The sequence below is a fragment of the Pelmatolapia mariae genome, linkage group LG22 (assembly GCF_036321145.2).
Source record: "Pelmatolapia mariae isolate MD_Pm_ZW linkage group LG22, Pm_UMD_F_2, whole genome shotgun sequence".
Taxonomy (NCBI): Eukaryota; Metazoa; Chordata; class Actinopteri; order Cichliformes; family Cichlidae; genus Pelmatolapia; species Pelmatolapia mariae.
The window spans coordinates 9,634,672-9,695,619 of NC_086245.2; the positions used below are offsets into that span (position 1 = coordinate 9,634,672).

The 60,948-nt window shown below is 40.9% G+C and overlaps 7 protein-coding genes across 8 annotated transcripts; 6 read left to right on the top strand and 1 right to left on the bottom strand.

Annotated features, from left to right (window-relative positions):
• The first annotated feature begins 348 nt into the window (after nt 1-348).
• Nucleotides 349-2,473, top strand: apoea (apolipoprotein Ea). The gene is made up of 4 exons (XM_065471778.1): nt 349-391; nt 762-912; nt 1,546-1,833; nt 2,167-2,473. Exons 1-4 carry the CDS (start codon nt 349-351, stop codon nt 2,471-2,473), a joined length of 789 nt encoding a protein of 262 aa, XP_065327850.1.
• Nucleotides 2,474-3,878: 1,405 nt separating this feature from the next.
• Nucleotides 3,879-13,526, top strand: msto1 (misato mitochondrial distribution and morphology regulator 1). Its single transcript, XM_065470510.1, has 14 exons — nt 3,879-4,062; nt 7,514-7,643; nt 7,796-7,865; nt 8,339-8,414; nt 8,813-8,870; nt 8,965-9,118; nt 9,970-10,084; nt 10,240-10,374; nt 10,453-10,605; nt 10,839-10,970; nt 11,192-11,376; nt 11,949-12,053; nt 12,158-12,270; nt 12,351-13,526. The coding sequence occupies exons 1-14, from the start codon at nt 3,979-3,981 to the stop codon at nt 12,608-12,610; spliced, it is 1,770 nt and encodes a 589-aa protein (XP_065326582.1). The 5' UTR covers nt 3,879-3,978; the 3' UTR covers nt 12,611-13,526.
• Nucleotides 13,527-15,076: 1,550 nt separating this feature from the next.
• On the bottom strand, nt 15,077-21,187 carry srsf4 (serine and arginine rich splicing factor 4). 2 transcript variants are annotated; one of them, XM_065470512.1, is made up of 6 exons: nt 21,026-21,187; nt 19,903-20,087; nt 18,008-18,117; nt 17,345-17,559; nt 17,175-17,252; nt 15,077-16,070 (listed from the first exon to the last, which is right to left on the bottom strand). In XM_065470512.1, the coding sequence occupies exons 1-6, from the start codon at nt 21,130-21,132 to the stop codon at nt 15,557-15,559; spliced, it is 1,209 nt and encodes a 402-aa protein (XP_065326584.1). In that variant the 5' UTR covers nt 21,133-21,187; the 3' UTR covers nt 15,077-15,556. The 2 variants fall into 2 exon arrangements, with proteins under 2 accessions (XP_065326584.1, XP_065326583.1); XM_065470511.1 differs by lacking the exons at nt 19,903-20,087; nt 21,026-21,187 and adding an exon at nt 18,555-19,886 and having other exon boundaries at nt 15,078-16,070.
• A 726-nt stretch (nt 21,188-21,913) lies between these two features.
• Nucleotides 21,914-26,265, top strand: xkr8.3 (XK related 8, tandem duplicate 3). The gene is made up of 3 exons (XM_065471780.1): nt 21,914-22,500; nt 23,483-23,670; nt 23,755-26,265. The coding sequence occupies exons 1-3, from the start codon at nt 22,175-22,177 to the stop codon at nt 24,504-24,506; spliced, it is 1,266 nt and encodes a 421-aa protein (XP_065327852.1). The 5' UTR covers nt 21,914-22,174; the 3' UTR covers nt 24,507-26,265.
• A 498-nt stretch (nt 26,266-26,763) lies between these two features.
• LOC135933818 (XK-related protein 8-like) lies at nt 26,764-31,531 on the top strand. Its single transcript, XM_065472041.1, has 3 exons — nt 26,764-27,071; nt 27,455-27,645; nt 30,730-31,531. Exons 1-3 carry the CDS (start codon nt 26,764-26,766, stop codon nt 31,452-31,454), a joined length of 1,224 nt encoding a protein of 407 aa, XP_065328113.1. The 3' UTR covers nt 31,455-31,531.
• Nucleotides 31,532-49,961: 18,430 nt separating this feature from the next.
• On the top strand, nt 49,962-52,381 carry LOC135933658 (XK-related protein 8-like). Its single transcript, XM_065471783.1, has 3 exons — nt 49,962-50,344; nt 50,830-51,077; nt 51,366-52,381. The coding sequence occupies exons 1-3, from the start codon at nt 50,037-50,039 to the stop codon at nt 52,064-52,066; spliced, it is 1,257 nt and encodes a 418-aa protein (XP_065327855.1). The 5' UTR covers nt 49,962-50,036; the 3' UTR covers nt 52,067-52,381.
• Nucleotides 52,382-55,105: 2,724 nt separating this feature from the next.
• On the top strand, nt 55,106-58,097 carry LOC135933840 (XK-related protein 8-like). Its single transcript, XM_065472091.1, has 4 exons — nt 55,106-55,413; nt 55,910-55,950; nt 55,996-56,142; nt 57,367-58,097. The coding sequence occupies exons 1-4, from the start codon at nt 55,106-55,108 to the stop codon at nt 58,095-58,097; spliced, it is 1,227 nt and encodes a 408-aa protein (XP_065328163.1).
• The last annotated feature ends 2,851 nt before the right edge of the window (nt 58,098-60,948 follow it).

Consider the following 60,948-nt stretch of genomic DNA (forward strand, 5'->3'; position numbering starts at 1 on the left):
CCTCTTGACATCTATGTGATTACATCAACAGCACCCAAACTGTATAAATACTGGGAGACGAGCTCAGTCGTTCTCACAGACGTCACAGATCAGATCGCTGAGGTAAGATTACCGATCTGAAATCTTTAAAAGTTGGTTTCAGTCGTAGCAATTCAATTTCTTTTTGTAGTCCAAAATATTTGAATACTTATTAGATTCATTAATCAAATCAAATGAGAGTTACATGATTTAGACAACAAAAATGTTATATATTGGTCAATAAAGGGTCTTTTGAATACAGTGTTTTAGCCTTTTGTAACTAAAATTTATTTGTACATCATATTCCAGGTGTCCTAATCTCTGGTCATCATGAAGGTGTTTGCAGTAATCCTTGCACTGGCGGTCTTCTCAGGTGAGTTCATTGTCTATTTAGGGTCAAATAATAGAAAGAAAAGTGGATGCAAAGTAGAATACAGGAGTGAGAAGAAAATGAGGAAAGATGTAAGCTCCTGTTAAATTTGGGGGCTTTTATTTTGAAAATATGCAGTTTACACCAACTCAACTTTTACTTACATACTAAATAAAACAAACTATGTATCCTGCAGCTTTTTTAGTCATCAGAGTTATTCTATCATAGTTAAATGCTGCTATGTATCCGAGATTTGACAAATTAAAACATATTTTTAATGCCTTTCACTACAATTTGCAACTTTTGATCAAAGATAGATAAGTTCTTCCATTCAAAATTGACCATTTGACATGTTTTCCTTTGTTCAAACCAGGCTGCCATGCACGAAGCTTGCTTCAGCAGGACTGGCAGAACAGCTGGGAAACCACAGTCGACAAGTTTAGGGATTACATCACGGACCTGAACTCAAAGGCTGATGCAGTGGTGAAGGACATCAAGAGCTCCCAGATCAGCAGAGAACTGGAGTGAGTTCAGTCATTCCTGTAATCGTAGTCAAGCATACTGACTTTCATCAGTGCTGCTCGGCTGTCGGCTGCATTTAAATCACTAAAAATGTGATTAAAAATTGATTCCAGCTCATAGAATTTTATCCTTTATTAATATAAAACAGTAACATGCATAAATTGTCTCAGTCAATGTCTCAGTTCAACAGCCAACCATTAATTTCAATATTTTTGTTCAAGTTTAAGTTCACAGAAATTTTCACTTCATACTCTACTAGATAGTTACTAAAGTTTAACTCCACGACTTAGAAACACTGAATCTAGAACAGGGACGCTCTTAACAAAATGGTGCTGGGCTTTGGCTTTGTTATATAACAGCAGAGTGTTAGAGTCTGCAGGTTGTAGTGAGGTGAGACATGTTGAGAGCTGAACTTTGACCTGCACTTTGTGCGTCTCCTGAGTTTTGCTTTAGTCCTGTAGTTTACCGGATCTTACTCAGTGTTTCAATTAAAATCTGCTGATATTTCTATTTATCTTAAATGATTCAGTGCATCCAGAGCTAATGTGATGCTTTACCCCCTTTGGATCACAAATGCATCAAAACCACAGACAAAACCTCTAAACCGATCCATCTCCTCTCCCGTCCATGAACAGCACCCTGATCCAGGACAGCATGGCCGAGCTGGCCATGTACAAGGATGACCTGCAGACCAAGCTGGCTCCCTACACTCAAGAGGCCGCAGATCGTCTGGGCAAAGACCTGCAGCTCATGGCTGACAAACTCCGTGAACACATGACTGAGGCCCGAGAGCAGATGGACAAGTACGTCCAGGAGCTTCAGACCATGATGGAGCAGAACACCGACGACGTCAGGAGCAGAATCTCCACCTACACCCGTAAAATGAAGAAGCGCCTCAGCAAGGACACAGAGGAGATCAAGAGGTGAGTGGGACAACCTCACCAGAAAAATAACAATGCTTGGGGTTTTTTAATAGTGTAGAAAAACAAAGGAAATGATAGTGAGTGGATTATTCAGGTGAAATAACACAAACTCAGCTCAGATATTAGCATTTGATGCTTTTTAGCTGGTGAATTTAAAATGTAAGAAACATTTTGGTGTGAAAGAAGGAAAGAATTTGACCTTGGTGGGAACTTTTACCACTTTTTAGTCTATTTTTCAGTTTGACTTAATGTCTTAATGATTAAGCTATTAATAAATGATAAATGAGAGTCGTATCTTAATGAAAAAGTATATATAAACATATATTTTTTCAGACATGTCGCAGAGTATTTCGAGGAGCTTCAGTCCCGCACCTCTGAGAACGTGGAGGACCTGAAGACTAGACTGGACCCTTACTTTGCTCAGGTGCGAGACAACGCCCAGGCAAAGATCACCACCCTGAAGGACCTGCTGACGTCTCAGATGGAGAACATGAAGCTCAAGATTCAGAATACAGCTGAGGACATCAAAGATCGCTTTGAGGACACCACTGACAACCTGCGATCCACCATGAAGGAGAAGATGCAGGATGTGCGCGACTTTTTTCAGTCCTGCGTGTCCTATTTCAGTGGAAGCCAGTAAACCCTACAACTAGCCTGGACTGCTCATTTATCCATCGCTTCATAAGTTAAAACCCTAATTCAACAGTTCAAAGTCATCAAATGTGTTTGTTCGATCACTCCCTGTGACTTTAATAAAAACCAGCTGCTCACATTTGAGTTCTCTGTAATGTCTTCAGACAGCTCATTTGCAGTCATCGCTCACATTCAAACACCTGATTTAAAAGAGTTACACTTTGATGAGATGAACATCCTGAAAACAAGACAAAGACTACTTCCTGCAGAGCATATGGACACTGGATAATAAACGACTTTGTGTTTGAAAGTTATTTTTGCCTTTGACAGCTACGCTTTGTTAAAAGCGACATATAAATTGCACAGAACATTTTCCTACACATCAAATGGTATGCCATCATAAGCATATTAAAGATTCTACAGTAGAAAATATACCTTTTTTAAAAAATCCCATTATTATGATAACTAAAACCTGAAATTTAAATTTGAATAATATCTTAGTTAACTGAAGTAAAAATAAAAACTGCACTTCAGAAAGAAAAACAGGATCTTGAATTGTTTTGTGTGCTCATAAAATAAACCAAAAGACAAAACATATACAAATAATTAGTTTTAATTATTAGTTTTAATTAGCCTTTAGTGTTTTTGCTTGCTTAGAACTCTGATGTCTACTGGACAGTGATTCAGCTGTCTTCAAAAAGGGTTTGTTTTAAATGTGCGTTCTCATCTAAGTTTTTGCATCTGGCCATGTTTTTATAAAAAAGAAACTAAATCGAGCAAATCCATTCAGGAAACTCATTGAAACTAAACTTCATTAAAATTAAAAAAAAAAAAAAAAAAAAAAAGTAAAAATAAAAGGTGAAAATGAAAGGTTCTGCATCAGCTGTACACAAACACAAAGTACTTCGGGTAAACTTTCTACAAACTAAAATTTATGTCATACATTTAAAAACAAAAAACAAAACAAAACAATTAAACTTCAACCAGAAAGTTAGTTGTTTGACCGAAGTCAGAAGTGGCAGAGGAATATCTGAGGCTGGTGCAGCTATCCTATAATTTCTCTAGATCCTCTACTTTTATACTTGTCCATCAAATCATTCTCAAAGCAAACATCACATCACCTAAAATGTATATAAACATATTTATTACTCATAACTCAAATTATTGTGTTCACTATTGCATTATTTTAAAAAGCCTCAGATGAGTTTTAATGTAAATATTTGTCACATACTCTTTGAGTGTTTGAAACAGTCTAATAAACAATCAAACACGCAGTACTGTAGTACTGGATGGTTGGACCCCACGTGAATATAAGGCACAGTGAAACCAAACTATCATACTGACGTCGCTGATCCATCCAATCATATTTCGTCTTACTCTCCTGTCAGCCAATGGCCTGCAGCCGTCGCCGCTGCTAGCTCGTCTCCTCTGAGTGCCGTCACTTCTAAACATGCCCATCATGTTCGCAGTTGTGGGCTTTATCTTCTGTCTTGCGTGTTGATTTTCGTCACGATGAGCAGCCTCTGCAGAGAGGTGATCACCCTCCAGCTCGGACATTACTCCAACTTTGCGGGAACTCACTGGTGGAATTTACAGGTGAGAAGTGCGCGTGCAAGGCTAACGCTAGGCTAGCTCGGTAACGTTAGCTGTGCATGTGTTGTCAAACTTGTGAGCTTGCTGTGAACCGTGGAGTTAGCTCTGGTTAGTCTCAGTTTGACAGACTGGGACACGAAGTATGGTGAAACTGACCAGCATGGCATTGACCATAAACAGAGGCATAACCGCCAACACTTGTGTGGCTAAAGCTGCTGAATTAGCAGGTTAGCAAACTGTTACGAGCTTCTCATAAAAACACTCAGAACTGTTACCTGAGCAGTTAGGTACATAATTTGTTGGTCCATGATTTAAAGCAAATATTATTATATATAGTCTCCCCATTTTCAAAGGTTCTAGCTCAATTAAAAAGTTTTCGTATTTTAAAACATAAGGCTTCTTTTTAATAAATGGATAAAGATCCAAAATTGGACCTCATCAAATGTGTTGTTCCCCCCCATCCCCTTTTAGGTGCTCTATATCAGGCTATTCCTGTAGCCACCCTCAGTTGCTGCTTGTTTGTCGGTCTCTCTGCTTTTTGTTTTGTCTTCAGTAGCTAAAAAAAATGCTGAATTGGGTTGAAATCAGGTGACCGACTTGGTCATGGAGGAATACTTAAGGTTGCTTTTGCAGGATGATTTGGGGTCATTATTCTTTTACACTGTGAAGTGCTGTCTAATAAATTTTCCAGCTTTTGGCTCAACTGAGCAGAAAGTAGAGGCCTGTACACATCAGCATCCATCCTGTTACTTTTGTCAAGTCACATCATTAGCGAACACTCATGGCCTGGTTCCACTGTCAGCCATATGTGCCTATGCAACAACACTGCATCTCCCATGTTTGACAGATACTGTGGTATGCTTGGGATGACAGTCAGTGTCTCTCCTTCTCCTTACTTTTCTCTTCCAGTGTTCTGGTTCAAGTTGATCTAGGTTTCATCTGTGCAAAGATTTCTTCATTTTTTCCCCCAGATTTGTGCTCTTTTAAATGTTTTCTGGTGAAGTCTAAACTGGTGTTCTTGTTCGACCATGTAATCAGTGGGTTGCACCTTACTGTCAACCTGTTGTATATACATTCATGAACGGGACTGTTGATTGTTAACTAGGGCTGCCACAAACGATTATTTTGATAGTCGAGTAGTCACCGATTATTCTTGCGATTAGTCAACTAATCAGATCATGCATCCATTGGACGTAAAACGTACAGCTTATTGCACCAGCATGCATCTGCTCTTATATAACTATCATTAGTAGGGATGGGTACCGGTGTCCGGTGCCATGATGGCACCGGTTCTGACATAAACGGTAGTAACCAGACCGAAAAGCAGCGCACATTTCGGTGCTTTATTTCGGTGCTTTTTTTTTTCCTGAGCCAATTCTAGCCAATAATTTTACGTTTCCGAGGATAGTAGGCGGGGCCAGGTACGTACGTTCTTTTAGAGCAGCGCTACAGATTAAAAATGCCCAAGGCGAAGCGGTCAAAAGTCTGGCTGTACTTCGCAGCAAAAGATGCAAACTCGGCTGCCTGCAACAAGTGCTTTAAGGTGATACTGTGATACTGTCAAAGGAGGTAACACCTTGAATCTGATGAAACACCTGACAACGCATAGCGGGTTTTTTTTTAAAGCCGAGAAATGCGCCGTGTTTGATAGCTTGCTGTGAGATCTCACACTGTGCACATCTACTGCGCATACGGGTGTGGTGCCTGTTATCGGACCCGGAGTTAGCAACATCCCCCAAGAACCCGAAGAGTAGAGTCCTGGCCCCTAGCCCTGTCAGTGTAGCAGAAATGATGAGGATGATGATGACAGCAGCAGCCGTTCTTCTCTGCGTGAGTGACTTAATGTTGTTCGTGTGTAATTTACGTTGAGTAGGTAGGCTAACCACGTTATTACATTAATGCATGTGAGGTGAACTAGCAAACACGTTGTAGTTACATGCGGCTGTCTTCTTGTTTGATGGCAGATACTCCCTTCACTCTGGCCAAAAAGGCTAAAATGACCAAAGAAAAAGTGGAAAACAGTTAAACATGAGAGGTTTTTGGACAAAGTTTGTGTTTTTTCCATTGATTAAGCACTGCTTCCAGCCAAGAGTGATACCAAATATGCCCCATAGCTGCAGAAAAGGCTAACATTGTTATCTTTTTTTTACAAAAAAACAGCTGAACATGAGAGGTTTTTGGACCAATTTTGTGTTCTCCATTCTTTAAGCACCGGTTTGAGCACCGTTTAAGCACTGGCACCGTTTCAAAAGTACCGGTTTGGCACCGGTATCGGATAAAACCTAAACGATACCCATCCCTAATCATTAGCTTACAGCTTTAAGTATTTAAGGTATGTGCTAACTAAAAATAAAGACAAGATGATAGTTTATTAAATTTTAATGAAATCTGCAGATTGTTTAGGTGAAGTTTAATAAACTCAGCCGTCTGCTCCTTCCTGTCTAAAATATAACAGGACACTGGAGTATATTCTCGAGCATCTCACACTTCTGATAATCAGTTGTCTGCTTGACGTTTATTCAGCTGTGTAAAAACTATAACTTTAATCTCAGCCAAACCGATTTACTCAGGAACAAATAAAATACTGAAAAAAGCCAAACAATAACATTTTTAAGTTATCTAAGTGACTTATATATATATCATGTTTAACCTGAGTAGCGAAAGACAGCGGTGGGTTTGAAAACTATTTGCCGGGAGTCCGGTGTTCTCACCAGCTCTAGTGAGCCTTGAACCCCGGCTAGCTATCGAGCTGGTGGGTAACAGACGTCTCTGAAAACATCAGCGCGCTTTTAAAAATATGTTGTCTTGATAAACCAAGCAGATATTTGAAATTTACACAGCTACATTCTCGCCTGAAAATATGTTAAACGTTCATTTTGTGACCCAGAAAGAATAATAAGAGTAATATTAAAACTAACTAGCTGCCGCCATTGTTGGAAACTGAGCAGGGTCGTGCTATGAATTCTGGGATAGGTTGGGCCACGAAGTATACACCCGACCCATCCTTCAAATCTGGGGAAATGAAGGGCGCATTTGGCGGCGTCTTCGAATTTGGACAGTCTTTGTCGTAACATAACCGGCCTACAAATGCGGGCACAGGAGGATGCGGTTCCTGAATTTATCAGACACTGCTTCTTCTTCTTCGAGGTTTAACAGCAGCTGGCATCCTTGTACATGCAGTGCTGCCATCTTCTGTTTCAGTCCGTTATTACACTCTTAAATCCTACTACTTATTCCTGCGTCTTTTGGGATCTTACAAAGCTTCAAATGACGCGTCGACTATTAAATTAGTTGTCGACGATTTTAATACTCGACGTAATCGTGACTAGTCGACTAATCCTGGCAGCCCTATTGTTAACAATGATACGTTTACTTTGTGAATTTCTGTAAGCATTTTTCGATTGCTTTGACCGTGCTAGCAGATAAACAGAGGTGCTCCTCTCTTTGTTTGCAGGATGCATCTTTATCGTACGATCCGGAGACACCGCCAGGTGAGATCCAGAGTGATGTCGTGTTTCGTGAAGGACAGACTCTGGGCGGCCACGTCACCTACACACCACGACTCATTGCCATGGATCTCAAAGGTAACTTGCTTTTAGAAATACTGAAAACTTTGTGTCTTTACTTTGTCCAGTTTACTGACTGACTGAAATATAATATGTTAGCATTAATTTAGAGCACTTGTTAAAAGTTTCTTTTGGTGAATTCTGACCGTCTTTCTCTCATTCTGCAACAGGAAGTCTTCGTACTCTGCGACAAGAGGGAAGTTTGTACGATGCAGGCAAGGACACGTCTGCTGTTACATGGTAAACAAGACCCTCTCTATTTGTTTTCTGCCTGGTATAACAAATTTTATTTGTGTTGTTTTCTGGTTTCAACACTGTCACATGTTGGTTTTTTTTGTTTGTTTTTTGTTTTTTTGGTCTGTTTATTTGTTAGTTTACATATGGATATTTATCTACATTTAAATCTATTTATCTATAGGACAAATCAAATCCTATAGCATATCCCTTTTTTACCCTGCAGTGATAAAAGGAATGAGTATTTGTAGTCACCCCACTGGGCAGGTGGTATGGACACTTTGTGAATACGATGACATGAAAATGAGCCAATGTAGGACTTTGTAATTGATACCATAGGTGTATCTGCTAGGAGGCTAAGGGGTTGCACTGACAGTCGCCATTATTCTTAACTAATCCATTTATTACATGCACTGGTCCTAAGACTGTTCATATTTAGTGTATATACTGAAAACTAAAAAAATAATTTAATTCGGCAGGGACGGAAGTATCACTATGCACGAAGAAAGTCCTCCTGCAAAGAACTCCTTCCTTGAAGACCTTGATAAGTTGGATGTGAGTATTTAAGGTAGAAATGAAAACTAACACAAAGAGATTTTCACAACAAACACACACATTACAGTTATAGTCGGGTTGAAGCGTGTCATGCCCTGGACTGCTTGAAGATGTAGGTCTGGGTGTGGTTCAGCTGGACTCGCATACATGCATGTAGTGTGATCACTGATTGCGTGATGAACCTGACCAGGTTACAGATTGCTTTCTCTCTTTGTAAAAATCCCTATGAGTAAGTAATAAATAAGGACTCATTGCTGTGTGTCATAGCTTCCCAAATTAATCCACAGAATGCAATAAGTGATGAAACTGGCTGTGCGAGAGCAAATTTCCAGAAAAAAAATAGCTCAATAGAGACGTCTCCAAAGAGTTGAGCCCGTCATTCTGTTCTTTGTGTTTAGAAAGGGGAGATACTCGCAGAGGCTGATTTTCCCTCCAGCTCCCAGCCTCAGTGCTCAGGTATGAAAACCTCTCAACCAAACGTGCATGAAATAACAAGTTTCTGTACCAAAATCATCACATGAGCTTAAAAAAAAACAATCTCTCCCAGCAGCAGGGTCACTGAGTGTGGATACAGTGAACAGCCACCTGGCTAGAGTACAGAAGAGCTACAGGCTGGAGTGCAGCGTGAAGGTGTGGTCTGACTTCCTCAGGATCCACCTGCACCCTCGGACCATCTCGGTCATCCACCAGTACAACCACGATGGGTAAGGCGGGTGCAACATTACCTGTAGTTTGTTGATGCTTCTTACTTTGAACCTCTAAAGGAGTCAGAGCCATAACTTCAACATAAAAACTGCATGTGCAGAATTTCCTGTCACATCTGATCGAAACAGCTTAAAATGTTTGGGAAATTTTCCCAATATTTTCCAAACCTCATTATGCAAACTGTTGTATGTTGTCATCAAAGAAGTTTCTCCAGATCGAGATTATTATGACACAGAAAACATTTTAAAAATGAGTCTGTAGCCCAAAACACAGTGCAGGATTTTGAGGAATATATTAGTTTGTACTCACATAAAATCGTCTTATTTTAAGATGAACAAACCTGACTAAATGTATGAAACACAAATTGACAGACAGAAACAAGCAATTCAGTTATGACAGCTTAACCATTTATAACTTCCCATATTAGACCACAAAATAAGAGTGGAAGGCCCTCACCTGCGTTTCACCACTAGATGTCAGCCTTCCCTCACAATCAGGATTAAAACTCACTGTTCTCTGTGGGTCAGTATGGAAGAAAAGGCAGAAAATGTATAAACAAGTTTATTATACAACTTCACATATCCAAGCTGTCATTTTTTGTTTTATTAAAGTAATTAGACGAAACCTGAATATTTTAGAATAAAATTAAAGAACATTCAGTTTTCTAAATTAATTTTATTCTTAAATTAGTTGACAGAATGAAATGAAGCGTCAAATTAAATCTAAAACATACCCACACCTGCTTCTCCACCACACTTAAAAAGGCTTCTTGAGACTTGCTGACTTACAGTTATGAGGTATTTAAACTGAGTGCTAACACTGCTTTGTATTTGCTTTTATGGGCGTTCAGAGAGGCTCACCGTTTGGAGGCTTTCGGCCAGGGCGAGTCTCTCCTCCAGGGGTCGGTGCTCGAGGAGCTGGAGGACAGGCTGCACTTCTTTGTGGAGGAGTGCGATTACCTTCAGGTAACTCTTCCATTCCACTCTCCCCTATAGTTAGAAATATTTTTTGTACTGTAAGACCTTTAAAAAGATGCTAATCAAAGTTTACTTGTACACCATTTCGTATCTGCCATCTTCTTGCATATCTTTGTGCTTCCTCAATCCTTTTTTCCTTTCAGGGCTTCCAGGTGCTGTGTGACTTGGCTGATGGCTTTGCAGGTCTGGGGTCGAAGGTCACTGAGCTGCTTCACGACTCTTACGGAGGAAGGGGCATCCTAACCTGGGGGTTGTTACCCGTCAGTCACCCAGATTCAGTGAGTGTCTCTTTCTTTAAAAGCAAATGTTTTGTAACCCGGCTTCTTTATTTATATTTATTGTCTCTGTTTGAACAGACGCCAGTGAAGGATCTCTACCGCCTGCTCAACTGCACTTTAGGGATGGTACACATGGCCAGTCACAGTTCTTTGTTCTGCCCGTTGACCTTGCGAGGTGGTCTGGGAAGACGACCGTCCTCTCCCACGACGTTCACCCACCTCAGTTATGATGTGAGACTGGCTACAGTACTATTATTGTGTCCTTTGGTCAACAAGCAATTATTTTAAGACCTTGTACTGACTTATTTTATGTTCTATCCAAATGTAAGCGCTCAAACTTTAAACTTTGGCACAGCTCTGATTAAAGAGATAATTCAACTCATAGACACAGTTTACATGTGCAGGTATGCAGGATTATATATAAGCATGGGGTTTAATCTATATTTGTCTGTCTTCTGTGCCAGCCCTCACTGTGGTACCACTCCAGTTCTGTCCTGGCTTTGGCATTGGACACCCTTACTGCACCTTACAGGCTGAGAAACAACAGCGTCCCCATGTGGCAGTTGGCAGATGACCTGGCTGTATCAGGGAGGAAGGTATTTAACAACTGTTAGTTTTTGGTTTTTTTTTCTCCCCCTTCAGCAAATATTCTTTTTATTTTTATTTTTATTTTTTTAATCAAGTCATGAAAGGAACTAGCTCGAAGCTCTATAGGTATATAAAGGACATGGAGTCTCACAAGCTAGCTGGATGTTGCAGCTAGGTTATTTATCTGTGGAGATGCCTGAGATTATGGTAACCAATGTTTAAATCACAGGTTGTGGCTGCTTATGGTGCCGTCCCCTTTCCCATGATGCACGGCTCCTCTCTCCCTGACGCCCTGAGCACATACACCGACGTACTGCCATGGAGGCCTCTGTCTGGGTGCGCTGAAGCAGGAGACGGCCGATGCTACGGCCAGTGGGCGACACTCAAAGGCTTTGAAGGCCAGAAACTCATCAGGTCAGAATGAAGTTATTGAGTCAGTTATATTCTACTCTGACTCTTTAGTTTAAGTTTGCTTCTGCCCCTACGGAATTACCACTGACCTTCTTCATCTATGATAGCTGGTGTGTGATAGACCCCAGCCTCAGAGCTTGTTCCTGTGCTGCATTGATTAGTGCCTTTGTCCACTCGGGTGGATATCTCCCCCCTGACCGTTGTCCTGGGTCCCCCTTACCGTAGCATTCATATTTATCTCTCTCCCTCATGTCCAACTCTTCATACTGGAGGCTTATTTAGCATGAGGGGTCTAGCCTAGGACCCTTACTGGATACAGACGCCTCAGCAGGGTACCTGATAACAGGTGTTGTCCAGCTCTTCATACTGGAAACCCGTTCTTGGATGTCTGCCACTGTGATGGTTACTGGACCCTGTTCAGGGAGGTTGCTCTGGTGTCTTTATGCTAATGACTTTGGGTTAAACTTCAGCTAAGGTTGTGAATGATTTAGAAAGTCAGTTTTGTCAACATTTTTGAATAAACAACTTGTAGCAACATGCTTTTTTTTCCCCCCCTTTAATTCTCTTTTCACCAGCTCGCTGGCTGCAGGAACTAAACCGCCCACTCCTCTGCACAGCCTCCACAGCGGTGAGGACGTCCTGGCTTCCTACATCAGATCCTTCTATCCTTCAGTCCCTCTGTGAGTCTCTGCACTGACACATGATGCTTGCTATTTTTTTTTTTTCTAACAAATTCTCATCTCTCACCCTTGCTCTCTCCATCATCTTGTCATCACTGTCTCAGGGCTCTGCAGCTGGTTTCTACTCCCAGTGAGCTGGCACCACCTTTCCCGCAGATATTCAGTCAATCCCTCGGTGCTCAGGGCTTCCTGGAGGGCCAGCCGCCCCCGCCTGGCAGTGAGTGTTTTTCTGTTTTTGTCTGTGTGTAACGCAGAGCCGCTCTATTATAGGTTTTCATGAATGATCTTTCTCTGCAGGTCCGCCCTGTGTCGTCTCCTCCGTACCCGTCATGACTTCCCTCCAGTCGGGTCCTGCTCTCGATCCCTGGCTATCAGAGCTGCATCGTGGTGCGAGTGCTTTCGACATCCGCCGTGTTGCCCCCAGCTTCCTTTCTCAAGGGCCTGAAGTGTCAGACTACCAGGAGGCCCTGGAGCAGCTGCGCCTGCTGGCCCGGTGTTACAGAGATGACAGCAGAGGTGTGATGCGCTCTTCCTCCGAGGAAGAGGACGATGACTGAAGTTGGCTAGCACGACTTGTACCTGCCTGCTTTGTTTACCAGCCTGCATGCTGTCAGCCTGATGCAGGGAGACGGAGAGGAGCTGTGCTCTGCTGTGTGAAAGGATGAGGACTGAAGTACTGGGTGACAGAAAAGAGGAGGTTCTGCCCGTGTAGTTTAGTTTTCAGTGAAGACTGTCGACTGTACTTGCATTTCATCAATGACTGTTTATATGTAATTAAAAGTATTTTATACAAAATGCACATCATAGGACTGTATTTACATAAAGATGTAGCTTTCACCACAGGTTGCACAGATTGTAGCATTCACAGCTCTCAGAGCAAAGAAAGGGATTCTTTGTTTGTTTGTTTTCTGCGGCCTCAAATGAACAGTAAACTGCTGAACATGCTTTGGGGTTTTTGTAATCTTTCCAAAGCGGAATCAATTAATTTGGGGTTAATGGGACGTTTAGTATCCTCGGCCAAGTCTGCCTGTTTGTGCTGCAAACCTTTTCATAGAACATCATTTTTTAATTTTTTTTTAAAAACAAAAAAATTTAAAAATTCTCCCACAATGGAAAACACAAGACCGAGGAAATAATGAATGCATTCACACTGGGCGCCTTAATCACATGACAGCAGTTGATGTGAGTCTGCTGTGTTAAAACCACAATTTGCCAAAGTTAGGACTACAAAAAGCACATCTTAGACACTTGTTTAATGCATTTCATGTTAAAAATATAAATTACTATGGTTGTAATAACATTTAAAAATGGAATAAAGAGCCTATAAAGTTAAAAAAATATTTGTAATGCTTATAATCTGGTTCATGCTGGATCAATAATCCAGCGCAAGTCCTGCCTTTAATAAAGCTTTCTGTGATTTTGGTCAGACTAAAGTATTAAAAAATGTAAACGACTAATATGGACTGAATTGTGGTGAAACTTAAATTATTAAAGTTTAATCTTTATAGAAAAATATTTTCTCCATGCAAGAACTTGATAAGAAAGGTTTATTGCTGCTGTTGTGTGGTCTTTTTTTTCCAGGATAAACAGCTCTGGTCCAATTCAAGTTAGATTTAATGATTCAAGCAGTTCAAAGAATAATACATGGATCTTCCTCTGGTTAGAAAACCAGTCAGCAGCAGTCTGCTGTAGCCAAATCCTGAGAGAGAGATTTATAAAGAGAATGTGCGTCTATCTGATTGGTCAAAACTATTGAGAAGCGGCCGTTGTTTACTTAGCCAAGTTCTGCTCTTCCTCTCCTCCCTCAGCTGCAGCTTCACATTGGGATGGACAGATACACCTGCCTCCCTCCCTCTAACCTGTTCTCTAGTTTTCTGCATCTGAGGCAACATCTATCTGTGAAGGCTTTTGTTTCTTGACCTTGCTCTGGTTCACGCACACAGCCTTCTGCCACACATGCACAAACAACTTGATCATGGGAATCTATAACTTGTTTTGAGTGCTCAGTAGTAAAAATAACTATTAAACTGATCTAAAATTACAGTCCCCATACCATTTGGCAGCACAGGTCTTGTAAACCAAACCCTTCTAGTCCTCACACTGCAACACTGAGAATCTGTCACTGAATATATCCAAACTTTATGCCATAAAATGGAAAATATTCTCATGATCTGAGTCACCTCAGTATTTCCTTCTATGAACTCTGATAATTCTTAGTGTATTCTCAAACACTGTCTCTTTCCTGTGTGCGAAGAGTATTTAGCCAGCTCTTGTTATGGCTCACATGCAGATACCCACAGGAAACCTAAGGAAAACTGACTTGACCAATTTCACCAGCAGCTATAGTCTAACTCACGGATAACTTTGTAAGATGTGAAACACAAAGTATAAAAGTAAAAGTTGGGGACTTTCTACTGCAGTTTTTTCTTCCTTCTCACATCATGGATAAAATCAGAGCACGAGGACTGAACTGTTGGTCTTCCAGCTATCTTACTGACAAAGAAATTACACAAGTTCTGCCTTCAAAGTAAGTCTTAGATAAACCATTAAATATTAGGTGTATGGTGAACCACGTGATCCAAGGAGTCATGGTAACAAGCTTCTTTGATTTATCCCACTTAAATGTCTGTCATGTGGAAAACAGGTGGCTTGAATCAGTTTTATAAATATAAATTTAATATTAAGCTTGGTGTGAATATAAATGTACCCACTAATTGTTTATTAGACAAAAACGTGTAATCAGCTGAGTTTGAGGGGAATTTACCAAGTTATGAAACTGAAGCCTGCCAGCACCACTGCAGTCAAACCAGCCTTTTACTTTACAAAACACATCTTTAGTTTTTTTTTTTTAATTTATTTTTTAAACAGATAAAAACTACCTTATGAGTTTTTCTAAGCCAATTAATCCTATATTAACCCCTAACAAAAAACCCCCAAAAACATTTTCTAAAAATTGTTCAACTTCTTTTCTGGACAATCAAAAAAAAACACAAACTCAGCCCAGTGATATTTACACCATCATGCAAAAAAATAAAAATAAGACCCAACCTGCTTCCCTCACACACCGAATTTATTACCAACATAAACATGACTCTAACAAGTCCAGAACAAGCATTTTTTTTTAATGTGAAACAAAGATTACAAGGATTTCACAAAAGTGGGGAAGGTGTTCCCAACCAGCATATCGACAAAAACAGTATGCTTCTACATTTGATTAAAAAAGGCTAAGACAAATACCATACCTTCGTTTGAACTTATAAAACTGACATTGCACCCTGTTGTTATTTTTACAAACACCTCTAATGAAAACGCATGTTGGTAAAGGGCAAATGAAAGGGAGTAGCATGTGCATAAGAGACATCGAGCATGAGCGCCTGGTATTCTACAGCTACTTATCAAAAAACAGGAGGTGAGGATAGTGTTGTTGGGCATGGGGAATGTAAATAGAGGGCAGGAGGGAGACACTGGGAGGAGGGCTTGTGACAAACAGTCCAAAATCGGAACTAAGAGCGGGAACGGGAACGAGAACGAGACTGGGAGCGGGATTTAGAGCGGGACTCCGATCTGGAGGCGGAGCGGGAACGGGAGCGGGCTTTGGCAGGTGAGGGGGAACGGGATTTGGACTTTGATTTAGACCTGGCTCTGGATTTGGACTCCTCAGGAGACTGAGAACGGGAACGAGAGCGAGAGCGTGAGCCTCGCTCAGGCTCGCCGCCCTCGTCATCGCTCTTGGGCTCCTCGCGGCCCTTTGAGACAGATTTCCTTGACTGATCCTTAGCTCCAGATGCAGAACGAGATCTAGAGCGAGACCTGGAGCGAGACCGAGAGCGAGACCTGGACCTGGACTCCCCCTTCTTGCCCTTTTTCCCCTCTTTCTTGCTCTTTTTACTCTTGGGGCTGCGGCTCCGGCTGCGATCCTTGTTCTTCTGAGCGCCATTACTGCGCTCCTCCTCCTCCTTCTTGCCCTTTCCCTTATTCTTCTTGCTACGAGATCGGCTGCGGGAGCGAGAAGCAGCTCTGTGGACAAAAGACAAACCAAGTCTTATTGCACCAACCCATCCACCAAAATTCTCATTAACATAAAGCACTGAAAAGCTGGGTAAAATTATTAGAATTTTAGGGGTTTTTCTACGGTCTGTTTTCTCTGTTTCGATGTTCAGCAACACAAAAATGGAATGATTGTGAGCAGCTTTAAAAGCATCTGAGAGACATAATTTAAACAGAAATCTCTACATCCTGTCTGAAGACAGTAAAGAGAAAGTACGTAGTCTTCATGCTTTTTAAAGGCCACCATACAAAAAAAAAAAAAAGAAAAAAAAAAAGACTTCTTGCCCTATAGAAGTAAGACAGCCCTCTGCGCTAACCTCAGTAAACACTTATGATCAATTTATGCGCTCAGTCATATTTAGTAACTAAGAATCAGAAATCAGAAAGGAGGATTATTCAGGATCTGCTCATCCTTTGTTATTGTTAATGACAAAGGATGAGCCAGTCAGCATGCAGTCCTGAAAACGCTCAGTTTTGCAGCTAAGCACGATTTTACAAACCAATGCACGATGTCATCGTCTTATGACAAAGACTGAGGGTTTGACCTGGAGATTTATTTACATTTTTGTGCATGTATTATTAAACCCATTTTGCATTTCCTTATTTTTCTATATACACCCACGATTTCAGTAACGGATGGTCATATTTAAACAAAGTCTGTATTTATGAGGTCAGGATAGAAGTAAACGTAACCCCTTATTTTCAGCTAGCTTTCCTCTACAGTGAGAACGAAAGATCTATCCTAATATGGCAATCTCAGTCTCACGGCTCTGGCTGTGAGCACAGAAGCTATAACAGCTTCTTACAGACAGGATGAAGTAGGAAGTCACAACAAAGAGGATAAGAAAGAAAGAAAGATAAGAAAGCCTTGATTTGAATCATGCAAAGTAACTCTAGTAGAGTCTACGAATATGAAAGCTATAAATGAGCGTAACACGTTTCCTGTAACATACTTATAAAAACAAATAAACTGGATACAAAGTCTCAAGGTGTCTCAAGGCAGCTAGTGAGAGGACAAAACGATCTAACACCTATCAGTTTCTGGACAAAACAGCAAAATAAAGTTTTTCTCACCTGGAGCGGGAGCGGCTGCGACTGCTGCTCTCACTGCGGCTGCGGCTCTTACGAGACCTGCGGCTCCTGGAGCGAGACCTGACAAAATATTATACCATTTATAGGTCTTGGATCCGACTGCAACAGCATGCAATTCCTAATATAATACTAGACATCAGTGCCGTTTTTACCTGGAACGGCTGCGGCTACGAGAATACGAGCGGCGGCGCCTGGCACCGGGACGGTCCTCAATGAGCCGGATCTTTCTGCCGTTCACCTCTGTGCCGTCGAGCTTCTCCAGGGCCCTCTTCATATCAGAGTAGAGTCTGAACTCGATCACCCCCTCATTCTTCCGGCCCTTGTGGGTGTCAGCGTAAGTCACCTCACCCGCCTGCCTCATGTAGTCCTACCAAGGAGAGGAAACAGATGAGATAATGAGAATGTGTCCACTGGAGGCTCTGACAAAATTGCATGTAAATATTTTACATAAAATCCATGAGAGCTTCTGAATCATGGATTCATATTACATCTTTCCAGATGGACAACCTGATCGGAATGGGTGTGTTGCGCTTTATGAATGTTTATATAATTATGTGGGCACAATAAAAACAAAAATAAAATCTAATGCAACGTTCTTAAAGTTGGGTAAAATAAGGGAAATTTTAAAAAAGAAAGATGGGGAAAACCTCAGTCTAGCTATGGGAAATGTTAAAACGCTGAAAATAATGGTTCACTTTTTTTTTTCAGAACTAGAAAGAAGGCACGTCAATTTTTTAAATCAGGACTGTAAGCCTTGCTGCCTTCACAATAAGTATTTAATATGAGAGAGGAGGGGGAATTAAGCAAAAACATACCTTTAAGTCTTGCCAGCTACAGCGGCTGGAAAGATTCTCAACAATAAGCCGATAATCTGTCCGTATAGGTGGACCATATCTGTCTCTTCCTCCCCAGCGTCCATATCCACCTTTCAGGGTAACAAGGAAACAGAAGGAACAATGAGGACTGGAAAGCAACTGGGATGGTGCAGTCATACTAAACTTCCAGCTACACACTATTAAAATATATCAATAATCTCTTGGGAAAGGAAACAAAATAGGGAAAAAGCAAAAAGGCTGAAAAAAAGAAAAGAAAAGGCTATTAATTCCTAAAAAGACCCTAATTATTTCTTTCTATTAGTCTTTCTTTAAATTTTTAAGCCAACAAGAAAAAAAACCTATGGATATTAAATTTTGGTTGATGCTCAACAGGCCTATTTAAATAAGAAAAAAGAAAAGAAAAAAGCAATAAAAATCAAATTAATAACTGATGGAGGAAGTACTTACGGTGAACTAAATCAAGTGTCTAATCTATCCTATCTAAAAACATTTCACTGACACAAAACATGTTGTTTTTTTCAGGCACCTATAAGAGCTGAACCCACATCTGTTCCTAACCCCATGGCATCCTCACCACCCGGCCTGGGCCTAATGGGAAAAGCGGTCTTCATTCACAATGGCTCCCTTTTTTGGTCTGCCCAGGGGCCCAGAATGGTCAAACCACACTCTTGGAAAGGGGGGACACCATGGCCAGCAATAGGGGCAGGCAGTCAGCAAAGGACTCTTTCAATTAAAACATTGAGGTTCTTTGTTAAATCTTTACCTTTAAATTGACAATCACTTTAAATGAAATAAAAACGGAATAAGACATCAATAGATTACAAGATATTTGACAGTCAAATAGTTACTCTACAATGCTCAATCAATACATTTATACTGTTTTAATTAGTAAGCCAATTCCCGCATCATCACACATTCACATGTATTGTTAGTTTCAAATCCATCACATGGAAACCCAAGATATTTGAAGAAGTCATTGGTGGCTCTGGTGCACACAGATTTAATCACGTTACGACACCTCCTCCCACGCCTGCTGTTCTTTTCTGAGTAGGAGCTGTGAAGTGATGTACAGCAAAGCAATTCAAAACCAAATTACTGCTCTATCCAGAAACTCAGACGTACTCGCAGGCTAAGAGACCACTAGAAACCTAGAAGGCTCACTCAAGCCAGAACAATAGTGAAATGTGGACGGGTGGGAGTGTCTCAACGACCAAAACAAAGAAAATGAGGTCAGCGGCTTAGCAGGAATAATTCCCCTTTGGTTCTCAAAGAACGATCTAGAGGTATCGGAGATACACCTACCAGACTCAAGGATCAGATATTGGTCAAATCCTGATTTGAAAAGCTTAATCAGACTGTGATAACACACCAAATTGTGGTTAAACTGTTAAATGTTCACTTTAGACAGCAGAGCTGCGCCATTTTCTTTCTTAGGTTCCACCTTGCTTGTTTCCAGCTTTCCATCACAGAAAGAAAGATGCTACCATCTGTCAGGGACTGCATCGCAGAAGCAACAGTTAAGTTGTACACGAGTAAGATTTCCCCAATTCAAAAACACCACTAGAAACCAGGAATGCTCATTGAGATCGCAACAAAGGTGAACTGTGATGAAACTACTGTGGAGGTGTGACCCAGAAACTAAAATTGAATTAATAGAGAACAAATCAGCTTCACCTCACTCCACCCAATTCTATGAACCAGCTACAGAAAAACCACCTCTGTCAGTTTCCACCATGAAACTATGATATAAACTGAATGCACATTAGCCACCAAGGACCAGTTCTGCCCCCCATGAAATTTAAGAATTCCCTGAAATAAATGAGATTTCTTATAAATTATTATTCACGTGAAATACGGGCAATACACCGCTGGACACTTACTCCGCCCTCCTCCTCCTCCTCCTCCACCTCCTCCACCACCACCACCACCATAGCCTCCATCACGCCGTGGTCCCCTGGTGTGCTCCACAATGACCCTCTCTCCACACAGCTCTTTGCCGTTTAGGTCATATACTGCATCATCAGCATCACGGGGGTCATCGAATTCAACAAACCCATACCTGCAGATGGAAATAAAACATGTTTAAATAAAAAGAAGACCTTTTACATGTTTTCCTGTTATCCGTGTTTTATGATATAATACTTTCTGCAAATTTTACTTAAGTTTTGCTTCTGTTTAGTTTTTTTTACTGACAAGTTGTGTGTTGTTTCTTTTTAACTTGGATGATTTCTTTTATTTTAGTAATATGCATTTTAACCTTTTTCCTATTATCAAGCTCCTTATTTTTATATATTATTACTGAATTACTACATTTTATTAAGCTATTCGACTTCCTTGAACCAATTTTTATTATAGCTCTCATTTAATATTGTTGGCTGTTGTAATGCAGAAATTTCTCAATACACCATTTTACTTCCTCAAATGTGAACAAATACAAATTTATTTGTTGTGCATTTTTGTAAATTTTATATCTCAGCCATCAGTGCGTATTTTTCCACAGCTTTGTGACACATACAGACTATTCAATCATATTATAGAGACAATAAACACACACGACTGCAAAGAGATATTTAACGTAAAGGAAGGCTATGCATACGGTTGAAACTATTCCCCCTACGGTTTCATATTGCGTTAAAAATATAACGGTGGGTGAAGTTACAGCTGCAGCAGACCGTTTGCTTGTAATGCACACAGCCGCCTTTGACTTTGCCACGTCCAACATTAGCTCGCTAGCGATTTGGCGCTAACGCAAACAATAACCAACAATAAAGATGGGAAAAATTAGCTTGACCTTTACGTCGATAAAACTAGCACTCATGTAAAACTGAGACGAACTTGTGGAAAAAAACACACGTAATAACGGGAAAAGCGAAATTTGGTGTAGAGTAGCTATATTAGCATTAGCAAGTCTGACCCGCTTTGGATTCAACAAGGCCGTACGCGGCCCTTCAAGCACCAATTTCCAGATTAAACACGATTAATTCACAGCATCGTTACCCGTTTTTCAAGTCGACTTCGAGTATCTTCCCGTAGCCTTTAAAGAACCTCTCTACGTCCTTCTCTCTGGCTCTGTAGCTCAACCTTCCGATATACACCCGCGACATGCTGCTGGCTGCTCCGCGCGTGCTGCCGAAACGACAAACCCGACAACAACCAAGCGGCTACAGCGCAGGCGTGAGTCTGCCGCCATACGTAAGGCCCTCCTTTGATATGATAGGCCACGACTAAAAGGGGGGTTGTCTTAGTTTTTTTAACTTTAGTTTTTAGAAAAAATATCGTGCGATAAGGCTATTTTAAGAATTAATGAAAATAACTTTTTACAGTTAGACCAGAGCCACCGTTGGATAGGAGTTTCCATTCCTAGTTATCACAGAAATTGTGGGTTATTATTGAACCAAAACTATTTGTGCGAATGTCTATCTCAGTTTTTGTGTGCATATTAAAATCTGTGTGTGACTATTCAGATCACTGTGTGTGCAATCGGATTTCTAAGTATGCAAATAAATCCACAAGCACGCATAGCTATGAAAAGTCTTAAAGCTTTGTTTAAAACACTGAAAAGACAGAGAAACTATCGGGTGCAATTCACGCAAAGGTACAACAGTGGGAGATTGGCCAGTTAAGGATTTGCGACAAGACGCACTCCTTGATGGCGCCGGACTACAAACAACAAATAGACGTTAAAAGCGTAGTTAAACAACTACAGAAACTTTGTGAGAGTGTATAAGAAACAACCACTTTTTTGTGGCCTAAGAGTACTGCAATTAGGAGGCCGTTGCTGAAAAGTCTCCGAAACTGCTAGCCTCATGCCTGAAATCAAAATGGCGAATGTCGGAAAGCGGTGCTGTGACTGTTGTGATGCACATGAGCCGCGGTGGGCGGGGCCAACAATCACACAAACACACCCGCTCTTCTCTTTGGAAGTATTTTTTAGTTTTTAAACGTAATTTATTTGTCTTGGGCGTAACATTAATTTACTGGAGCTCAAAATGTCAAACCCTCTGCAACTTCTCTTCATCGTGGTGAAGAAGACTGTGGAGCCACTTTGGGAGGGAAATAACGGTACACGACGTTAGCTGAAGGTTAGCTTCTCAGAAACAGGTAGCTCGAGTGGACAGCTAGCTGCTGAGAGAGGGAGGCTCAGCCATGGAGCGCGGAACTTTTTCAAAGTACTCCTGGACCGACTTCGTCTTCTCCGTGATCGGAGTGTGCACTTTTCTCGTAGACTGGGGCTCCGATGTTTGGGTGGCCACTGAGTTTTACTGCCGAGGAGACTTCTTCTGGTTCGGAGTCCTGGTTGGCCTCATGGTCCTGTCGTCCGTCGTGGTCCAGATGTTCAGCTGGTTCTGGTTCAAGTACGACCGAGAGCTGCCGGGCTTCAGCCCACAGACTGGGGCGAAAAGCGTGCTCTTCGGGGACCGAGTGAAGCTGTCTTGCCTGCTGCATGTTCTACAACTGGGCTTCCTCTTTAGGTAAACCCGCAGGTGCTTTAACGCAGGGTTCCCAACTCTCAGCTGTCACCCAGCGCCACGTAAGGAGAAGACTAAAAGGCAGGATTTTATGGAAGTGTGGCAAGGTTAAAGCAGTTTTATTTTAGCTTTAACACTAGGTTTTTCATGTTTGAACAGCAACAGTGCACAGTCAATAAATTCAAACTGAAATAAAATTTGAATTTGATAAACATCGGGGTAATGCAGCTGCTTGATTGTTCGGATGCGCGTTTTCTCCTTTTGAGTTTAAGACTCGTCTTAAAACATATTTATTTGCTGAAGCCTCTGGCACTTTTTGAAAGGTTGGCTCTATTTTTCTATTTTCTCTAATTCTCTATTTTTTAAAATGTTTGATTTTATTTTCTGTTTATGCTATTTTATATGTACAGCACTTTGTGAACCCTGGTTTATTTTAAAGTGCTTTATGAATAAAGGTGTTATGGTATAGTAGTACCTGTTTTGAACATTTTAAAGTTTGGCACTGATAAATAAACTCAGGATGCTAGTAATTTAAAACAGTAAAACATCCTGGGTTTTAGCTTAAGGAACTAAGTAAATGTAAAACACATCTGTTAAACGTTAGTAAGGTCATTTCATGTAATCACTCCCAATTCATCACTGAATCTGTTTCTCAATAAGTGTTTCAACAGCAGCTAAGGTCTGTTGTGAAAGTTTCCTTAGCATAGCTTTTTCACTTTCTTTATTTTCTAATCAAAAATGAAACCATATGTTTTTCTTTAAAACACTTCAACCCATGTACAAATGTCAGTGTCAGGTGTGGTAAGTTGTAAATCCAGTAAGTCTGAGCACAACTGACTGCATAAAAATGAATTAATGAGGTATGAAAAGCTCAGAGTCACACTGTTTTTGACCTCTCCTAATGAATCATACCCGATTATTTCCATGAGTTTGGTTTGTTCATTGCTGTGTCATTTTCTCACGCTGCTCTCCCATCCGCACTCAGACACATCTCCGCCATACGTCAGGGCTTTAGAGTCTGGTGGAGGAAAGAGGAAGGGTCAGAGTATGCTGTTTACCTGACACATGACCTGAGCATGCTCCGTCTTATCGAGACCTTCTGTGAGAGCGCCCCTCAGCTCACCCTGATGATCCACGTCATACTTCGCACCAACAAGGCCAGGACCGTTCAGTGTGAGTTCTCCCTCTGTGAACAGCAAGCAAACATCACAGTTGTGCACTTGTTCACTTCCTCTTGGTTTGACTTCTGTTTTTCAGTTGTAAGTATTGCTGCTTCAACCACCTCCATAGCCTGGATGGTGGTGGATTACCACCGCTCCCTGCGCGCCTTCCTCGTAGACAAAGCCAAGCAGGGATGGGGGTCCTCCTTAATCTATTTCCTGTGGAATCTGCTGCTAATCGCCCCACGGGTGGCGACGCTCGCCCTGTTCTCCTCTGTCCTTCCTGGATACATCGCCGCCCATTTTCTGATGCTGTGGTTCGTCTTCGTGCTGTGGGCGTGGCAACAGAGGACAAACTTCATGGACAGCGTGGGTGGGGAGTGGCTGTACCGGTCCACCGTGGGGCTCATCTGGTACTTCAGCTGGTTTAACGTGGCTGAGGGTCGGACCCGTGGCAGGAGCCTAATCTACCATTCCTTCATGACCATAGATGGGGCGGTCCTGCTGGTGACCTGGTGGTGCTACAGAGACCTGGTCCAGACTGATGCGTACGTCCTCCCACTTCTCATCTCTCTACCTCTCACTTACCTCCTGGGGCTGCTTTTTAAAACCCTGTACTACTTCTGCTTCCACCCTAAACTGTGGAGACCCCTGGGGAGGGAGCCCGGACTGCCCAGTGATCTGCCTGATGCAGAAGTGTCCTTTAGAGACTTTTCCATCCAGGACAGCACCCCGTCCTCTACACTTGTCAACAAACGCATGGCTTGCCACGCCACTAATTTTTACACAGATCAAAGAGTCCTCCGAAACCCTCACGGCACAAACGGTGCCGAGCCCCCTCATCTGTGATGTCTGACTTTTTACTGAATGAAGCATCTGTTTCTGTTTCTCAGATTTGTGCTGCAGTTTTTTCTGCAGGCTTAGTGCACTAAAATAGTTTTCCAATGTGCACTAAAACTCCAAAGTTTTTCCAGCCAAAGTGCACTTAAGAACATAAATGATTGACAAATTAAGATCAAACATTAGTTGGTCTCCAACTTGTAGCTTCATAGTCCAGTGTGCACGTAGGACAATATCACCTCTGCCTAAGCAATGGGAATATTCCCACTAGTGCAAACATGTCTGAAGTGAACCATTCCCTTCTGTGGCTTCAAAGTACAGATTCTAAAATCGTACATGAAACAAGAAACTTGCAATAATAAACTTGTATTTACACTAAGTGTACTTTTACATTCAAGCATAAATATACAGACAGTGTTTATATTGTGATAAAGGGGATTTCTGGATACATTTTTAACTGAAGCGTCAAATGAAATACCTGATGAGCACTCGGCTCAGTCTGGCGTTTACACAAAGATGCTCCCACAGTGGCTTCTTACAACCACAAATACTGTACTGTAACTATACAAACACTAGTCAGCCACAACATTAACACCACCTGCCTAATTATGTGTACGTCCTCTCATGCTGTCAAAGCCTCTCAGACCTGCTGGGTTACCAACACAGGAGCTGTGAGGGCGTTTGGTGGTTGGTAGGTTTATGTGTGTTCTCAGCGAATAGATAATCTGCTAAAGGTTTTAGCGGTGTGGCTAATGTATAAATTACATTAGAAAAAAATTGCATACAGCTTTAATTTTTCATTCTGTTTGAAGCAGGAATAGTTTGATAAGCTAAACCAAATCTGTTTGTGTGCTTTTTAGTTGTTTTTTTATTACTCCAGCCTGTTAGTAGCCTAAATATTACTGTTAAGTGTGAGCAGAAAGACAGTTTTTCTATATAGGTGTTATAGTTCAGTTCACTTTAGGATTTCTAGAAATAGAATTAGAATAGAATTTGAAAAAGCTAAACTTTTTTATATGTAATTATAAAAGCTAAACTATAAATGGTTTAATACAGAGACTTGGTTAAAGAGTAAAATAAAAACAGCAATCTTACATTTGTACAATGTTTCTGGTGGGTTTTCTTTTTTATTAAAAGTCTGGGAGATCTGGATTCTCCCTCTAAATTGAAATTCGTTTTTGAAACACTGCAAAAATTGTTTCTGAGGTTTTAAATTACCTTTGTTGTTGTGTGTGTGTTTTATTTTATCTTGTTAGAGTTGCTGCTGGAACCTTTTTGAATGTAAATTTCACTGTAAGTTCTTGTTCATAGTTTCTTTTCAAAAGCTGGTCAAGTGTTTTAAATCCATTAGCTTGGTTTCTCCTTTTTTCTTTTGTGTTGTAATGCGAGTTCAGCTAACCTGCTGATTTGTTACAGACATGAACGTTTTAGAAATGAAGATATTTCTCTGCATTTAGCTGCCAAATCTAGTGTTATTGTCGCTCATCCATCCAATATCTGTTTAGCTTGTTCAACTATGTCATGTGCCAAAATACTTTTACTTTAGTATACATGCAGAGCTGAAAGCACATCCTTGTCTCAGCTTTTTGAGTAAACCTGCCTCCACGTCATCATTTACATCATTTACAATATGTTGAAACTCTGTTCTGTAAAAAAAGAGTTGTTAGTGTTTGGAGCCACTTTTTGGCATGCTGTCAGCTGGTATGAAAAGTTAAGGGGATTACTTCCTGTTAAACATTTACCTCATCTGTCCTGTGCAATTATTAAAGTAGTACCTAAGTTAAGTCACTTCTTTTTGCTTTTGTGTCTTTCTGCAAACCCAGATTGGAAGCATCCACAGATCTTTTTACTGTAAGTCATTGGCTTACAGTAAAAAGACCTGGGCTTCCTCTTTAGGTAAACCAGCAGATGCTTTAACGCAGGGTTCCCACCTCACAGCTGTCAACCTGTGCCAGGTAAGGAGAAGGCTAAAGCGCAGGATTTCCGGATGATGCTTAAAATATCCAGAAAGAAATTTCAGTTTCAGTCTTTCTGAAAGTCATCCAAAGACGGCGTTTACTGTTAGCAGGATATTCGCCAGCAGGAGGTGTGTATGTGTGTGAATTAACACAATGTGCCTTTAAGATAAGCTTCAGGACACGGGCTGGTTGTTAGGAGGGGTTTTGAAACTCTCAAATCTCGAGCTTACTTTCGTTATCTGTCTGCATAAGTTCAGCTCATTCATAACATGCAGCTGTGTTAGAGGCACACAGAGAGACGGGTGAACATGTCAGGCACTCAGGCTAACTTTAAATACTCCTGCTGGGACTTCCTCTTCACTTGTGTGGGCCTGCCGCTGTTCCTGGTTGACATAGGGCTGGATATATGGACCGCTGTGTCCTTCTATAAGGAAAAGGCCTATGTGTGCCTTGCTGTTCTGCTGGTTTTGCTCCTGGGCTCGTCACTGCTCACTCAGGCTTACAGCTGGCTTTGGTATAGCTATGACAAGTTTGAGATGAAGACAAAGGTAGAGGGCTGGCCTACCAAGAGGCTGCTCAAACTGCTGCATGTTTTCCAGCTGGGCATCTACTTCAGGTAGTATTAATAAAGCGAGTTTAAAGTGCCTGCAGTAATAATGCAAGGACTCCATCGGGTTCATGCATTAAACCACAAGAGTACAGATTTCATCATCTGTAGTGCAGTGGTTCTGTCAGTTTCATTTTATCTTATTTTTGAACTATTATGTGTAAATCAGCATTTATAACTTCCCGAATTCCAGAGTCATGTTTTAATTTTCTCTGTTTCACAAGATAAGCTACATTTTGCTTTATTTCCTTCACTGTGTGTCGGGCAAACTGATTTTATTTGCTCACCTGCTTTCATAACAAGAATGCTTTCAGGAAAATTCAACTGGGCGTGTTTGACATTTGGATTTGCTTTACCTGGTTATGACTCATTTATTATATTTTGGCTCTCAGGCACGCAGGAGTCCTGGAAAAGGCTGTAGAAAGCTTCTGCACAAAGCTCCCTGACCCTGAGGGTGTAGCTGTGTTTCTGAGCCATGATCTGAGCATGTTACGAATCGTAGAGACGTTTTCAGAGAGCGCCCCGCAGCTCACGCTCATGCTCACCATCATTCTGCAGCAGGGCCATCTGGATGCTGTTACAGGTACAGTTTATTACTCGAGTTAAAGTCATATGTGTTTTGGGCAGAAATAGTGACGCTATAAAATAAATTCTTAATGAAAAACTAAGTGGGGAGGCTCATTGCTACTTTAAAGTAAGTTTAAAGTCTTCAGATTATTAAAGATTATTAAAGATCAGTTCGCCCATATTCACTTCAACTAAGCTGAAGTATTTTTATGCTAGCAGTGTACTTTCTTAGACATAGAGTATGCACTTTTTGTACACAGTACTTGCAAAAGTATTCAGCCACAGATCTTTGATCTCAGTGCCACAGGTGTACAAAATAATTAAGGTAGCTAGCCACGCAGTCAAAAACATTTTTAAAAGAGTTCTTTGCTCTAAAGAGCTCACTCAATTCAAGTGTGTTGCTGTAATATGAAACCATAGTTCAGTAACCATTCAGTTTTGAAATGTCTCCCCTCCCAGATATTCCTTTATGAACTGTAAGTGAAATTACTCCAACCTCAAAGTGTTTAGGAACCTCAGCAACCTAGACAGGAAGTGGCAGACCACATAAAGTTACACAGCAGGGTCACCACACGCTGAAACATTTTCCGGTGCTCGGCTAAAAGATTTAAAAACAAAGCCATGTTTATTGTACTTACATGTTATTGTTTAAAGTATTATTCCTGATTAATTTCTGCCACATGCACAAACAACTGATAAGAGTGAGAGACCAAAAACATCTGTTTGGCCTAGAACAGTTAGCCAAATACAAACAAATACAGACACATGTTATTCTGTGCCACAGTTTAAAAAAAAACTTTTTAAAAAAGTAATGTAATTTGTGCCCTTTGTAACTCCAGCTACCGATCACATGCATATCTAAAAATTTCTCGTGCAGGAAAATCCCTAACCATTAAAAGGAACAATGCTTGAAGAGGAACCCAAGACAGGTCATTGCCTTCCACATGACCCTCACAGAATCAGCTGATTTCCTTGTATAAGAACTCTGGTATATTTGTTGAAGTCATGCAAAACTTTACCTTCATACTACGAATGCTTTGTGAGTTACAGGCTGGTGAAGTACATGGGAGTGGTTTTAAATGTGATGTTGTTGATCTTCGATAACTCCTTAAATACAGGCGATATCCATGTGAATTATTCAGCGCTGAAAAACATGTTTGAGCTCAAATCAATTTTACACCCACTTCAAATGTTACAAATTGAAAGCAGATTTTTTTTTAAAATAACCATTAGTCTAATGGCATAAACCAGTGTTTCAATCACAAACCTGGACCAGTTTAATATCTGTGATGCTTGGGATGCATGGGATCCTTGTTCTTTTTCCTGATCATTCAGTTTGGAAAACTTCTTCTTTTTTTTTTGTCTGTCCCATTTGGTTCTTTAGCCGTCAGAATCGTTGTCTGAAGACCAACAAGGATACCAAATGAATTTATTTTGCCAAATGGATCATCATGGCATTGCCGTATTGGTCCATTTGATCAACCTTTGTTGTTATTATTTATTTTATTTTCAGTTGTTACAGATGGGACAGACATGACTGGGGGATAGGAAAGGGAGAAAGAAAGAGAGGAAGGAAAAGAAAAACAGAAGGGAAAAGGGACAGTGAGAAAGGGCACTTACAAAGACAAAGAGAGAAAAATCTCCTGGATCACCTGTTGAGAGAAAAAGAAGAGAAAACAAGCAAAAAAAAAAAACAAAGCAACATACTAAACACAACACCATCATGTTAATCTAGCTAAGTGTAAACAGCAGTAAATACTAAATATTGAATGTTGTTGTGCAGCACAGACAGCGCACAATGTGCTTTGAAGTAGCAGCTAAGAAAGGTGTAGTTTATGTCTACGAACAGTGAACACCGGTGTGCAAACCTGTGTGGATCAGCGCGCTTGTATACAAAAGGTTTCCCCATATAACGGTCTGCTAGAGGGTGTGGAGGGCCATAGCCCCGTCCCCCAGGGCATGAAGCAGGCATGGAGGAGATCCAGGCTCCAGACACCAGGGACCCCAGAGTGCGAGAGCCCAAGGAGTACCACCGGAGGGGCATCCGTGCCACCCTCCTGGGAAGGGCTGAGGAGATCCCCAGACGAGGGGTCACCCAGTAGCCACGGAGCAGAAGCCAGAGGGGGCTGCACTGGCGTGCCCGCCGGCTCTGCCGGCAGCCAGCTGTGCCAGAGTGAACCGAGCCGCAGGCCCCGAGGCCAGAGGCCCGGGGGCCCCCTTTGCCCCGGAAGAGGCCTGACTGAGCGACAGGCGCCAGGCCCCGCCAAGTAGCCACCGGGGGTGAGCTGGTGCATACCTGAGCGCCCAGCCCCGGACACCAAGAACCACCAATGCACCGACCCCTGAGGGCATCAGTTACCGGCAGGGAGTGTGGTGAGGGGAGATAGGCCTCCACACTTTGGAGGGCCTGGGAGTTCCCAGGGAGGTGGAGTCTAAGACCCGACCTGACATATAGACACAGACAAACAGGCACACACAGACACAAACATGCATTCCCACCCTCATGCACACATATACAAACACTCAGCACTCACCCAACGTAGGGATAGACATACATGGACATGTACACACAATCACACTCCCCAAACATACTCTATACCCCGGGTCCAGGTACCCTCGCCCCCAGAGGGGGAAACGGCACCCAGACCGAAGAGATGTGACCCTTTCCCACGGGGCGGAGGCAAGCAGACCGCCCCAGGCTCCGCAGCAACAAGCACTGGGACCCTGGATCCTTGTTCTTTTTCCTGATCATTCAGTTGGGAAAACTTAACAAAGTGCTTTTTAGGTTATTTTTATGTGAGTGATGGTGCCTGATCCAAACAGTTGTACCATATCAAAGGTCTGATTTTTATCTGCATTTTGAAGCCTGCGTTTTTTCAGGCCTAAAATTTTCATATGTGACTCTGTTGAAAACTGAGGCCTATGCTAGACTTTGCACTTTTGCACAACCTGAACCTAAAATTTCACTAAATATACCAACGTTATGATACATTAAAAGTCTGCTGATTCTGGGACCAGGTTTGCTTGTCTTTATGTGGAGTGGCACACTTCACAACATTTCTCTTTGCTTGTTCTAACGCTGCCTCTCGTTCTCTCTCAGTTCTAAAAGCCGTCGGCTCGGCCTCGGCTATCGCCTTCACTGTGACGACCTACCATCGCTCGCTGCGCTCCTTCCTGCCTGCCAAAGAAAACCAGAACATAACCTCATCAGTCATCTACTTCATCTGGAACCTGGTTCTCATCTCTTCCCGTCTCACTGCTCTCGCTCTTTTTGCCTCCGTGCTGCCCTGCTTCATCTTCGCCCACTTCATCTGCTCTTGGTTGGTTTTATTCTTCTTTGCTTGGCGATCCAAGACGGACTTCATGGAAAGTCCTTGTGGAGAATGGCTTTATCGAGCTACTGTTGGCATCATTTGGTATTTTGACTGGTTTAATGTGGCCGAGGGGAAGACGCGGTACAGGACTGCGCTCTATCACGGGTATATACTGACTGATATTTGCATCCTCTGTGCTGTGTGGTGCTGGAAGATGAGCACAGATCCTCCTGATTTTGTGATAGAGCCCATGCACGCTTTAATCACAGCTGCCTGTGTTGTTGCCGTTTACGTCCTCGGTCTAATACTTAAAGTTATTTATTATAAAGTCTTCCATCCAAACCCTGACAAAGATGAGCTGAAAGGGGTCACCACAGAGCAGCAACCTGAAGGTGAAGTGGGACTTTGTATGTTTGCAGCCGCAGCAAACATGGCAGACCAGCATCCGCCCGCCCCATCAGCACACTGCAATAAAAGAATGAGGAAGCTGGCCGAGAACTTCTACTCTTGATGTGCACTTGACATCCACAGGACGACTAGAAAGAGACCGAGTCATGTAGAATGTTTTAATTGAGATCACTTGGCTGTGTTTTGTAGGACTCTGACCTTTTGTCTGATTTAGCCACAGATATAATGTCTGAAGGTATTACTCATCTTAATGTGGAGATGAATTTGAATATGCACTTTCTGCTGTACATCAAATCATTTCACTGTGTGTCAACCCATTTCAACATATCAGTCATTAAATTAAAGGGGAAATGAGAGGCTTTAATGATCAAATCTGTATTAAATAATTGTTCCTTACATGTGAAGAGATCCTTTTTCAAAGGCTATTTCACTGGATCATCTTTTCTAAAGAATGTAACAGGTTAAAATTATTATCAGCAGTGACTGAGTCTGCCATCCCTCCTCCCAGACAAGGTTTCTATGAATGTCCACGTAATCAGTCTCACTGTGCTTAGCACTGGATTAAGTTGCTGCTACCATAAACTGAGCAGGCGCGTCAACAAAAAAACAGACATTTATAGCAATTTTTCCTCTTCACACAGTTAGCTGATAGATGGCAGGCGTCTGACTGTGGGGTAACCTGCTGTATATGTCTTGTTGTGACATCACCATGTGGACATGCAATAAAAATATTCCTTACCCATATGAGTAAAGGGGCTCTGTAGCTTCATGATTAGTGTGTTTGTTCTGGTTTTTCTTACTTCACTTTGATTTGTGCACGGCTGCAGGGGAGGCTGACACAGCGGAGCTCAATCAGTTCATCACGCCTCCACTGAATATGACGTGCCGGGACCTGAGGTTGTGTTGATGTGTGTGTGTGGCTGGCAGCTGAAAAGCTGCGGCCGAGAGTTGGAAGAGACAAAAACTGAATAAAAGGTGTAGTAAAGTGTGAACTGTGTGGTCGGGTCTGTCATTCGTTGTCACCATGTGCAATGTACACTTTCCATTAATCTCACAGTGGAAAATTCCTGGACATCGACGCCAAGTGTTTATCACTTCAAGAATCAGACTCCTTTTGAACATTATGTTTATACTAAATGTGTATGTAAATATGGTGTCTGTATATTTATGGCCTACATTTGTGACTGTGTTTCTTTTATAGTTTATTCCTGTATGAATATTAAAAACTTGTCTCAAAGTATTAAAAATGTATTTACATTGCTTTACAGAAAAAGGGAAAATCACAGGACTGTGGGGGAAAGAGTGATTACCTCAGTTAAATAACCAGTGTTGATTATATTAGGTTCAGCTTTAAGGACCTCTGCATGTCTCCAAATAGCTTTAAAATTAGAAATAATACAAATAGAAAAAAAGAAAAGTGGACAAATGCTTTAAAGTCAGGGCATTTGAACATTTCCACTAAACATTAAATTTCTGAAAATGACATTGGTTGTATTTATGAGGTTTCTACACAACACTAAAGCTTTAAATGATGTGCATTATGTTTTTGTTGTTGTTATTATTTCGAACCATTTGAATGTAAATCTAAACTTTGACATGAATGTTTTCTCCTTTTTACAAAAGATGTTAGTTGTGAGTTCAGCTCACTTGTTGATTAATCGAAGAAATGAATATTTTAGACATCAAATCTCTGTTTGTTGAAAACTTTTTCATCTCTTCTGTGTAATTATTAAATTGTTAAATCACTTCTTTTTCTTCTATGATGTTTTGTGTCTTTATTTCCACATAAACTGATGAAGCAGCAGTGATGGACAGCCTGACAGATGAGGCCAGCAGGAGTCCCTGTGAAATATGATGTTTGCAGATGACACTGTGATATGTAGTGAGAGTAGGGAGCAGGTGAGGTGGAGGCATGCTCTGGAGAGAAGATACAGCTTCTCTCCAACTGTGACAACTTTGACATGAGGTCAGAGGTTCAGGACCAAACCACAGTAACTCCAGCAGTCTCGAGTCTGCTGCAATAAACCATCTACAGATTACATCATCGCTTTCATGTCTCCTTGTTGTAAAATATGCCTGTGTGTAGACTCATTTAAGAACTGGCAAAATGTTGATGTATGAGTCATGTCTCACTGACTTACAATACATGATTAGTTTGTGTTTGTTCCAATTTTCTTACTTTACTTTGATTTGTGTTTGTGGACATATAATGTGTGTGGCGTGGCTGCAGGGAAGGCTGACAAACACAAAAAAGAGGACAGATGAAGGGAAAGTAAAGAGATAAATATTCAGTGAACTACAAAGATTCAAAGGTCTCAGTTTTTCTCAAATGTGTGTGAGGACTGCTTGTTTGTATTCTTGGATTCACTTAGTAAATCCAACAGCTCAGCTATTTGTTGTTTGTTATTTTTAAAAGTTGCAGGAAAAAAGAACTTTTCAAACAGTAATAATAACCCCATACTAAATGATTACTGGTTTATTACAGGCACTTGTATTGTGTATCTAAAGAATTCTGGAAAATGATAAAATCTTCTTATGGGGACATAACTACAAATAAGATGTAGTTAAAAGATTCCTGCACTTTAACAGAAACATTTGACATTAACTGCTAAACTGCTTTAATGAGCATTTTGTTTTTTCTGGGTCTTTATTTGAATCTTTATATCCAGATTTAAAAAGGCTTAATCAACTAGAGGCTCTCTGCAACTACTCAAACTGAATATGTGGTCCAACCCTTCAGTTTTTCTCATTTAAATGTTTTTGAGGTCCACAGGGCCGAAAAAAAAACCCCCTCTACAGGACCAGATCAACTTGATCCCTATTTTCTGAAGTTGGCTACAGATTTTATAGCAAAATCACTAAAGTACATTCTTAATCTTAGCCTCTCAAACAGTGAGTTCCCTGTAATATGGAAATCTGCCTGTTCTCCCTTTGTTAAAAGGAGGTGATCCTTCAGATGTTAATAACTACAGGCCCATATCTAAATTGTGTGTTCTAGCAAAAGTTCTAGAAAAGCTTATTAGCGAACAAGTAAAAGACTTTTTGGACAAAAATTCAGCTCTTTCCCAACATCAGTCAGGATTCAGAAAACAACACAGCACAATAACTGCTGCTATTAAAGTGGTTAATGACATCATTGATTCAATGGACTGCAAAAAAAATAATAATACTGTGCTGCTCTTTTTCTTGACTTGTAAAAGGCTTTTGACAGTTGACCGTGGTATTTTAGTAAGTAGACTAAACAATATTGGTCTATCTGTAAATGCTGTAAGTTGGTTAGTAAATTACTTGTCAGCGAGAACACAGTATGTCCATGCTGCTGAGTCTTCTTCCTTTCATGTCTCCTTGTTGTAAAATATGCCTGTGTGTAGACTCATTTAAGAACTGGGAAAAAGTCGATGCATGAGTCAAGTCTCAGTCTCCTGACTTACAATAACAAAAGTTTTCTTTCATTTTTTAAGTTGTTGTAACTGAATTTATTTGCTTCTTCAATGTGTGTAACAAAAATGCTGTTTTCCAGAGAAGCTGGTTATGTTTCGTAATTGTTTGGCTGTCAGGTGTATCCAGATTGTAGATTCCCAAACCATGATGTCAGCATGTTATGGATGTTCGTGGCTTTTTCAGAGTGCTCCATGGCTTATGCTCATGTGCATGCTCACCATTTTTCCTTCAGCTGGATCCTGTGACAAGAGTTTATTACTCAAGCTAGGTCATGCAGATTTAGGGAAAAAACTATGAGTGACCACATGTGATGAAATCTTGGATGCAGTACTACTACTACTACGACTCTAATAATAATAATAATAATAATAATAATAATAATAATAATAATAAAAATCATAATAATAACTTGGGTTTAGAGACCTCATAAATATGAATACTGAAGTACAGGAGATGACCATGTGAATTTAAGCTCTGTCAGTATCAGAACAGAGCAACAACCAGAAGATAAGGTGGACTTCTGCATGTCTGAACGTACAACATACGTTGTACACTACAATAAGGAAGCTGGTTGAGAGCTGTTACTCCTGATCTGCATCACTTGACATCCACAGGAGTCATGCTATACCACAAATTTCAAATCTGCATCACAGGGTTGTGTAGAATCAAGGACTCGGACCTGCGTCCTGATTAACCACAGTTCCAGACTCATATTACTCATCCTAATGTGGACATAAAGTCTCATCTGCACTGTCTGCTCTGGAGAAACATGACTGTATGAAATTGATATTTAAGGGCTGTGAGGAAGCCTTCTTTGAAAGATATTTTAATGGATCTCTAGCATGTTAAATGTTAATGAGAGTCGAATTAGAAAAAGGCCAGGAGACCAGGAGAAAGCCTCTTCTCTCTATCTCTATGTATTTGCACAGCAGCATATCTACAACAGAATGGCTGAAAAAGAAAAGAATCAAGGTGTTTTAAGGGGTGTAGAAGAGTGGGTCAAAGTTCCTTCACAATGATGTGAGAGACTGATAACGTTGTAAAGAAAATTTCCTCGCTGAAACACATTCCGTGCAGTTTTCCCACGCTTCTTACTACTTTCAGTATTGCTTTGTCATTCATGTTTGTATGACAGAGGTCACACACACTGTGTGTAAAACAGCCACACGCCTGATGCTGCAACACAGACTTCAGAGCAGCTGACTGCTGTTTCTTATGGGCTCATCATGATTCACTCAGGTTAACAGCTGGATGTGGTACAGCTGTGACAACTTTGACATGAAACCGGAGGTGAATTTACAGTGTTCAATAAATTCATTGCCTCCACCTGACACCTCAAAATCAACTTATTTCTTTTTGCAACATTAGCTATGTCTGTATCTTTAAACTGTATATATATGAAAATTCCCATCTCACCTCTTAGCTGTTCCTAGGACTGTGCTCTTCTAGACTGAGATCTCCAATGTTGTTCCTGGGATCTACTGGAGCCATTAATGAAGCTTGGGAGTCACTGCACCGAGCACCCCCCCCAGTGTTATTTTCAACTATATAGTGGCTAAAATCATCGAGTATATTCAACATATCGCCCACCCCTACTAGAAATACTTGAAAATATCTTCAAATACAGGAAGCTATAATATATTCAGAGAAAGAACAACCTGTTAGATCTTACTTGTTGTCTTCTTCATCGCTTACTTGGTGCTCCCTGGCTCTACTTTCTCCTCCTCTTCCTCACACACTGCTGATTTTATCCTGGTGCGTCAGAGGTGCAAAGCCTCAAGAATGAACAATAAATAGATCTTTGATAATGATAAAAGTTTTTGTTGTTGTTATTGTTGTTAGGTTATTTGAATTTTGTGGGGTGGTGGTAAAAACAGCTCTGGTCCTTTAATTAAGAAGTACTAGCAAACATAGGTGTGATGGACGGAGCAGTAAAGGACAGTCAGGCACAGGTCAAAGTCCAAAAACGGGTTTATTTCACCCAAAAAACTAAGTTAAATTATACAAAAATGAAAATCTTTAGCCCATAAAAGAGATCAAAGTAACAGAACTCTACTCAAAACTGGCAAAAAATAACACTAACTGAAACAAAGTGACCAAAATGAGACAAAGAGGAAACATAAAATTTGCTGACCAGCCAACAAAGACACAAAAAAGGGCAGAACACACAAAAACCTAACTAACATTAACACAGCAAATGATCCAGAGTTATGTTATGACCTAGTTTGCAGGTCTCCATATATTCTCACTCCACCCCTTTTCAACCTCATCAACCAAGGGACAGGAAGAACTGTCACCAAGGTAACTCAGAAAACAAAGAAAGACTAAATGAGGATGGGAAGAACATACACAGAAACCACATCCTCAAGTAGGAACAATAAATTGACCTCCCCATAGGGATGAATAACGTTCTATTCTATTCTACATCAGGGACCTGTATGTAATGTGTGTCCAGTAGAGAAGTTAAGCCAGTATCACTGAGTCAGATCAAAAATGATCACAAGTGAATTATCCCCCCTGTTCCTGAAACTTAGTTTTAATTCAGATATGTCCCTCTGAGGGTGAACACAATCTCCAGCAGCTCTGAGCTAAGGAAACAACGGACATTAACATAATTATTATGTAATGATGTCATGTTATATTGAGCAGGCAGCTGACCACACTAAACTGTGACTATCACCAGGTAATCTGGGAGTGTTTCCTCAACAGCAGTAAATGTGAAACAACTGATGGAGGTAACAGGATGTATGCAGGTTAACTCCAGATTGAGATGAGCTGATCGGAGTCGTGGGGAAAGTGTTGGCTTGTGGCCTATGTTACAGAAAGACAGAGGTGTAAAACCAGGCAGAAGACTTTTTATTAAAAGTTAAAATAATCAATTGCTGTCTGAAAATAATATTGCTATTAAGGCTATATACATTTCCAGGAGCTGGAGTGGGGAACTTTTTTTTCTTTGCCAAAGTCTTTAATCTTGAAAACTGCATGACACACTGGAGGGCAGAAAAGACAATTCGGTGAAAATATTAATTCTGGGGATCTGGAACACAGAAAGTAGAATATCTAAACAAATGTAACCAGCTAACCTCAAATACCGGTTATACTTTATGTATCTCCAGTGTTTTTCACCACTGGTTTGTACACACATACAGAAAGACATTACTATGACATCCACTTCAAATTGGTCTGCAGTGTGATTTTATGATATATTATATTCAGACACACTATTCTAATCTAATATACCATTCTTAGCACATTTATAGCAAATGAAACGAAACACAAATTCAAAGGTTTATTTTATTTTATTTTATTTTTGATTTTATTTAGTGGTTTGGTGCTGTTTCTTACATTAAAATGTCCTGTTGTAATTGGGCATTTTGAGTTAAGAATCGGCACCAAACTCCAACAACACTTCCCTCATGGTGCTTTATATTGTAAGGTCAAGACCCTACAATAATGCACACAAACTCCAACCCCCTAGAGCAAGCACTTTGGCGACAGTGGGAAGGAAAAACTCACTTTGAAAAGAGAGAAACCTCCGGCAGACCCAGGCTCTGGGATGGGGTGGCCATCTGCCTCGGCCAGTTGGTGATGAGGGAAGGAAGTTGGGAGAAGAAGTGGGGTTATTTTGGGCACTCAAAAACAAAAAAATTCCCTTGATCACCTGTTGAGAGAACAAAAAAGAAAAAAGAGAAAACAACACCATCGCATTAATATAGCTAAGTGTAAATAACAGCAAATATTAAATATTGAATGTTGTTGTGCAGTACGCGGGACTGACAGCGCACAATGTGCTTTAAGGTAACAACCACCTAAGGTGTAGTTTGTGTCTATGAACAGTGCACACCCGTGTGGTTGAGCACACTTGTATTCAGTATTCTCCATGGAACAATCTGCTGAGGGTGTTGGGAATAATAGCCCCATCCCCGGATCATGAAGCAGGCATGGAGGAAATCCAGGCCCCAGACATCCAGGCCCCTGAGTGCGAGAGCCCAAGGAGGACCACCAGAGGGCCATCCGTGCCACCCTCCTGGGAAGAGCTGAGGAGAGCCCCAGAGGGGTCACCTAGCAGCCACAGAGCAGAAGCCAGATGGGGCTGCAGTGGCGTGCCCGTGGGCTCTGCTGGCAGCCAGCTGTGCCAGAGTGAACTGAGCCGCAGGCCCAGAGGCCGTACACTATTCTAAGGTCAGACTGCACAAGATTTATCCCTCTATCTCAATGTGCATGTTTACTTGAATTAACTGGGGGGGTTTGTAACGCATCTGAGCCTCTGTTTTTTTTTGTTTGTTTTATATTAAGAAAATCTAAAGTAAAATTATTTTTTAACAAAGAGTTTTGTCACATAATTGCACATGCATGTTTCAGTTAAAGCATGCACATGAGAAAGCCCTAGAGATGAAATTTTGTCTCTTCAATTTGGCATGTTTTTTGAAAGTTTTGACAATTATTTCCTCAGTCACTGGGCTGCTCGACCTCATTGAGAATATTGGAGATGGCCACTTTTTGTTAAGTTCGTTGTACACTGTCAGACTGAGTTGTTCAATGTTCTCTAAGGGCATTTTGTAGTTTTTGGACAAAATTTTGTTCCAGATTTTATGGGAAAGCCTCTGTATAATAAACTCAGCTGTATCTGGATGCCATGTCGCCACCTCATTTATTCCAGCCATAGCACGCATTACCACATCTTTAGTGACGTTTTTCACCACTTCCTTGTACTCTTCCCTGTTTTTAGAGACACTGAGGACTCTTCTTGGTAATGACAACAGCTTTTTGGTGAAGGCTGGGACAGTAATATTATCAAGCTGTTCCCTCAGCTTCAAAATCAAATATTTTTCCTTGCAGTTGTGTGCTTTGCAAAGATCCTTGAGAATGGCCTTGTCTAGATTTTTCAGCCGTTTTGGGGACAGATCCAAATGTTTTTTTTCAATTTCAGGCCAGATTTTCTCAATCAGGCGATCGCTGATGCAGTCAGGAGTGAGGCGCTCTGTGAAGAGCTTGTATTTAGAGGAGACTTTTTCTATGGCCTGTGAAACCACCAAGTGAACACATTTTTTGGCACACAACTTTTCCCCAATCAGATAATGATCCCCAATGACCAGACTGATGTCAGAAGGACCTAAATCTGAGCCAGAGTCTGCTGGCTTCACAGGCATTTCCAGGGGACAAGGTTCTATTTTATCAAAGTCTTGTTTGTCAGCTGTGAAGATTTTCTTCTGTGTCGTCCCAGATGCTTCCTGATGATCCTGTGTAAAAGTTTCTCTGTTTTCACTGTCATCTGTTGGTGGTGTTTTGAGATCGCTCTTCTCTGCGCTCTGATGCACCTCAAGGTTTTCAGATGAGGACAACTCTGGGGTTACCGTCTCCTCTGTCTCTGTCGTAGCATCCACTAATTCTTTTCTCTGCTCGTCCAGTTTTGTCTGCATTTCTGGTAATTGTGTCTCTGTCTGACTTTCTTTGTCTCTCTTCTCTGCGCTCTGATGCACCTCAAGGTTTTCTGATGAGGACAACTCTGGGGTTACCGTCTCCTCTGTCTCTGTCGCAGCATCCACTAATTCTTTTCTCTGCTCGTCCAGTTTTGTCTGCATTTCTGGTAATTGTGTCTCTGTCTGACTTTCTTTGTCTCTCTTCTCTGCGCTCTGATGCACCTCAAGGTTTTCAGATGAGGACAACTCTGGGGTTACCGTCTCCTCTGTCTCTGTCGTAGCATCCACTAATTCTTTTCTCTGCTCGTCCAGTTTTGTCTGCATTTCTGGTAATTGTGTCTCTGTCTGACTTTCTTTGTCTCTCTTCTCTGCGCTCTGATGCACCTCAAGGTTTTCAGATGAGGACAACTCTGGGGTTACCGTCTCCTCTGTCTCTGTCGCAGCATCCACTAATTCTTTTCTCTGCTCGTCCAGTTTTGTCTGCATTTCTGGTAATTGTGTCTCTGTCTGACTTTCTTTGTCTCTCTTCTCTGCGCTCTGATGCACCTCAAGGTTTTCAGATGAGGACAACTCTGGGGTTACCGTCTCCTCTGTCTCTGTCGTAGCATCCACTAATTCTTTTCTCTGCTCGTCCAGTTTTGTCTGCATTTCTGGTAATTGTGTCTCTGTCTGACTTTCTTTGTCTCTCTTCTCTGCGCTCTGATGCACCTCAAGGTTTTCAGATGAGGACAACTCTGGGGTTACCGTCTCCTCTGTCTCTGTCGCAGCATCCACTAATTCTTTTCTCTGCTCGTCCAGTTTTGTCTGCATTTCTGGTAATTGTGTCTCTGTCTGACTTTCTTTGTCTCTCTTCTCTGCGCTCTGATGCACCTCAAGGTTTTCAGATGAGGACAACTCTGGGGTTACCGTCTCCTCTGTCTCTGTCGCAGCATCCACTAATTCTTTTCTCTGCTCGTCCAGTTTTGTCTGCATTTCTGGTAATTGTGTCTCTGTCTGACTTTCTTTGTCTTTCTTAGAGTCCTTACTCTGTGGGTGCAGAGCTTTCTTGGACTCCTCCAGTTCTTTCTGTTCTTTTTTAAATGCTTCCTTTGCATCCTCAAATTTTGACATGGCCTCTTTAAGTTTTTCTTTTGTGTCGTTCACCACTTTCTGCTCTTCCAGGAGTTTCTTATTTTCTTCCTCTAGGACTTTTTTCTCCCGCTCCAGATTCTCTCTCTGTGTTTGTTCTTTCCACAGAGCATTCCATATAGTTTCTTTCAGATTTCCTTCATGTTTCTGAAGCTGCGTGAGCTCGGCAGACAGACTTTCCTTCTCCTGTTTCAGGATCAGGATTTCACTGTCCCTCTGCTGAAGCTGCTCTTTAAGACAGTTCATCTCAAGGTCAAAGTTTCTGGTCTTTTCCTGATCTGAACAAGTCTGATCCCCTTTTTCTTTGGTGGCGCTGCTCATTTCCACTTTGTGTGAAGCTGATTGATCGGTGAGTTCTCCAGCTTGGATCTCATTTTGGTCCGGCTTGGTGCGCATCATTAAAATTTGGGCATTCAGCTGTTTGAGTTTCTCAGACATAGTGTTTTGGAAGGCTTTCCTAGCCTGAATAAGGTTGTTGAGTTCACTCTGTGGGAGAATGTACATAAATTCTGGTTTTCCTTTCTGGTTGTTCATTTGTGATATTTAACTGTGAAACAAATCTACCGTGGTACAATGAGTCAGATATTCAGATATGAATCAAGGTTTGAAGTTGTCTGTAGCAGAACAAAAATTCGTCTACAGACTTGCTCGTGACTGTAGGTAAGAAACGTGCTTGTCCTGTGTACAGTTCAACTGGCTATATATGGACTTGTGTTGACTATGACGTCAGGCCTGATTCTCTTTCCTTTGATGTTAGCGACAGGCCCCGCCCACAACAACGTTCGCTATTGGCTCATTGAAAATAGGCCCCGCCCACACACAACAGGCTCTAAAAATTTATACATTAATTAGAAATATGTTTGTTTTAAAATTTATTTTGATTTATCTCGCTTCTACATTTACCCTAAAACCATTTTCACCACTGACACAGAAGCTCTTCTCTGTGGTAGAAAACCTTTATTTTCCACGCTCTCTTCACTTGCATCAGCCTCTCTCACATCTTTTTTCCCACTATTTGCTACACAGACTCTCTGCAGGATCGATGCTCTGCAGGACTTTATCACCTTTTTCAACTTCTGCCCACAAAACGGAAATTTAGGTCAGTTCAAACACACACTAACAGAATCCAAAGCTGTACAGACCCTCATTAAGCTTTACACACAGCTGTGGGTCAATATGAACATGTCATGCAGGTGTACGAGGTCGGACTCCGAGATTTTTGCGTCTGTCCCTGTTGCTTACGTATAAGGTAGGAAGGGTTAATATTTAAAACAAGCGGGCGAACTGCGCTTATTTTTTTTATGTTATATATTGAAATAAGATGACTTCTCTTGTGTTTAGAAAATAACGCATTTTTTAATCAACCTTAAAACTAACCACACCCATTTAATAACGTTTAATTAGCTCATCTTGTGTTACATCCTAGAGATCTGCGGCTGCCTCCTTCCTTTGGGTCCTTCGGTGTCTTTGTCTGAGCATACCAGACAAAGACTAAAGGGATATATCCCTTTAGCCTCCACTATGACGCCCCTGGTAGCAACATTTAACTTTCAAGGCTGTTTACAATCAGACAAAAAAGCAGTTTTGAGCGTAATCAGCTCTTAGTTATTCTGACCTCACCACAGCGCCATCTGTTCAACACGACGTCTTTGTGCAGGCTCATGACCGTCACGGCACATGTATTTAAACACACGAGAGAGATGCTGGTTCATCACAGCCATAAATGTGTTTTAAAAAAAGATATTTCACTGTGTTCAGTTCATCCATTTGTTGTTTAGCTTATTCAGATGTTTCAGGTGCCCAAAAAGCAAACAAAAATACTTTATAATTTAGTCTTAGTTCAAAGTTCAGTACGTGTACTGGCCTCGTACAGTAAACATTCAGCATTATTTGTAATATATGAGGCATTTTAATAGAAAAGCTGTGTTTGGATCCACGTCTTTTCATGTTGTCTGCGAATATGAAAAGTGAGGCTCGGTGTTTGTTGTTAAACTTTAACTTTGCCTATTCCCTGCAATAAAAATACAGAATTGTTAAAGTTCTATTTGTTATTTGTTTGTTTTCACTAGGTTTACTGTAGTTTTGACTGTAAGTCATTAATGCCTGTGTGGAAATACCGCCGGTTATTCTTACAGTTGCGGCTGTCAATAACAGGTGCTTACATGTGCGTGCAACACGCGCGATCTGATATCTTCGTGTTGGTGTTGTTCCCACGTCATTATAATTAATGTTGCTCCAGGTTCAACACAGGTTTAGCTCTCTAGGATGAGCAGGTAACCATGTGTCGCGCTCTCTCACTCTGCTTTTTTGTCACTCTTCTCTGCTCTGAACAATAAAGCTGAAAAAGCCAACATTGCAAGTGACCAATCCTATTGTTATGACGTCATAGTTGCGACTTTGAAAATAAGAAACATCTACTTCAATTGCGAGTTCTCTACCCTTAAAAAGATCGCGCATTTCAGGATACTTTAATAAACGGTAAGCATTATTTATGTTGCTTTGGAACATTAAAATGTCATACATGAGTTCATCGTTTGGCTTGCTGTTTGTTTGCTAGTGATAGGCTACTGGACGATAGCATTAGCTAACCAGTGTTCTCTATACAAAGAATTGAATGTCAGTATATTTTCCCGATCAAAAGTCCACATGAAAAATGGCACAAAAACCCCCTAAATCATGCAGATTTAGGGAAAAATTATGAGTGACCACATGTGACGAAATCTTGGATGCAGTACTACTACTACGACTCTAATAATAATAATCATTATAATAATTTGGGTTTAGAGCCCTCATAAATATAAATACTGAAGTACAGGAGATGACCATGTGAATTTATACTCCGTCTTTATCAGAACAGAGCAACCAGAAGTTAACTTTGACTTCTGCACGTCAGAACGTACAACATACGTTGTGCACTGCAATGAGGAAGCTGGTTGAGAGCTGTTACTCCTGATCTGCATCATTTGACATCCACAGGAGTCATGCTATACCACAAATTTTAAATTTAGATCACAGGGTTGTGTAGGATTAAGTACTTGGACTTGCGTCCTGATTAACCACAGTTCCAGTCTCATATTACTCATTCTAATGTGGACATAAAGTCTCATCTGCACTGTCTGCTCTGGAGAAACATGACTGTATGAAATTGAAATTTGAGGGCTGAGAGGAAAGACTTCTTTGAAAGATATTTTAATGGATCTCTAAATAAAATAACAGTGTGAAATTGGTGTAAAAAGCATGTTGACGAATATATTTAAAAGTGTTATTGTTTAAGGTAAAAGAGAAAAAGAGGAAAAACCCGTATTATTGGTAACCCCGTTCAAAGAATATTGCACTGTTACTAGGCTGTACTTTATTGAAGCGTAATACATTCACTAAATAAAGGTTAAATGAGCTGAAAGGATACCAAGCTTTCCTTGTTTTTTCAAATGTATGTGAGCTCTGTTTATTTTCTCTGTTTCACTTTTGTAATTTTTCCTTAGAAGAGAATAATAATTAAAGAGGAAACAAATATTCTTTTTACCCCAGGACTGATATACGGATGAAGAGCTGAGCATCAGCATAGAGCACTCAGGTGTGTGTTAACAGAATGTTACACCTCTCAGGAGAAAATTCATCCTAAAGCCAGATGGTGCAATGCTCAGAAAAACTGAAAATCCCCCAACAGCTACACCTCAAACTCCACAGGCCTCAGTTAGCATGTTAAATATTAATGACAGTTGAATTAGAAAAAGGCTGAACAAGTTTTTTTTTCAGTGGTTACCAGGAGAAAACCATTGTTCTCTTTCTCTGTGTATTTACACAGCAGCAGATCTACAACAGATTGGCTGAAAAACAATTGAACGTTTGAATGGGCCAGCCATGAGTCCAGATTCGATTTAATTTAAATGCTGTGGCAGAACCGTGAGAGAGCTGTGCGCAAGAGAAACTTAGGATAACTTGATGAACCAAAGCAACATTGTGTGGTGTAAAAGAGTGGGTCACAATTCCTTCGCAATGATGTGAGAGACTGATAACGTCATATAGAAAACTTCCTCGCTGAAACACATTTCATGCAGTTTTCCCACACTTCTTACTACTTTCAGTATTGTTTTGTCATTCATGTTTGTGTGACAGAGGTCACACACACTGTGTGTAAAACAGCCACACGCTGGATGTTGCAACACAGACTTCAGAGCAGCTGACTGCTGTTTCTTATGGGCTCATCATGATTCACTCAGGTTAACAGCTGGATGTGGTACAGCTGTGACAACTGAAGCCATCCACATGACCCACCTCCCACGTGATCTTATTTCGGTCATTCCTGATCACCTTAGTTGGCGTCACCCATTTTGACATTGGGGCTTCCAGGCCACACATCAGCACAAATGTTTCTTTATACTATAACGTATTGCCTATTGTATTGTGTGCAAATAATTAGGGCTGGGCAATGTGAGGAAAATCTCAAATCGGAACATTTATTTTTTGCTGTATCACGATATATCTAAATAACCTAAAAAAAACCCCCAAGTGTTATTTTCAACCATATAGTGGCTAAAATCATCGAGTATATTCAATGTATCGCACACCCCTACTCGAAATTCTTGTAAATATCTTCAAATACAGGAAGCTATCTGGGCAAAGCGATCTGGAACACGGAAAGTAGAATATCTAAAAAAAAATGTAACCAGCTAACATCAAACACAGGTTATACTTTATCTATCTTCTGTGTTTTTTCACTACCGGTTTGTACACACATACAGAAAGACAGTACTATGACATCCACTTCAAATTGGGAAATGATGCTATGATACATAATATTGAGACACACTATTCTAATCTACTATTACATTCTTTGTAAATTTACAGCAAATGAAACAAAGCACAAATTCAAAGGTTTTTTTTTTTTTTAATTTGTGGTTTGGTGCTATTTCTTAACTCAAAATGTCCTGTTGTAATTGGACATTTGAGTTAAGAAGCACCAAACCCCAACAACACTTCCCTCATGGTGCTTTATATTGTAAGGTCAAGACCCTACAATAATGCACAAAAAATCCAACCCCCTAGAGCAAGCACTTCGGCGACAGTGGGAAGGAAAAACTCTCTTTGAAAAGAGAGAAACCTCCGGCAGACCCAGGCTCTGGGATGGGGTGGCCATCTGCCTCGGCCAGTTGGTGATGAGGGAAGGAAGTTGGGAGAAGAAGAGGGGTTCTTTTTAACCACTCTGGTTTTAAAATTGAACTTAGATGCCAAATTTAAATGAATATTTTAAGCCACTTTGAGAGTTTTGTCACATAATTGCATGCACGTTTCAGTTCAATTTTAGCGTGCACACGAGAAAACCCTAAAGATGAAGTTTTGGCTCCTCAGTTTGGCGTGTTTTTTGAAGCTGCTGACGATTTCTTTGTCAACTGCTAGGCTGCTCGACTTCATTGAGAGTACTGGAGAAGGCCACTTTTCATTAAGTTCGTTGTACACTGTCAGGGCGAGTTGTTCAATGTTCTCTAAGGACATTTTGTAGTTTTTGGACAAAATTTTGTTCCAGATCTTATGGGAAAGCTTCTGTATAATAAACTCAGCTGTATCTGGATCCATTGTATCATTTTCTTGGCTCATAGCGTGCATGACCAGATCTTTAGTGACGTTTTTCACCACTTCCTTGTACTCTTCCCTGTTTTTAGAGACACTGAGGACTCTTCTTGGTAATGACAACAGCTTTTTGGTGAAGGCTGGGACAGTAATATTATCAAGCTGTTCCCTCAGCTTCAAAATCAAATATTTTTCCTTGCAGTTGTGTGCTTTGCAAAGATCCTTGAGAATGGCCTTGTCTAGATTTTTCAGCCGTTTTGGGGACAGATCCAAATGTTTCTTCTCGATTTCAGGCCAGATTTTCTCAATCAGGCGATCGCTGATGCAGTCAGGAGTGAGGCGCTCTGTGAAGAGCTTGAAGTTAAAGGAGACTTTGAAAGCCTGTGAAACCACCAACTGAATAAATTTGTTGGCACACAACTTTTCCCCACTCAGACAATCAGATGCCAGACTGATGTCAGAAGGACCTAAATCTGAGCCAGAGTCTGCTGGCTTCACAGGCATTTCCAGGGGACAAGGTTTTATTTTATCAAAGTCTTGTTTGTCAGCTGTGAAGATTTTCTTCTGTGTCATCCCAGATGCTTCCTGATGATCCTGTGTAAAAGTTTCTCTGTTTTCACTCTGTCGGTGCAGAGCTTTCTTGGACTCCTCCAGTTCTTTCTGTTCTTTTTTAAATGCTTCCTTTGCATCCTCAAATTTTGACATGGCCTCTTTAAGTTTTTCTTTTGTGTCGTTCACCACTTTCTGCTCTTCCAGGAGTTTCTTATTTTCTTCCTCCAGGACTTTTTTCTCCCGCTCCAGATTCTCTCTCTGTGTTTGTTCTTTCCACATAGTTTCTTTCAGATTTCCTTCATGTTTCTGAAGCTGCGTGAGCTCGGCAGACAGACTTTCCTTCTCCTGCTTCAGGATCAGGATTTCACTGTCCCTCTGCTGAAGCTGCTCTTTAAGACGGTTCATCTCAAGGTCAAAGTTTCTGGGCTTTTCCTGATCTGAACAAGTCTGATCCCCTTTTTCTTTGGTGGCGCTGCTCATTTGAACTTGGCGTGAAGCTGATTGACCAGTGAGTTCTCCAGCTTGGATCTCATTTTGGTCCGGTTTGGTGCGTATCATTGATATTTGGGCATTCAGCTGTTTGAGTGTCTCAGACATAGTGTTTTCGAAGGCTTTCCTAGCCTGAATAAGGTTGTTGAGTTTACACTGTGGGAGAGTGCACACAAATTCTGGTTTTCCTTTCTTGTAGCTCATTTTTGATATTTAACTGTGAAACAAATCTACCGTGGTACAATGAGTCAGATATTCAGATATGAATCAAGGTTTGAAGTTGTCTGTAGCAAAACAAAAATTCGTCTACAGACTTGCTCGTGACTGTAGGTAAGAAACGTGCTTGTCCTGTGTACAGTTCAACTGGCTATATATGGACTTGTGTTGAATGTGACGTCAGGCCTGATTCTCTTTCCTTTGATGTCTTAGACAGGCCCCGCCCACTGGCTTATTGAAAAAAAGTCCCGCCCACAAAGAACAGGCTCTCAGAATTTTACAATTAAATTCATACATCAATTAGAAATATGCTTGTTTTAAAATTTATTTTGATTCATCTCACTTCTACATTTACCCTAAAACCATTTTCAGCACTGACACAGAAGCTCTTCTCTGTGGTATTTTCCACGCTCTCTTCACGTGCATCAGCCTCTCTCACATCTTTTTTCCCACTATTTGCTACACAGACCCTCTGCAGGACTTTATCACCCTTTTGACCTTCTGCCCACAGAAAGGAAATTCAGGTCAGTTCAAACACACGCTAACAGACTCCAAAGCTGTACAGACCCTCATTAAACACTCACATTTTACAGCTTCACACGACTGTGGGTCAATATGAACGTGTCATGCAGGTGTACGCGGTGGGGCTCCGAGATTTTTGCGTCTGTGCCTGTTGCTTACGTATAAGGTAGGAAGGATAATATTTAGTACAAGCGGGCGAACTGCGCCGTTTTTTTTTTACTATGGAAAAAATTATGTCTTCGTTTTCTGTGTTATATATTGAAATAAGATGACTTCTCTTGTTTTTAGAAAATAATGCCGTTTTTCTTAATCAACCTTAAAACCAACCACACTGGACAAAGCTATTTGCTGTTTTGTGTTGCATCCAGACCTTCTGCTGCTCCTTCCTTTGCCTCCGTGGGTGTCTTTATCTGAGCATCCCTTTAGCCTCCACTATGACGCCCCTGGTAGCAACATTTAACTTTCAAGGCTGTTTACAATCAGACAAAAAGTCTCAGTTTTGAGCGTAATCAGCTCTTAGTTATTCTGACCTCACCACAGCACCATCTGTTCAACACGACGTCTGTGTGCAGACTCATGACTGTCATGGCACATGTATTAAAACACATGAGAGAGATGCTGGTTCATCACAGCCATAAATATGATCAAAATGAAGATATTTCACTGTTTTCAGGCATCAGATTTAGTGTTAATTTTATTCACTCATCCAGTGTTTGTTTAGCTTTTTCACATGTTTCAGGTGCCAAAACAAACAAACAAACAAACAAACAAACAAACAAACAAAACAAACAAAACAAAAATCTTTGTTTACTTTAGTCTTAGTTCAAAGTTCAGTACGTGTACTGGCCTCGTACAGTAAACATTCAGTATTATTTGTAATATGTGACGCATTTTAATACAAAAGGCTGCCAGGCTGTGTTTGGATCCACGTTTTTTCATGTTGTGTGCGAATATCAAAAGTGAGGCTCAGTGTTTGTTGTTAAACTTTAACCTTATCTATTTCCTGCAATAAAACTAGACATTTGTTAAAAAGTTCTGTTTGTTATGTGTTTCTTTTTACTTTATTTACTTTAGGTTTCACTGTAAGTGATTAAGTTTTCAGTGGAAATACCGCCAGTTATTGTTAAAGGGGCGGCTGTCAACAGCAGGTGTGTACGCGTGTGTAAAATACCACAATGTGCCTTTAAGACGGCCCCCCAAACATGGGCGGGTCAGACGAGGAGGGTTTTTTTTTAAAAGCTGAACTTTGGCCGTTGCTTTCGTTTGTGTCAGAACTGCTGCTTGATTCATAATCAGCTGTCAGTGTTAACATGTAGCTGTGTCAGAGGCACGCAGAGACACGGGTGAACATGTCAGGTACTCGGACTAAGTTTAAATACAACTGCTGGGACTTCCTCTTCACTTGTGTGGGCCTGCCGCTGTTCCTGCTTGACGTTGTTTTGGATGTACTGGCTGCTGTGTCCTTCTATAAGGAAAGGGCCTACGTGTACCTCGGTGTGCTGGTGCTGTTTCTCGTGGGCTCGTCACTGCTCACTCAGGCTTACAGCTGGCTTTGGTACAGCTATGACGAGTTCAAGAGGAATACAAAGGTCGAGAAGCTGCCGTCCCCGAGGCAGCTCAAGCTGCTCCACGTATTTCAGCTGGGAATCTACTTCAGGTAGTTTTTTTTAATAATAATAACTCAAGTGCAAAGTGTCTGCTTTTGTTTTTGAAGTAGGTGTAAGCAGGGGATATTTAAAAAGTTCAGCTTATCTAAGGGTGCCACCCTGATCGTCTCGTGTTAAGTTTACAGGAAATGCAGACTGACAATCTGCACTTACTACACTAGGATTGACATGTTATGCACTGTGACTGGAGCACTCATGAGTCTGCTGCAATAAACTATCCACCAATTACATCATTGGTTTCATTTCGCCCTGCTTTAAATATGTCTGTGTGTAAACCCATAGTTGAGACCTGGGAAATAGCTGAAATATTAGTCATGTCTCAGTTTCCTGGTTTACAATAGCGGAGCTGATGAGATGATGCAGCTCCTTCCTTTCTCCACTCTGAGTGGGTGTATGCTTTCTTAGAAATTTAATTCAGTGTATCTGACGGGAGGAGTGAGTTTTGAGTTATGTTTCATATTTTCCTGTTTCGCAGGCATGCTGGAGTCCTGGAAATGGCCACGCAAAGCTTCTACAAAAAGATCCCCGACCCTGAGAATGGTGCCAGCACACACTTGGGTTCCACTGCAGATGAACAGGAGCCTGACTCCGAGAGCATCGCCGTGTCGTTGAACCACGATCTGAGCATGTTACGGATCATAGAGACATTTTCAGAGAGCGCCCCGCAGCTCACGCTCATGCTCACCATCTTTCTGCAGAGTGGTCATCTGGATCTTGTGACAGGTGCAGTTCTTAATGGACATTGTTTCTTCTTCTTCTTTTTTTGTTTATATTATTTCATTTATAACTTTAGTTTGTGACACTTGTACCTATAAAGGCGAAGTCTCCTTTTTGTCAAGCACATTTTTTTACAACCATCTTTGAGGACAAAGTTAGGTGATTCTGAGGCAATCAGATAGGAATACTTTCCAGATTTGTTTGTTTTCAGAATCAGTTTTACAGAATCACCGGCTTAACAAGATTTCTCAGTCATGTCTGGACTTTCTAACGCTGCCTCTCGTTTCCCCTCAGTGTTGAAGGCCGTCGGCTCGGCCTCGGCTATCGCCTTCACCGTGACGACCTACCATCGCTCACTGCGCTCCTTCCTGCCTGACAAGGAGAAGCAGCAAATAACCTCATCAGTCATTTACTTCATCTGGAACCTGGTTCTCATCTCTTCTCGTCTCACTGCTCTCGCTCTTTTCGCCTCCGTGCTGCCCTGCTTCATCTTCGCCCACTTCATCTGCTCTTGGCTGGTTTTATTCTTCTTCGCTTGGCAATCCAAGACGGACTTCATGGAAAGTCCTTGTGGAGAATGGCTTTATCGAGCCACTGTTGGCCTCATTTGGTATTTCGACTGGTTTAATGTGGCCGAGGGGAAGACGCGGTACAGGACTGCGCTCTATCACGGGTATATACTAACTGATATTTGCATCCTCTGTGCTGTGTGGTGCTGGAAGATGAGCACAGATCCTCCTGATTTTGTGATAGAGCCCATGCACGCTTTAATCACAGCTGCCTGTGTTGTTGCAGTTTACGTCCTCGGTCTAATACTTAAACTTATTTATTATAAGTTCTTCCATCCAAACCTTGACAAAGATGAGCTGAACGGGGTCACCACAGAGCAGCAACCTGTAGATGAGGTGGACTTCCGCATGATGAGATCTACAACAGAAGTCTCAGCACACTACAATAAAAGAATGAGGAAGCTGGCCAAGAATTTCTACTCATGACCTGCATCATTTGACATTCACAGGATGCGGAGGCTACAAAGAGACTGAGTCATGCAGATGTCATAAAACCAGCAACTTTTTAAAGCTACATCATAAAGGCTGTGTGATATTGTGGATCACCTGCTTCCTAATCAACCACTGATACATTCTCACAAGGCATTACTCAACTTAGTTTGGAGACGGATTCTTAAAAGCACTTTCTGCTCTTCATTAAGTGGTGCTACCGTCTAACAAAGCATTTCTAGACAGCAGTCATTTGTTTTCCTTTAAAAGGACAGGCTTTAAAGTCAATAACATGCGTGTTTGAAACAGTTATAGAGATCTTTTTAAAATGTTATTGCACTGCATTATCTTTTCTGAAGAAGATAACAGTGTTTAAAAATTAATTTAAAAAATATATTTTCTTTATTATAACAATGCAATATTCTAACGATGTTGCACTATTGTAAACTGTACTTTACTCAAGTCTAAAGTACAAATGTTCTGTTTTACAGAATTAATGAGTTGCCTTAAAATCCCAAGAGAGCCTTTATGGACCTGAAATCTTGATTTCTTGAGCAATAGAGCACCTCTCTCTCCTGATCCAGATTTATTCTGGTTTAGGTTTGAAACATGGGATAAGACTGACATTTTTGAATAATATACATGGTTCAGTGTCAGACTGTTTTTCTACAGCGTTTGCCAAGATCGCTTAGACTGATGTGGATATAACACGACGCATCTAAAATACATTAAGGCTGCTACATGGTGAAAAGATTCCAATACCTCCTGTTTTAATCCCAGTGTTGGTGACCTTTACAATAAAAAATGTAATTGTTTTATTTTTTATGTTAAGCAAACTTAGACTTAAAAAGGTGTATGAAGCTACAAAACATATTTATGTCACATAGTGCCTACTGAAGTTTGTTTGTTGTGTTTAAGTTAATTTATTCATCTATTGTAACAAAATTCCCAACTTTGGGATAAAGTACATTTTGTCTTAATGATGCTAACACCGTCTAAGAACAAATATGTTATTATTATTATTTATTAGTTTTAATGAAAATAAATCCTTGTATGACATGACTATTCTGCAGTGGGTTATTTACAGTTATGTGGTGAATTATTTATTTTTTAAATGGCTGAAAAACATCAAATATTAGGTTTAGACCTACATGAAACAATAGTTTAAAGCTTTGTCGGTCACTTTCAGTTCTGTGTGCAAATGAGTCCAATCAAAAGGAGACAAATTTTATTATAAATAAAACACTTTTACAGAAGAGAAGAAACAAATTCTATTGTAACTTATTTTATATAATAAATAGATTTTGGTGTATGTTGGAACAAAAAACACTTCTCTATCTTAAATTGTAATTTATTTTTTGTTGTTGTACAAAATACAATTGAGTTGTGCTCTTATATCACAAAATATAATAACACAAGTTATCTTCCTTCTTTTCTATTTCTTATTTGTGCAGTTAAAACATTCGGGGCCTGAGAAAGTAAGCGTGTTATTGTTACACATTAACTGATCAGCGAGGGGGCGCTGTTAATTCATCTCAGCCAAAGGAGATGATGTGCTGCACTCTGACCTTGACAGTGGTAGTAGCGCACTACACTGATGGACGAGTACAAATGCACCATCACTGATTTTGGCAGGTTGAATTTTTTTCAGATGGTGCAGGAAGTACATCGTCTACTGTGCCTTCCTGATGAAGTAGCTGATGTTTAGCTCCCACTTTTAGGTCCTGGGAGATTATTGTTTCAAGGAAGTGGGAGGACCTCACTGTCTCCACTGGGCAGGCCTGCAGGGTCTGTATTATGATCTACTTAAAACTCCAAATATGCAGCTAGAGTCCTTTTGCAAAAAAAAAACCAAACAAAAGATTAGTAAAAATTTATGTTATGCAAAAAAAGAGTAAACTTGGTAACGGACTAAAAGAATAATTCATTCAAAAAATGTATGCAACAAGTAACGCATGTTTGAGCAGGATCTTATCAGCTGCTGCTCTTTATCACATGTTATGACAAAGAGTCTGCTTTAGGTGTGCTCTCAATACCGGTTTAAGTTAGGGAGCTGCATGGACAGAGGGTGTAGTGCAAGGGATGCTCACCTGTCTGCTGACATTCCTTCACCTGTAGAAACGTGTTTACAAGAAAATGAAATGAAAGCACTGAGTCATTTGGCAGCTGCACTGTATAGATGGATGGAAATTGTTTTGTTTAGGCCATAGTGTCTTGTTTTTATGCACGAATACCTGCTGTCATAAGCATGCTTACAGAGAAACTCAACTCAGCATATTTGGCAAGTAGTTAAAGTGGAACTGGTTACGTTTCATATTGTTCTGGTTTTCAGAGATGCAGGAATACTAAAGAGGTTTGTACAAATCCTCACCACAGAGTTTCTTGATCTGGGTGCCACACTGACTGTCGCCATCATTCTGCAGATAGATGCAGATTTTGTGATAGGTTCAGTTTCTTTTTCAATTTTAGGCCATTTTCATTTAGAGAAGATTCCTGATTCCAGCTTGTCACAATGTCTTGGGATGTAGCACTAAGAATAATAATACTGTTTCATGAGAAAATGTGATTTTATTTGCAATTTTGGTCAACTTCCTTTAAAAAAAGGGCCAATACTTGCAGGCTTTTGCAATTAAAGTACAACACTTTCAAATCTAAACATTTATTTTGCATTTAAATGCATTTCTATTAAATGTGAACATAATAATATTTATAACAGATGAGGTGTGTTAAAACTCTCAGACTGTGATCAGTTGCAGATCTTTTTTTTAAACACTAAGTTCTTCTGATTTTTCAATGGAAATACCACAGCATTGTTAAAGCGAAACCTGTCAGTAGGAGGAGTCTACATGCATGAAATACGCCGATACATCTTTAAGACACTACTGAAAAAAAATGGGTGGATCAGTTTCTAGGAGGTTTTTTTTAAAACCAAAGTTTGGTTCTCACTGTCAGTCATTCACAGGTTATATGTGAGTTGTAAGCAGCTGTCAGTTTTAAAATGCAGCTGTGTTAGAAGCAGACAGCGAGACAGGGAACATGTCAGACACTCAGGGTGAGTCTAAATACACCTGCTGGGATTTTCTCATCACTTGTGTGGGCCTGCCCTTGTTTCTGACTGACATAGGGCTGGATATATGGGCCGCTATTATCTTCTACCAAGAAAAGGCATATGCCTGCCTCGGTGTTCTGCTGCTGCTACTTGTGGGGTCAACACTGCTGGCTCAAGCTTACAGCTGGTTTTGGTACAGCTATGACGATTTTAAGATGAAGACAAAGGTTGAAGGCCTGCCTACCCAGAGGCAGCTCACGGTTCTGCACGTTTGTCAGCTCGGAGTTTACGTCAGGTAGTATTAAAACAATAATAATGTGTATAAAGGCTGAGGCTTGTGTGGGAAGCTTAAATTTATTTGCCTGTTTCTAGACAGGTGCAGTTTTTTGTAGAGTAGTTCATGGGAAACACAAGCTGAACCATTAAGTGTTGTGCAGCTGAACTGTACTCCACTACAGTGGTGCACATAGTATATAGTCTGCTGCATTAAGTAATCTACACATTATATCATCTATTTCATTCACTATTTTTTTGCAATATTTCTGTGTTCAAATCAACTGTTGTGAACATGAGAATATTAGAAACATAAGCTGTTTCCTTGGTTTCAGAAGATAAACTGAGGACACATTTTATTTCCTTCATCATAAGTGGGTAAACTGGTTTCATTTGCTCCTTTTCATGCAATGAATACCTGCTGGCTCGCAGGAATGGTTCCAGAGAAATTCATCTCAGTGTAGCTAAAAGGAGGATTCGGTCTGACTGGTTATGCTTCATATTTTTCTGTTTCTCAGGCATGCAGGAGTCCTGGAAATGGCAGTACGAAGCATGTACAATAGGCTCCCTGAGCCTGAGAAAGGTGCCAGTACACCAGAAGAACAGAAACCTAAGACTGAGGACATTACCGTGTCCTTGACCCACGATCTAAGCATGTTACGGATCATAGAGACATTTTCAGAGAGCGCCCCTCAGCTCACGCTCATGCTCACCATCATTCTGCAGAAGGGTCACCTGGATCCTGTGACAGGTGCAGTTTTACATTTTTATACAAAAATGTATTTTTGAAATCTGTCAAAAAAATTTTTACATCTAGAATGGACTGAATTCACTGAACTGAACCCATGTTTTTAAACATGGCAGGTGCAGGATTTTTTTTTCCATTCATGTATAGTCTGGTATGTTTGAGAAAACAGTGAGAGTCACTGTGTTCTTAATTATTTAAGTGAGTGCTGAAGTCCTGAAGTAGAAACACCTATAGGAATGTCAGTTAAGGCTTTTAAGGGTAAATTCAATAAGGCGAGATCTCTTGGAAGAATTTAACATGATTTTTTGAGATAGAGAAATTAATGGATTTGGTAATTAGACTCCAATGACCCATCATGGCAGAACTGGGTCCCAGCAGTGATAGGATTTAGGACAGGACCCCCCGGAGTCTAGATGGTGATGATGGTGAAGACAGAGGCTTGCATAGAGGTCTGGCTGAGGTGTCTGAGGTGGATAAGGGGAGAAGGTGGATTGCACTAAAGAGAGTCTGAAAGGGAGAGTGACACAGAGCACAGATTTAAACCGTGCAAAGCGGAAGCTGATTGGCTCAAAGAAGGCGGGCGAGAAAACGATTGGACTAGAGTAATGATGTTAGTGTGTCCCATGTGATGACATGATTATAAAATCAATAGCCGACCTGAGATTTCAGCACATTGTGCTAAGTTGAACCGGTCGATCCTTCCAATAACACTTCTACAGATTTTAATTTCATGTCGTTGCTTGTGTGAACATTCAAGTTCCCCAGTAGGACAAGAGAGTTCCCGTCCAGGGTACTTTCCAGCAACCAGCCCAGACACTCCAAGATTGTCAGGTACACTGAACTGTTATTTGGCACATGGACGCAGGCAACAGTCAGCACCTGTTCCCTGAACTGAAGGCACAGGGAAGCAACCCTCTTATCCACTTTGGAAAACCGCAATGGAAAGTCACCAAGCCAGAGGAGATACGAATATATCCACCCCTGAGCGCCGGCTGTCACTGTGAGCAACTCCAGATAGGAACATAGTCTATCCTCTCTCCAGAACCCATTATATCATCCACCTGACACCACCCATATCCAAACCTAAACAAAACTGGTAACAAATATCACAGTTACTGATCAGGAATAAGTATCAAAAAGTATAAATCAATCAAATAATTTTGCCTACACTCTAAAACACATTCAAGGCTCTTACATTATTCTGACACTGTCTCTTGTTCCCTTCAGTGTTGAAGGCTATCGGTTCAGCTTCAGCTATCGCTTTTAGCGTGACGGCCTACCATCGCTCGCTGCGCTCTTTCCTGCCTGACAAGGAGAAGCAGCAAATAACCTCATCAGTCATCTACTTCATCTGGAACCTGGTTCTCATCTCTTCTCGTCTCACTGCCCTCGCTCTTTTCGCCTCCGTGCTGCCCTGCTTCATCTTCACCCACTTCATCTGCTCTTGGCTGGTTTTATTCTTCTTCGCTTGGCGATGCAAGACAGAGTTCATGGAAAGTCCTTGTGGAGAATGGCTTTATCGAGCCACTGTTGGCCTCATTTGGTATTTTAACTGGTTTAGTGTGGTGGAGGGGAAGACGCGGTACAGGACTGCGCTCTATCACGGGTATATACTAACTGAAATTTGCATCCTCTGTGCTGTGTGGTGCTGGAAGATGAGCACAGATCCTCCTGATTTTGTGATAGAGCCCATGCACGCTTTAATCACAGCTGCCTGTGTTGTTGCAGTTTACATCCTTGGTCTAATACTTAAAGCTATTTATTATAAGTTTTTCCATCCAAACCTTGACAAAAATAAGATTAAATGGACCAGCACAGAGCAGCAACCTGTAAATGAGCCAAACGTGGGTGATGAAGTGGACGCATGTAGGTTTACAGCCAAAGCAGCCCCCTCCCCACCACCACAACCATGTTGTAATAAAAGAATGAGGAAGCTGGCTGAGAGCTTCTACTGCTAACCTGTTTCACTTTCACAGGAGGCTGTAAAGAGACCGAGTCATCACAGGGCTGTGTGAGATTAAGGACTCTAACCTTCTGCATGATTAACCACATATACAGTCTGCTCCAGTTTATGATTTCTGCTCGCTATTAACTGGTTCTACTGTCTAACAAAGCATTGAAAGATGCTATTCAATATCTGTTTTCCCTAGCTTTAATCTTCAGGTGTGTAATGTGCTTGTATGAAGTAGTTATCTTTGGCTGTGAAGACATGTTCTTCCATGAGTTTCCAGTGGCTTTTCAGTCTTAAAGAATATAGTCATGATTTTTAATTAAAATCATTTATGATCATTTAAAATACACAAAACATTTCATAAATAATATTTCAGCTTCCAGAAAAAGAAGCAACGATATTTCCTGTTTAAAAAAAAAAATCTATGTATATAATTTGTTTTTTCTGTCTGCATGTCATTGTGTAAATTACTAATTGAATTTGAAATCTAACTCAGTTTTTAAGATGTCTTTAATTATGAAAAACAGCAGATTTTTTTAAAAGTTTTTATGCAGATTTTACTCTAAAGTTCCAAGATAACTATCTAATTAATTTAGGTGCTCCTATTGAGACTTCTTAGCACCAAGATTTGTTTGATATATAACCCTCAAGATGTTTTGTTTACATTGATATGTTTTTGTCAAACTCTGATGTGAGCCTTCCAATTTCACCTGCTTTGGATGTTTTCAGCTCTTTCAATGCGCGTTTTCAGCAGTGATCAGCCTCATCTCAGTCTTCCATCAACGTGCTATCAGGGTTTAAAGCCACATTTTAATGAATAATTTGCTTAAGGTATAGTCAGAAACACCATATGAAGGTTCTTTGTTATAAATGTTTATATTTGATATTTTATTTGTAATAGTTGATTACACTTGCCTCTCTCCTAATTTCATGCTTGTTTAAAATTCAGGCGCTGCTTACATATAATCAGTTTTATGTTCTTAGTATCAGCCTGAGTGTGTGCAGAGAGGCTGCTGGTGTTAGATGCAGGCTTCTTTCTTTATTAGGGTTTTATTCTGGTTTTTCTTTCCTGACACAAACCTCACATGAACTTGTGTCTGCTCCTGGTGTCAAAGCAAAATCATTCCTGTTATAACCACAACACAAAATTCTACATAATTTTACATCATCTCATGGTGGGTAAAAATCCTTTGAAAAACTCCTGAGGATCGACTCCAAATGTTTATCATTTCCATGTTTGGACCAAGCCCCACCTCTGATAAATTGGTCAGCAAGTCTTACCACAAGGTTTTGATGGGAAATGGACAAACTGAAGCAATCAGTGAGGCAACAATCTCCTTTGTGACATAAAAGTACTTCCCCGTCTTATTACCCTGACACATTTTCACCTCTAAAGCTCCCAGGCTTCAACAATTAGTTAAATCAAACAAGTTTCTTATTTGTTACAAATAAAGAAAGAAAATATATCACACATGAAATTTTATGACAGAAAATAGACTTATTACCTTAAAAACTTTAGGAAATGATCTGTGTGGTCTGTCTGAATACAACTGAGATGTTTTTCATATGGATTAATCTTACATTAGAAACAAAACTTGTTCTTTCTACACTGCAACAATTCTTATGAAGAACTCCAATGAAAATCTTTTGAAAGTTGTAAGTTGTATTTATACTAAATATGTTGTGAATATTTTCTGTGGTTTACATTTGTAATTCAGTTTCTTCTCAAACAGTTTTTCATATGAAATAAAAAATACAAACTGAGTCTGAAACTTTAAAACATGTATTTATATTATATTTAAATCTTACAGAGGCGTTGGGAGTAAACAGTGATTGTTCTCATTAAATAATTAGCAAGGCAAAGGTTAAAATATCAATACTACAATCTAAATATCAGGAGAGCAAATCAATATGTTTTCAGATGTGTGGCTACATGTTGGTGACCTTTTCCTGGATTCTGGCTCCACTGACAGGTGAGTCATGACAGGTAATCAGCGTGGGTGGCATGTTGAACCTTCCCTACGTTGAGTGAGTGTTCCCTACGTTGGGTGAGTGCTGAGTGTTTGTATATGTGTGCATGAGGGTGGGAATGCATGTTTGTGTCTGTGTGTGCCTGTTTGTCTGTGTCTATATGTCAGGTCGGGTCTTAGACTCCACCTCCCTGGGAACTCCCAGGCCCTCCAAAGTGTGGAGGCCTATCTCCCCTCACCACACTCCCTGCCGGTAACTGATGCACTCAGGGGTCGGTGCATTGGTGGTTCTTGGTGTCCGGGGCTGGGCGCTCAGGTATGCACCAGCTCACTCCCGGTGGCTACTTGGCGGGGCCTGGTGCCTGTCGCTCGGTCAGGCCTCTTCCGGGGCAAAGGGGGCCCTCGGGCCTCCGGCCTCGGGGCCTGCGACTCGGTTCACTCTGGCACAGCTGGCTGCCGGCAGAGCCGGTGGGCACGCCAGTGCAGCCCCCTCTAGCTTCTGCTCCGTGGCTACTGGGTGACCCCTCGTCTGGGGATCTCCTCAGCCCTTCCCAGGAGGGTGGCACGGATGCCCCTCCGGTGGTACTCCTTGGGCTCTCGCACTCTGGGGCCTCTGGATGTCTGAAGCCTGGATCTCCTCCATGCCTGCTTCATGCCCTGGGGGACGGGGCTATGGCCCTCCACAGCCTCTAGCAGACCGTTACATGGGGAAACCTTTTGAATACAAGCGCGCTGATCCACACAGGTGTGCACACGGGTGTTCACTGTTCGTAGACATAAACTACACCTTTCTTAACTGCTACTTCAAAGCACATTGTGCGCTGTCTGTCCTGCACAACAACATTCAATATTTAGTATTTACTGCTGTTCACACTTAGCTAGATTAAC

Coding starts and splice junctions, on each gene's coding strand:
- LOC135933840 (XM_065472091.1), top strand. CDS start 55,106: ATGTCAGACACTCAGGGTGAGTCTAAATACACCTGCTGGGATTTTCTC. Junction 55,414..55,909: donor CAGCTCGGAGTTTACGTCAG/GTAGTATTAAAA, acceptor TCTGTTTCTCAG/GCATGCAGGAGTCCTGGAAA. Junction 55,951..55,995: donor GGCAGTACGAAGCATGTACA/ATAGGCTCCCTG, acceptor CACCAGAAGAAC/AGAAACCTAAGACTGAGGAC.
- msto1 (XM_065470510.1), top strand. CDS start 3,979: ATGAGCAGCCTCTGCAGAGAGGTGATCACCCTCCAGCTCGGACATTAC. Junction 7,866..8,338: donor GACACGTCTGCTGTTACATG/GTAAACAAGACC, acceptor TTAATTCGGCAG/GGACGGAAGTATCACTATGC. Junction 9,119..9,969: donor CACCAGTACAACCACGATGG/GTAAGGCGGGTG, acceptor ATGGGCGTTCAG/AGAGGCTCACCGTTTGGAGG.
- xkr8.3 (XM_065471780.1), top strand. CDS start 22,175: ATGGAGCGCGGAACTTTTTCAAAGTACTCCTGGACCGACTTCGTCTTC. Junction 22,501..23,482: donor CAACTGGGCTTCCTCTTTAG/GTAAACCCGCAG, acceptor ATCCGCACTCAG/ACACATCTCCGCCATACGTC. Junction 23,671..23,754: donor CAAGGCCAGGACCGTTCAGT/GTGAGTTCTCCC, acceptor TCTGTTTTTCAG/TTGTAAGTATTGCTGCTTCA.
- LOC135933658 (XM_065471783.1), top strand. CDS start 50,037: ATGTCAGGTACTCGGACTAAGTTTAAATACAACTGCTGGGACTTCCTC. Junction 50,345..50,829: donor CAGCTGGGAATCTACTTCAG/GTAGTTTTTTTT, acceptor CCTGTTTCGCAG/GCATGCTGGAGTCCTGGAAA. Junction 51,078..51,365: donor TCATCTGGATCTTGTGACAG/GTGCAGTTCTTA, acceptor GTTTCCCCTCAG/TGTTGAAGGCCGTCGGCTCG.
- LOC135933818 (XM_065472041.1), top strand. CDS start 26,764: ATGTCAGGCACTCAGGCTAACTTTAAATACTCCTGCTGGGACTTCCTC. Junction 27,072..27,454: donor CAGCTGGGCATCTACTTCAG/GTAGTATTAATA, acceptor TTTGGCTCTCAG/GCACGCAGGAGTCCTGGAAA. Junction 27,646..30,729: donor CCATCTGGATGCTGTTACAG/GTACAGTTTATT, acceptor GTTCTCTCTCAG/TTCTAAAAGCCGTCGGCTCG.
- apoea (XM_065471778.1), top strand. CDS start 349: ATGAAGGTGTTTGCAGTAATCCTTGCACTGGCGGTCTTCTCAG. Junction 913..1,545: donor CAGATCAGCAGAGAACTGGA/GTGAGTTCAGTC, acceptor GTCCATGAACAG/CACCCTGATCCAGGACAGCA. Junction 1,834..2,166: donor GACACAGAGGAGATCAAGAG/GTGAGTGGGACA, acceptor ATATTTTTTCAG/ACATGTCGCAGAGTATTTCG.
- srsf4 (XM_065470512.1), bottom strand. CDS start 21,132: ATGTCGCGGGTGTATATCGGAAGGTTGAGCTACAGAGCCAGAGAGAAG. Junction 20,088..21,025: donor GAAGTCGACTTGAAAAACGG/GTAACGATGCTG, acceptor TTCCATCTGCAG/GTATGGGTTTGTTGAATTCG. Junction 17,253..17,344: donor CGTAGCCGCAGCCGTTCCAG/GTAAAAACGGCA, acceptor ATATTTTGTCAG/GTCTCGCTCCAGGAGCCGCA.